This window comes from Artibeus jamaicensis, unplaced genomic scaffold, assembly GCF_021234435.1.
Source record: "Artibeus jamaicensis isolate MK-2021 breed Jamaican fruit bat unplaced genomic scaffold, CSHL_Jam_final scaffold_1689, whole genome shotgun sequence".
Lineage (NCBI taxonomy): Eukaryota > Metazoa > Chordata > Mammalia > Chiroptera > Phyllostomidae > Artibeus > Artibeus jamaicensis.
Window position 1 is genome coordinate 14,999,438 of NW_026522029.1, and position 61,684 is coordinate 15,061,121.

The 61,684-nt window shown below is 54.4% G+C and overlaps 1 protein-coding gene across 6 annotated transcripts; it reads right to left on the reverse strand.

The window, feature by feature from the left end:
* Positions 1-7,070: 7,070 nt before the first annotated feature.
* Positions 7,071-39,791, reverse strand: LOC119054965 (cytidine monophosphate-N-acetylneuraminic acid hydroxylase). 6 transcript variants are annotated; one of them, XM_053656011.1, is made up of 14 exons: positions 39,537-39,791; positions 31,946-32,164; positions 31,192-31,283; positions 24,902-25,011; positions 23,524-23,714; positions 19,897-20,044; positions 19,645-19,726; positions 18,801-18,938; positions 16,600-16,735; positions 14,763-14,903; positions 12,929-13,103; positions 12,193-12,384; positions 9,994-10,109; positions 7,071-8,295 (listed from the first exon to the last, which is right to left on the reverse strand). In XM_053656011.1, exons 1-14 carry the CDS (start codon positions 39,545-39,547, stop codon positions 8,127-8,129), a joined length of 1,920 nt encoding a protein of 639 aa, XP_053511986.1. In that variant the 5' UTR covers positions 39,548-39,791; the 3' UTR covers positions 7,071-8,126. The 6 variants fall into 6 exon arrangements, with proteins under 6 accessions (XP_053511986.1, XP_053511985.1, XP_037008926.2 ...); XM_053656010.1 differs by lacking the exon at positions 39,537-39,791 and adding an exon at positions 37,838-38,066; XM_037153031.2 differs by lacking the exon at positions 39,537-39,791 and adding an exon at positions 37,838-38,044 and having other exon boundaries at positions 12,193-12,309.
* Positions 39,792-61,684: the final 21,893 nt, after the last annotated feature.

The following is a 61,684-nucleotide window of genomic DNA, read 5'->3' on the forward strand; positions in this document are numbered from 1 at the left end:
CTATGTCCACACCTGGCCACCCCACAGTGGCTGCCTCACTCCTAAATTCTCATCACCCCATGCAGGCCAACAGCCGACTGAATGGGTCCTCTCTGCCCCCAAACCAAACCCCCGGGGGAAAGTCTGGGCTGGGCAGAGGCCCTGGAGGCAGATGGAGTCAGCTGTGGAGTCAGCTGATTCACTTGTGCTGGGGGGGGGGGGCGGAGGTGACGGAGGATGAGGTGACAGGGGAGGAGGGGATGGGGATACTTCTCAGAGACAGAAGAGCTATCTCCGTGGGCTGGCTAATCCTCCCAAAGCCACGAGCCCAGAACCCAGGCGCTCTGAGGTCCCTCTGGTGAGTCTCTGAGAAGCACCAGGTGCCCATGCCGACACCTGGTGTCCTCGTCCCTGACCCTCTGTGTGCATTTGCTCAGCTGCCCTTCATCTCCTCGGTCGTGAGCCAGAGGGCCCTGGGGTTATGTCCGTCTGTCCACCGGGGACAGCCACCTGCCCGTGAGGCTGTCCTTGCAGCACCGAGTGGGGCCACGGCAGAGGACCCTGGGATCAGGCCGAGCCCCCACTGCGTCTCGTCCGGCTCCCCCTTCCTGGCTGCCGGAGAGCTTCTCCTTAATAAACGACGTACACCCAAGCCCTGCTCACACAGCCCGTTACTAGGGCTCCACTTAAAACCATCCCACAGATCCAAGAGGGTCCGGGTTCATCTGAGAACTGCCAGTGAATGCAGCTGAAGTCCACGGGGAAGGGGCTCTCTCGGTCGGCCGAGAGTTCATTTGCTCCTCACCCCGCATTCTTGAGAGCGTCCCACCCAGTGGGAGAGGCTGCTGGGAGCCCTTCCTCTGCCCTCGGAAAATGATCTTTCAAAGGAAACGTGGAGGGCAGGACGCTTTATCAGAAGAGGAAGGTTGGTCTGGAATGTGACTTGACTTTGCGGCCCCTCCCCCGCCGTCAGGAGCAGCAGTTTTAACTTTCAGAAAAATAGGCTCTTCCTGCCAAGTCCAGCTGCCTGCCTGGAGGCTGAGCGGGAGGCCCCCCGGATGGAGGCGACACAGGGTGGCCTGCCTGGGACAAGCTGCCACCACAGCCGACTCTCACCCAGTCACCCTCATTCTCATCGCAGGGCTGGCCCTGTGTGTTAAAGGACGAGCCCCGGGATGGATTTCCATGAGGAATGTCCCCACGTGGCAGCGTCACACGGGGCTGCCGTCCTCAGGCCTGGCGCCAGAGAAGCTGCATGGGGCCTCAGGGCCGGTCCTTGGAGCCTGGCCAGTTCCAATGACAGGAGGGGGGACCGTCACTGGTGAGTGGAATTCGAGTGCCTCTCGTCCCTAACCCCACTCCAGAATATTCCAGCCACCCCAGCGTGACGCCGGTGACCGGAATACTGCAGCTCTCTGAGCTGAAGACACGTCTGTTGTTAAGACGTTGACCTCCCAAGAGCAGTGACACATTTCTCTGCGGCACTAACCAGGACTTTTTGGAGTGCAGGTGACAGAAACGTAACTCGAAATGGCATGTGCAAGACAGGGTTTAATGGGCTTGGTCGTTAGGGTAGACCGGCTTCGAGCACAGCCAGATCAGGGGTCAAATTGATACCGTCGGAAATCTGCTTCCTTCCGCCAGCTTTGCGGAGTCCACTGGGTTCTCCGCGGGCCCCCATCCTCTCCCAGTCTCTTAGCAACCCCCAAAAGGAGGCGTGCTCAGCCCTCAGCCCAGCCCCGCCCTGATCCCAGGACCGCTTCTCATTGGCTCGACTTGGGTCATGTGGCCGTCAGGAACCAATCACGGTGACTCAGGTTGATGAGGCCTGGAGGCGTGCTGCTGGCCTGGGGACAGGGGTGGAGCTCTTTCCAACGGAGGAGAGAGAGGGTGATGAGAAGGCAGACCTTCCGGGCTGCTACGCTGACTGTGCCTTTCCTGCCTTCACGGTGACAAGTCGCAGGGGGCAGCCTTCTGCGGGATGAAGCAGAGACTGTAAAGCGTGGTCCGGAGCGAGGGCACTGGCTTGGGAAACGCGGTGGGCGTGGGGCAGCATTGGGGCTCCGGACGACTGGGGGGACGGCCCCCTCTTCGTGATTGAGGACACTTCAAGACTAGAATTCAGGTGGCTCGGCAGGTACTCGGCAGGGGAGGCGTGGCGCGCGCGACTCCCACCCGCAGGCTGGCTTCCCCGGACTGGTTTAATGGGAAAGGAAGAATCTTAGAATTTTCCATACCACAGACCATGTCACGCTCACGTGCGGCCTGGCAGGGATCAGGATGCAGCTAAGAGGGACGGCGAGTTTTAGCTGCTGGACTATCCCAACTGGTCATTTAGTTGTTCCCACGGAAGGATCACAGCGCCGCCAACAGGCAGCTGCGATTACGGAGCTTTGTCTTATAACGAGGTCCAGCCTTGAGTTCTGCGCTTCTGAGGAGGACCTGTGTTTGGACAGGTGTCTGGTCTGCAGTCTGGTGAGAGGCGAGTCAGGACAGAGACCCCGGTCCGGGGACTCCAGAGCCCACGTCCGTAAACCTCACATCACAGCCGAGACTCTGAAACCCGAAGGAGTTGGGGGGACGGAGGGAGGCTGCAGGAGAAAAATGATGCACTTGTACAGGAAAACCCGGGTGTCCCCGCACCGGCTGCGGCCGGGCCAGCAGCCAGCAGACTGTGAGAACGTCCTGCTTTTTACGGCTGAAGAGGACAGAGGGGTGGGTGAAGTGGGCACAACCTGACCCACCTCAGGGTAGGTCTGAACCAGCTCCACGGGGAGAGGCCACCCTCAGATCGGATGCAGGTGGTCGGCAGCAAGTCAAGGCCACAGGGGGCAAATGGGACTCGGGGTCACCCGCAGTAGAGCTTCCCACAGTCTCATGTGGCCTCACTCCCACAGCCGGGGGGCGGGGCACCGTGGACCCGCCGCAGCTCTGTGCGCCACCCAGCTAAGCTTATTTTCAGACCCAGTAAAGATGGGACAAAAGGCTGTTTAAATAATTAACTTACTTAGTTCTGCCAGCAATGTAGCAAGGCAGTCCCGTGGCTTCGCCTCTAGGTTAGGGCTCTGCTCTGCGACCTGGGGCAAGATCCAGGGGTTCGGAGTCGTCCTCAGTAAGGGGGGGGGGGGAGCAGCCTCACCGTGACAGCTTTTGCTGCATCTGGGCCGCGGGCCAAGCGCTTCCCGGAAACTGCTCCGCTCCGTCCCCGTGAGTCAGCCTCCTGAGGCAGGGACCCTTATCACCTCCAAGTGGCAGACCGGGCCTGGACCTCAGCGTCACACAACTCATAAGTACCCAAATGTGGGGTCGTTTTGGTGATTAAATGACACGATGCTTGTTAAAAACTTAGCGCATCGCCTGGAAGACAGCAGAAGTCCCTGGATACATGGAGGCCCCTGTGAGGGAGGAGAACTTAGCATCCAGTGTCGCTGTCTGACACTTGGAATTGGAAGACTCGTGTCTTGAGCCCCCGGGTGCGAGCAGCATCCATCTCGGGCAAACCTCCCATTGTCCTCAATGTCTGAAGAGCACAGAACCGCCGACCTGACCAGTCGGAGGCCCCAGGAACCTGAAGCGCCCTGCAGCCCTGCTGTAGCTGGGAAAAGGCAATGTCCCCGTGGATTCTCGAACCCAGACAGTCATCCACAAAAGTGTCCTTGGTGGAGAGCTGGCAGGGAGCGGGCGGTTGCCCAGTCCTCTGAAACAGGCCGGCAGCTGGGGGCCCAGCACCCCCACCAGCTGCTCACCTGTCTCCCGAGGAGCCGTCGGCACGCCCGAGGGCGGGTGTTATGGGCACTTGGGGAGCACACTGCATGCTCGCCTTTGATCCTTGTGTGGTCGTAGGTCCTTGGGTCACAGGAGAATTTTCGAATCGCCACCCTCCTCAACCCCCTGAACCCACAGGACCCTCACTCAGAGTCCCTCTGCTGCATGGGGGCACACCATGGGGCCAGGACCAGGGCTTCCTGGGCAGCAAGACTCAAGTTCAAGTTCTGGATCCAGGTGGGTGGTGTGACCTCGGGCAAGCTGGGTGATTCTCTCTCCCTGAGCCTCGGTTTCCTCGTGGGTGAAATAGGGAAAAGGAGACCTTCCTCCTAACTTAAAGAAACAGTGGACATCTGTCGTGTGCTTAGCGGGGTGCCGGACACTAGTCGTAGTACTGTTACACACACAAAAACGTTAACTATTTTTACTAGTAAGTATGTGCTGGAAATTAATCTCCTCCTTTCCCGGCAGAGAGGCCTGGGCAGGAAAGCAGGGGCGATCAGGGAGCTGCTGGGTGCCCAGGAGGGGCCCTCTCGCAAAGGAGGAACGCCTGCGGGGCTTTTCCCCCCAATAAGGGACGGTCACGTTTGTCACAAAACCAAGTTTTAACCTCCTGCTCTGCAGGCTCGGGGAAGAGTCAGAGCTTCCCGGAGGAAGCCATTCCCTTCTTAGCTACCCCAGGGGCACGGGTTCTGACAGGGGTGGCGGCGGCCCCTGGGTCACTGCGGGGGCACCTCGGGAACCGCGTCCGGAGTGGGAGGGGCCGGAGGGGAGCCGGCGTGCGCGGTCCTCTGGCGCCGCCTGCCGGCGACACCGGCCCATGGCGGGTCCCGAACGCCGGGAAGGGGGTCCTTCGGGAGGAGGACCCATCCGGGAAGATGGAGACAGATCAGGGCGCGCGTTTGCTGCGTTCCAGCGACGGTTTCCGGCTCTCCGGTTCCCAGAGCGGGGCTCCCGAGACGCGAGGGGCCAGCAGCGCCCCTCCGACTTCCGGACACCAGCCGGCGGCCGCGGCTCCTGTGAGTGGCTGCGGGGCAGGCTGCAGGGCGTTCAGCTCCCGGTGCTTTTCGGGGATGGGCGGACCCTTCCCGGGACCCAGCCCTCGGGGCCGAGCTCGCCTCTGCCGGTTCCCTTCTCTCCCCATCGCGGGGGGCTCGGGTGGCAGGGCGGCCGTGGAGAGGGGCCGCGCTCTGCGTGTTTCGAAGGTGTGTCTTGCAGGTGGAGGTGCAGGGCTTGGAGCCGCGGTGGGTGTTAGAGCGGGTTGTGCAGAGGAGAATGTTGTGGCTTTTGGTTTAACTCGCGGAAATGAGATGTGAGGTCGGAGAGGGAGAGAGGGCGGGCGGCGTGGGGGCGCCAGAGGGAGGAAGAGGCGCCTGGCGGCGGAGGGAGGCCCTGCAGGTCCGAGGGCCGCAGGCCTGGGTGACCAGGGATGGCTGGGTCTCGGGAGGGGGTCACAGATCGGCGTGGGGGGAGAGGGGACATCCACACTGAAGAATAACCTTTTTTTGCTCGTGTGCATTGTAACGTATACCTCGGTACTCGTGGGCTTCGGAACTCGTCAAACCCTGTGCTGGTCGCATTTGGGCGAGAAAAAGCTGTTTTGGCGCTGAGCGCTTGCTCGGGACTCCTTGTCCGGACTGGAACTGATGTGGGTCGGTTCTGGTACTCGTGGGTCTCGGCACTCGTGGGTCTCGGCACTCGCCCATCACGAGTTCCGGGAGGAGTCATATGGTACAATTACTCTTAGCAAAAGTTGAGTATTTTACTGTGTACTGCAAATCACAAAACATAACTCGAATTCCCTGCATTTTTCTTACATATAATGTGTGAGGTGAACCATAATCAAACACCATTGGTGTTCATCAGTAAATAGCTGAGATTTCCCTCACCAGATGGGATGTCAGAGAAGGAGATACATTTCATTGTGGGATTCTTTTTGTAGCTTTGGAATTAAAGAGGTAATATACACAATCAGAAAGCCTATTTGTGTGTGTGTGTGTGTGTGTGAACTGGAAACACCAGTGTGCAAAGAAACCTAGTCACCTATTTTTCAGACCATAAGACACACCTAGGTTTTAGAGGAGGAAAATTGAGGAAAAAATTTTTTGAAGCGAAAAATGGGGCAAAATATGTAATGACATGAATAATATTTCACCAATGTAAATGTAAACAGAACCCAACAGCAGCATTAACAACGATTATTCCTCCCAAATTTGGCAGGGGGAGGAGTGCGTCTTATAGTCTGAAAAATACGGTACCAATTCCATTTTCCTACGAGTGCATTTGTGTGTATTTGTCCTAATCATGCGTGACCCAGGAACAGCTGCGGACGTCAGCGGCAATAGTGAGACTGGTTGCCTGTTTAACCACTGAAATAATTTTTAAGTGTTCATAAAAGGGTTTCCTAATTTTTTCAAGATCCAGATCTTTACCGTTGATTTTTCTGTTGATTTTGACTTTTATCTATACATTTTATTAATAGTGCTTCTATTTTTATTAGTCAAATATCTATTTGTTAGAATTTATAAACTGCATTAAGTAACAGATTTTGTCACTGAATCAAAATAACTCCAGTCCCAGTGAACTGATTCTTTTACAGAGCATTGTGGCTGGAATAAGTAAAATACTCATAATCTGGCTACTCAGTGACCCACCGACGTCCACTGTGTGAACACCCCACAAACGAAGTGAACCATCCATGTGACATCAGACTCTCTGGTCTAAGCCAGTGATGTTCAGCCTTGGTTGCCTCAAGGCCCACATACACCAATTACTAAAATTCTGCGGTGCACCAAAAGTATATATTTTTTGCCATTCTTACAAAAAATAGATATAATTTATACTCATATACACCGGGCAGCTATTGTACTGGATGTTGCATTTTTTTGTTGTTTGTTTGACAGTCTCAGGGAAGAGAGGTCAGCGCCCTGCCTAAAGAGGCAGGAACTACATGTTCCACACATTCTTGCGGCACAGCAGTCGGAAATCACTGGTCTAAGCTTCTTGTGTCTGAGACGTGACCCATAGATTCTCAAGCCTTCCCGTGAATCTGAGATGTTACTAATGAGTAAGAACAGGGTGAGTCTCATTTCAGCACGTTTCACGTTTCTGTTGCCATGGGGCGAATTTTTGTTATTGGTTTGTAAAATTTTGTATTTATTTATTTTTAGAGAGAGGGGAAGGAGAAGAGAAACATCGATGTGAGGCTGCCCCTTACGTGCCTCCCAGTGGGGACCTGGCTCCCAACCCAGGCTTGTGCCCCCCTGACTGGGAATCAAACTGGTGACCCTTTGGTTTGCAGCCCAAGCTCAATCCACTGAGCCACATCAGCCTGGGCTGTTTTTATTCTTGAGTTCCAATTATATAGTCCATGATGCTGCAAGGTCAGCGAGAACCCACTGGGGACTAAGACTTTGGTCCCCTCACCCAGTCTGTCTGCCTGAAATATTCCTTTCACCACCCCTCCCCTCCACGTCACCCAATCTTCAAGACACTCTCTTAACACCCCACCTGCCCTGAAGTACCCCCTGAATGTAATGCTCTTCCTGGTCCTCTCAGAAGGTCCAATGGAACCTCTCTTTCCCCAGTGTCCCCAGCCCACATCTGCCTTGCCATCGTGTCCTATGGGGACACCCATGGCACCCCTCCGGCCTGGGGGCGGCTCAGCCCAGCGCCACATGCTGGGCTCAAGCAGGGAGCTTCCCGGCTGCAAAGAGTGTCCCACCTAGGTCCTCAGTTCTGCTGGTGCGGATGCTGACGCTAGTTCAGACGCAAGTCCCGCTGACCGCGGGAGACAGCGTTCGCTTGCTCTTTCTTCCCTGGAGGCCGGTTATGAACACAGACGCGCGTGCCCAGGTCTCAAGGGCAAGCGTGTCTGCTTTGCAGAAATTCAGAGTCCGCGAGGAAGAGGCAACGGCCACCTGGGGGGTAAGTGGGTAAACACGGAAACGAAGGTGTGAGTCGAGGAATTCTCGTCTTGCAGTCACACTACGTGATCTTCCTGGTCACGAGTGTGGGACAGCAGGGGGGCAGTTTGGTTAATGAAGCCGCAGCAGGCGGGCGGCAGGCGGGGCGGCAGGCGGGCGGCAGGGGAGGCCCACGATGGTGCAGGTGGGGGTGTCTCCGTGTCTCTCTGTTGTCGCTCTCTTGCTCTCCGGGTTTCTCCGGTCATTTCTCTTCGTGTGGTCAGGGTCTCGTTCTGAGTGCTCACCGGCTGCCGGTGATGATTTTCTCTGTCATGTTTTCACTGGTTGTGTGCTCGCCCAACCAGGCTAGCGGGTCCACGGACTGGGGCTGGATGTCCTCACTACTCATTGCATCTGCGAAATGTTAGCTCTTCTCCTTCCCCCCGGGGGCAGGCTTCCTGAGAGGCACCCTCCTCCTCAGTCTGGGTGCCCCAGGGAGTCCGACGGGGCACAGGCGACAGTGTTCCCCACGCCTGCGGGAGGCCTGGCCGGGGACGTCTTCAGTCCGGGCCCCTCCTGGCGCACCAGGAAGGACTGCCAGTTGGGAGGCGTGAGGGGGAGTTTTATCTGAAAGTGGTTCCAGAACCTGCCAGAGAGATGGAGCCGAGGTGAGGTTCGGACCCCTCCACACCTACTGTGTGGCAGGGTCCGTGGGGTCCCATCGCCAGCCCTCCCGAGAAACTCGTTTCGGGGCTGGTTCGGCTGCTCAGGCAGCTAAACATCCGCGGCGTGTGACGGCTTTAGGGAATCCTCGTGAGGGGAAGCGCAGGCGGATGCGCCGAGCGGCTGGGTCAGGGCCCAGACTGGGGAGCGGGCAGGGACCCGCGTGGCCTCCCGTGTTAGTGCCGGGAGGCAGGGCTGGCTTCCCGCGCCAGGACTGGGCGAGCGGCAAGGCCGCGTGGGCACTGGGTCCAGCAACCTCACCCCTGTGCTAGGAATCCGTCCCGAGGAACCAGGGTGTATTGGCCAAACCCCTGTTTCCAGTAGTGAGAAGTTGGAACTCGACAGGGAGACAACCAGGTGGAGCAAGCTGTTCTGGGAACATGCAGGTAGAACAGTGTGCACAGCGTTATCCTATTTCTGCACAAAGTGCATGTGCTCGTCCGTGCTCTCAGGCAGAGTGTGCGCTCTGGGGCAAGAGACCACAGCGGGGGCTGTTTCACAGCTGTTCACATGTTCGGGGTTGATGTGTGTGTCCTGACCAGTAGGGGCACAAAGGCGCCCTGATGAGCCCTGGCTGGGTGAGCCAGTTAGTCGGACTATTGTCCTGTACACCAGACGTTTGCGGGTTCGATCCCCAGTCAGGGTGCATTTGGGAAGGAAACAATCCATGTTTCTCTCACAAGGGTGTTTCTCTCTCTCTGTGTCTGCCTGTCCCCCCCCCCTCCCCCGCCAAATCAAACACATCCTTGGGTGAGGATTAAAAAAAAAAGATGCACCTGTGGGTAAAAAGGCAAGCTATAGAATGTAGGCACTGGACTTACATTACATTGGCAACAGTACCCACCCCAACCACGTGGGGCGCTGGGTGGAGAACTCACGGATTCAGGGCAATGCTGAAACGCCCAGGCCTTGGCCTGGGGTGCTCCCCGCCCAGCTGCTCCCAAAGGCCGCCCTGGAGGGCAGTGCAGGGGGGGGCAGGGCACAGCATTCTGTGGGGTGGGGTTCTTTCCATTTTACGGACTTCGACATCCTTTACGTTTTTTATCATTTAAAAACACTTGAAAGCAAAGAAGTGCAAAAGAACTTTTAATAAATTTGGAGCAAGCCTGTGAGCTCAAGGGCAGAAGGGAGGTGGTGGGTTCTGCTCATTGAAAACCAAATTCCTCCGTTTTTCAGAGGGCGTGAGGGAACGGTCACCGTGTCTCCCTTTGGTGACTGCTTTGCAGACACAGAGATGGCCAAGAAGCCTTTCTGTCATTTCAACTCAAGCACTTCCACTTTAACCTTAAAGTGCACATGGGTTTTTGTTTTTAAACTCACCCAAAGCTATGTTTATTGATTTTAGAAAGAGAGGAAGGGAGAGAGAAACATTGATTGGCTGCCTTTGTAGGCACCCTGACCCCGGATCAAACCCACAGCCTAGGGGTGTGCCCTGACTGGTAATCGAACCCAGAGCTTTGGATGTAGGAGTCGAGGCTCCAAGCAACCAAGCCACTCCGCCAGGGCAAACCACACTGGCTGGTAACAGGCTTGCAAAGGAAGGCAACACTGGCGGTGGAGTCCCCACCCGACCGCCGGTTACCGAAAGGGGCGGGGGGTCGCTGGGCGTTCTCAGACTCACAGGTGGTGGTATATGTCCGGATCCCTCCGCAGCCGGGTCTGAAACCCTATGTACAGGTCGTCCCACAGCAGGCCGTTCTTCACCACGTGTCTCATGACGTCCACCCGGCTCCGGATCTGAAACGGACGCGGACAGTGAGCGGGGCGCCCCCCACAGGGCGGCCGGGGCATGTGCCTGGGGCATCGCAGAGAGGTGGCTGCTGGAGCGGATGCCGCAGGCGGGACGCGGAGGGACCTGAGTGCGGGGGAAACTGAGGACCGGGAAAGGGGACTCGGGTCAGGACTGGGGGCGTCCTGGCTTATAGAGCACAGTCCGATTCCTGGGTTCAAACCCAGGTGCTACCATCCTGTGCCTCTGTTTCCTCTTTATTTGTTAGAAAACAGTTTATTTATTTATTTCTAGAGAGGGGAAGGGAAGGAAAGGAGAGAGGGAGAGAAACATCAATGTGTGGCTGCCTCTCATGCGCCCCCTACTGGGGACCCGGCCTGCAACCCAGGCATGCGCTCTGACTGGGAATTGAACCAGTGACCCTTTGGTTCACAGGCCAGGGCTCAATCCACTAAGCCATACCAGCTCTAGGGTCATCTCTTCTTTTATAGAATGAAGACAATGGACCCCATCCTATGAGGATTAATTCAACCAATGTACACACAATGCATAAGCAGGGCCCGGCACTCAGAGCTCAGTAAGTGTGCCCGTCACCACTGTTCTGACGCAGGACACCCGGTCTCCCGCCTGAGCCCGCAGAAGCCAAGCAGGGCCATCTGTGTCTTGCGCGAGGTTCCCTCCCCGAGGTCGCCAGGGCCTTTACCTGTGGAGAACCCCAGCCCCTGATGCAGAAGGTGTTGGACAGCGCAGGCTTAGGAGGAGGCAAGCAGAGATGGATCGAGATTCCAAGCGATTCCCGCCGTGAGCGGCAGCCAAAGAGCAGGGAGAGGCGGCAGAGTCCCGAGAGCCGGAGAAAACGCAGTGCAGGGGGCGGAGGCTGTGCCGTGGCCGACAGCGAGGGCACAGGAAGTGGCCGGCCCTGCCCCACGTCCGGGCGCGGTCCCGCCGAGTGCGTCCAGATAGTTCTCAGAATAAAAGGAACGGATCTGTTGGGGGAGGGGAGCGAGAGAGCAGGCAGAGCATGGGTCACGTTCCGGGACCAGGGCCTCCACATTGGCGCTCAGGGGTGGCCGGCTCCTCACCGGGGAGCTTCAACTAGTGACCCCTGAGCCCATGCAGCCTAACCCACGGCCCCTTTTCAAATTATCACCCTGGCTGGGTGGCTCAGTTGGTTGGAGCGTCCTCCAGTAACCAAAGGTTGAGGATTCGATTCCTGGTCAGGGCACATACCTAGGTTGGGGGTTCGATCCCCAGATGTGTACAGGAGGCAACACATCAATGTCTCTGCCTCACACTGATGTCTCTCTCTCTCCCTCCCTCTCTCTCTAAAACCAATAAACGTATCCTTGGGTGAGGATTTAAAAAAAAAACACACGAAAGCTTGGATGATCTGTCCACAGGTATAAATCTGGGTATTTTACATGAAAATCCAGATCTCCAAGTTCTCTGGGAAGTTGAGAACATGATTCCAATCATTCAAATGCGGCAGAAAGACACTGTTATTCAGTGAGGGCGGCACATGGAGGCCACTATGGTAGGGCCACTCACGTCCCCCAGGCACACACAGAAGCTTCAGGACGGGCTGCGTGCCCAGCCTGTTCAGCCACCGGTTCTCACATGAGTGTGGAATGTACGTGAGTTCCAGTGCACGTTCACGGGTGTGCTGTTCCTCACGGGAAACCGGCCAGGAGGCGACGCGCCCCACGGCAGGAGGGAAAGCGAGGCTCGGACGGCTCAGGAGCTGGCCCAGCGCCCACAGCTGCAGCCTCACGCCTGCCGTGGGTGAGGGGCTTGCTCAGCCTGGAGCTCAGGAACTGTGCTAGTCTGTTAACTTGACCCCCGTCTGGCCCACTCCCTGGGCTTCCATGGGCAGGAGGCGGCCCTGGTGTGGGGCAAGGGGCGCCCAGAGGGCAGAGGGGAGGGCGGAGACCGGCCTTTGCAGAGCACTCAGGCCGGGTGTGAAGACACCGGTCCTGCTCGCCCGGCAGCTCTTCCGAGACTCCACATGATCCCCAAGGAAAAAGCTCCGTAGACGGAAGGAAGGGGCAGGAAGGGATGGAGGGCCACGTCCACCGTCCACGGCTCACTTACTTCCTCGTACGGGTGTTCCCGGCTTGGTCTTTCTCTGGGAAAGGACAAGTCTAGGAAGTCAACCAAGTAGTCATATCCTCCCGGCAAAGGGCTGAAGTCCTCGTCCGTCTCGATCATCTGGGGGAAGGACAGCGTGGTGAAGGGCGGACACGCGTCAGTCTGGTTCATCAAGGTCCTTAGGAAAAGTCTGGGCTGTGTGAGACCCGATTTGCCATAAAGGTCTCAGTGACCTGGAGTCACGACGAGGGGAGCTTCTGCCCCTCCCCGACCCCTCCCCCTCACCGACTTCTATCAAGTGTCCCAGGTTCTCGCCGCCCTCAGTGGACCAGCAGTGGGCACCAAGCACCGCCTGCGGTTGCCGAGTGACTCCGTGTGGAGTGTTGCCCTCATCACGTGTCAACCGAATGTAAATGATCTCCCCGAAGTCTCCTTTCCCTACGACCTGCCCGACTGAACACGCCCCGCAGGCCACCATTTCCCGGGTCTGGGGACAGCAAAGACACCTCCCTGAAGGGCACCGGGGAGCTGGTGAAGACACCCGAATTTTATTCCGAAGACTTTTACGTCTGCGTGCGCCCCATTACAGGCAGAGGGGAGGCTGCTGTCAGCTGGTCCAGCCAGTCTGTTGGGCCGCACTGGGAGGAGGGGAGCCCACTGCAACACAACGCGGAATCCTGCGGTTTCCATGGACTCCCACAGCCCCAGACAGCGAAGACGAACCAGCGGAGCCGCCTACCCTGACCACCAGGTTGTAATCCTTAAATCCAGCCCAGGTGAAGTACTCCTGGATCCAGGCCTGGTGCTGGAACACGGGGTCTCCCACAGAAGCATTCAGGACCTCCAGGTACGGCCCGAAGTCCCAGGTGTCCTTGTAAACTTTGGCGCCCCCTGGAGGCTCTGTGATGCACTTGCTTAAAGACAGAGGCGAGGGGGCAGAGGGAGAAGGAAGGAAGGCACACGTTAGCGTTCCCAATCCAAAGCCAACCCACCGAGTAGCTCCCCCGGCGCTCAGAGGGGGCCTTGGCCCCCCCAGAAGTAGTCAAAATACGCAAAGGCCTCTCTGGCCCTGGCGCTACAGAAAATATATCACTTTTATCCTGAGGGCGCTGGGGAGACCCTGAAGTTGAAGACGGGAGGGATGGCAGCGGCTTTGCATTTTTGAAAGGTGACTTTGGCAGCAAAGAGTCTTCAAACCTTTGACCTGTGACCCTGGTAAGGATAACAGTCTGTGCAGGACTCTAGGGGACCCCATGTCGAGGGTCCCTGGGACACAGTCACTTCCTAAAACAATACTTGCTCTTGTCCTGTGCAATGTATTCAAGTCTGTTCTTCCTTTTCTTTCTTTCTCCTCTTTTCTTTTCTTTCTTTCTCTTTCCTTTTTCTCTCTCCCTTCCCTTTCCTTTTCCTCACCTGAGCATATGTTCATTGATTTCAGAGAGGAAGGGAGGGAGAGAACATCAATGTGAAACACTGATCGGTTGCCTCTCATATGTGTCCACATCGGGACTCAAAGCCACACCATTTTGATGTATGGGACTATGCTCCAACCCACTGAGCCACCCGGCCAGAGCCTGTTATTTCATTTAAAAAGATGCTTATTGTGCCCTGGCTGCTGTGCCCCTCAGTGGACTGAGAGCTGGCCTGCAAACCAAAGGGTCTCAAGTTCGATTCCCAGTCAGGGCCCAGTAGGGGGTGCCAGAGAGGCAACCACAAATTGATGTTTCTCTCCCACTCTTTCTCCTTCCCTTCCCCCCTCTAAACATAAATAAATAAAATCTTGATGCTTATTGTAATCGATGCCGTGATTGCACAACCACCAGCCACCAGCAGGGGCTGCTGTGCAAATCCATGTGAAAAACTAAGAGCCGAACAAAGGCCACGCGGAGGGACTGGCGATCTGCAGAGATGCCTGAATGAGAGCAGACGGGGCTGGAAAAGGACTTTGATGTGGGGGCTCAAGGCCGAGGCGGCGGCCTGTCCTGTGCAGGCTGTGGTGGGGTGAGGCCGGGAGGAGGTGAACTGGGGGCCTGCGCCCGCTTTCCGACTCCGTTGGTTCATTTCTATGTGAGGAACCCACGGTTCCATTTAGCTCGAGACGTGTTCACAGACTCTAGGTCTGGGCCCCGATGGTAGCTGCCCGCGCCTTGCACGCCCGGAGCGGGCCTGCGTGTGCGTCACAGGTTTGCTCTGTGGCGCGGAGGCCGATGGGAAAACTACCTGGCAGGCTGCTAACACTTCGCTTGCACCGGCCCCTGACTGCTGACTCCTCCCCAGGAGGACCCCCTGACCCCGCCCTCGAGGCCCTGAGACGAGGAAGGCGGCTGAGCGATTTACTGCAAGACGAGAACTTCCAGGGAGACACAGGCTTGCCCCTCGATTCGAAAGTGCTCAACTCACAGCTTATTTTGTTCACCTAGTAGCCTTCTTACTCTGTCTCAGCCCCACTGTGCTGGTCAGCAAGACCCACATTCCCACACAGCCACCTGTCACGGGCCACAGCGAGCCCTTTGTCCTCTCGATCGAGAGAATCCTCAGGTCACTCTTATTCTCCAGGAATGTCCGAGACAAACCTGTCTGTCGGGTCCTTGAGCATCCGGCCCAGGTCCAGGGTGGCTCCGGGGCGGGGGGTCCATGTCACCACTTCGGAGCTTTTCTTGATGAGGTTGTTGAGTTCGCTCGGGTCATTTTTGATGTTTGTGTCCTTGATGTACCTGCGGAGTGAGACCGTTCCCAGGTAGGCGGTTATTCTCCGAAGCGCAGTCTGATCAGAACAAGGACAGACTCGACTTGGCCTCTCTGCCGCCTCACTTCCCGACCCCCTCCGCTCGCCCCAGGGGACGATAGAGACTAGACCTGGGCCAGTGTCCCTGACCGGGGAGGCATTATTGGGCAGAGAAGGCTGTGGGTACACCTTGTTTTTAAGTATAATTATATGGTTTTACATTTAAATGTGGAATCAGTATCTAATACGCAATCCATATTGAAAAGAAGTCGTGTTACAACACTGACACACAGGTGGGGACAGCACACTCTTGCACTGAATATTAATTAATTAAGTGCCAGCTGGCAGGAGTTACACCAAATGCCTCACATGAGCCAACTGGTTTCGTCCTCACAAACTCGGAGAGAGCCGCCATAATTGCTCTCTTTTTATAAAGAAGGACGCGGCTTAGGGAGGCCCAGTGACTCGCCCCAGGTGACGCGGCGCTGTGCCCAACCAGCAGGGGCAGACCCAGCCTTCCCAGGCGGGTGTGGACGGGGGGCCTCCCCTCAGGGTTGGGAGTCAAGTCTGCAACCTTCCCACCCCTTCCACCACGTGAGGTTATATGAAGAAGTCTGCCAGCGCCTTGATCTTGGACTTCCCAGAACTGAGACAAAGAAACTTCTGTTGTTTGTAAGCCCCCCCCCAAAAAAAAAGTCTTTCCATTCAAAACCAGCAAAAACCCAGTGTTGCCCAAGAACACAACATCCTGAGTCACAGCCCTTCCTGAAATCTATATCCTAACTGTGCTTTTGCTTGGAGTTGGATAGCTCCCACACCTAAGTCCAAACCGCAGCCCTTCCGGAAAAGCCCTACCCCCCCCCCTCCATTGCCTTATGGGGAATGTGGTAGCCAAGGCCAGAGAGGCAGGTCCAGCGCAGGGCGCACCACGGCTTCATCCCCTGAGGACAATGCACACGCCATCGCTGCGGGCCGGGAGTCTACTCTCTCTGGAGCTACGGCTTGGTCTCCCCTACGGCACAGGTGCTTGCATTCAGGTGCCCAAACACAAAACAGAGGCAAGCGTGTGTTTTCCTACAGCGCCAGGTGGCCCGGCCTGTGTTACTTATGGTCCTGGAGTTCAGTTTGCAGCCAGGAGTAAAGCAGTCACTGTCCCCGTGGCCTCAGCGGCGTCTTCTTCCTGCACGGTTTGTGTCCTGCCACCCAGAGCAACGCCACCACTGGCTCAGCCCCTGACTCCCTCTGGGCCCCCTGCCTTCGACCCTCTCATCTCTAAATCAGGCTGCTGAGATCTGATCGCTCTTCCTGAAACACAGTGGTCGCGGTCACAACCTGCTGTAACCTCTCAATGCTGCTTTGCCTCCCTGTGTAAAATTGTTAACAAAATTGACCCCAGACAGCTCCCTCCAAAGGGCAGCGAAGGTACTGCAGGGGGCGCTGGCTGGCTTGCTGCGCATGCGCGGCAGTGTGGCTGGCCGGCTCCCTGACCCGCAGGCCGCAGGGCAAGCCCAAGTGTCCTGTGAGTGAATAAGCGCCCACAGTGCGGTTCATCTGTGAGTCCTTGCAGCTCGGCCTCCGTAATGTCCCTGGAATCCGGATTCTCAACCTTTGCTGCCATTTGTCATGGCTTCTGAGGTCACCGTAGTGGCTCCCAGGGGCGAGGCGTAGCAAACACCCAGCCATACCTGTCCGACGGGTGCGCTTCCACGAAATACCCAGCAAAGGGGCAGAAGACGCGGGGCTGCAGGTCCCGCACCTGCCGCGCCTTGTAGTGCAGCAGCTTCCTCCGCTCGGCTCGGATGAACTGGGCTTTCCACTCCTCTGCAAGGACAGGGCGCGGGTTAGTCTCTGCGCAGCAGTCACAGGACAGCGGCCGTTCCCGTGGACTGGGGCTCTCCCGGGAAGGCCAGCGGATAGGTGACTAACTCAGAAATACAGCAAACCTCCACGTCATCGCTCTAAGGTTTGCGAAGTTCAGCTGGTGGCTAGGAAAATGCTACCAAGTCAGCCAAAGACGTCTAACCCTCTCGTGGTTCATGGCAACTCACTGGGACCCTGGCCAGCCTCCCACACGTGTGGCTGTCTCCCTGTGCACGCATGTTTCAAGGGCACGCTAATTCTTGTCGTTACGACCTCTCTGCTGAGGTGGGCATGCCCTCGCTGTGTTGGTGGATTGAACGACAAAGCAGGTTCGTCACACCGGGCCCAGGCCCAGCGGTCAGGAGCAGGAGGGGTGCAGTGAACACAGGACAGAAAACACCTATGTCCGCTTCCTCCTCTGTGAGGTGGAATCCAGACGCCTGCCTCTCGGGCTGTTCATCTGCTTCCTCATTCATTGACCGGTGTGTACGGAGCACCCACTCTATGCCAGACAGGGCCCTGGGCACGGAGGGTGGGAGTGAGCAAGGCCAGCCACTCGGGGTGCATCCACTCCGGTGAGGGAAGGGAGTCATGGACAAGTCCCTGACTAAGGCATGTCAAAGAGCGAAGAACTAAGAGGGAAGTGAAAGAGATCACAGGTGGCGGGGTGGGCGGGTGGAGGGCCGTTTCGGGACTGCGGTTGGTGTAGGTGACATTTGAGTCACAGGCACAAAAATGATCGACCGCAGGGGAGAAACAGCAGCACCTCAGGAAGTGGAAACAGCAAGTGCCAAGGCTGGGGCGGGGCGGGGGGCCCTGGTGAGGGGCTGCGGCGTGGGCTGGTGGGAGCGAACGGCCAGGGAGGCAGTCAGGGAAACGGGGGGCGGGCCCCCCCCCGGGGCCCCCCCAGCCGAGAGCTGTTGGTGCCCCTACCGCTGCGAAAATTTGAGAAACACGGGAAAAATAAGTGGCCCTGACCTTGACGCTGGTGCCTGCACACAGTCACACGTGCACACACACATTCACACACACAGTCGCACACTTACACACTCAAGCTCACACTCACTCGTTCACACTCACGCTCGAGTGGGATCGTGCCAGCCACCCTTCAAGAGGGACGTTTTGTCTCTCGGTCACACTGCTATCCCCTCGACCAGGGATGGTCACGTCGTCCCGGAACGAGGGGGACAGATGGAGAGAAGAAAGGGAGGGGCTTGCTTCCTCCTGCCGCCCCGGGCTGCTTCCCACCGAATTCGTCGGAGACCGGTCACCCAGCGGACAGCACGGGCGCGGACGACGCGGGCACCGCACGCACCACCTCCGCCCCGCCCCCTCCCGGCCCGGGGCCCGGGGGCTCCTGCCGTGGGGCCCACACTTTGTTTTAGTTTCGAGAGACAGTTAACATGTGACACGTGTAAGCTTAAGGTGCGCAGTGTGCTGGTTTAATACGCACGGGCACTGCGGAACCACTGCGGGCAGTACCCAGTCCCTCGCGCCGTCCGCGCGGTGTGTGCGCCTGTGTCTGTGGGCGGTGAGGGGCTTCAGGCGCACGACACGGCGGTGTCGACCCGGGCACCACGCTGTGTGCTTGTGTGTTTGCGTCGCCGGAACCTGCTTATCTTACAACTGCAGGTTTGTGCTGTTCGCCACCACCTCCCTCTCCCCACTTCCTTCCCACGCTTTGAAGGGCCCCCCTGGCTGTGCGCCCCGAGGGAGCGCTCACAGGGCCCAGGGGGCGTGCCTGCTCTCTGTTCTGAGCCACCTGCTGCTGTGACCTGGTTTCTTCCCTGAGTCACGGGATCCTTTTCCTTGGCTCTCCGGCGAGGCCCTGCCCACCTTACCGCCTCTCCCTGCTGCACCAGCGCCCTCGGAGTGGGAACTAGAGTTTGCCCGTCTGTGACTGGCGCTACGATCTCCAGCTTCTAGTGGGGCGGGGCCGCGTCCTCATTATCTTTGCGTTCGCTCTCTTGGCCTTTGGCAAAGTGCTGAGACCGCACCTCGGTGCGGCGCTGGCCTAGAGGATTACCAGTGAATTTTCCGCCGCTGAACGTCATGGGAAAGCCCGACGCTCCTCCAGCAAAATCACTCATCATCAGAGCGACCTTCGTGGGCAGCCTGCCCCCGTTGGGCCTGGTGCAGTCCACGGTGTTGAGTATTTTGTGCCCTGTGGGGAGAGAAAGGGGAACACCGTGGCCCTGTGGGTTCCCGAGTCCGCAAGGCCTTCCCCTGCACGGCCTGCGTCATCTGACGCCTGCGACCGCGGGAGACTTGCTTTTGTCCAAGGGGGAGGCTTCGAAACCTAAAATCCTCACTAGCATCTTGTGAATTGTCAAGTGACGCCCGGGGAGGACGGCGAGCGTGACTGCACCCCAGGGTCACAGACAGACCACTGTCCTTGTCCATGTCTCCACGTTTGGGCCCAAAGGACGCAAAAGAAAGGGCCCGGAGCAAACACCTGGGCCCTCCCCAAACGCCACCCGAAGTTCACATTCAGAAAGCAAGGCTGTTCTCCCACGAAAGGCAGACTGCACGCGTCTGTTGAGGTCCAACGTGATTACAGGTCAAGGTGAAAGACACTATTTCAACAAAGGCCATTTTGAAGAAACTGCGCTACGTGAAATATAGGTTATCTGTTGCCTTATGAGAAAAGCTTTGCACCTGTCCCCACACGCGACTGGTCGTTGGTTCTCCACAAAGACCACCCGAACGATAGCCCGTCTTTCTAAGACGAGGGTTGAATACCGTGCGCTCTACGGGCCCTCGAGGCGAAGAAGGTGAGCGCAGGGCGGCAGGACCCTGCCGGCGGCCGCTAGGGTCCTCCCCCCACCAGCACCGTGCACCGGTCCTGGCTGATGCGGGTCGGACCGTACCTTTGTACTCCACGATGATGCAGGTGTCCATCTCAGGGTGGACGCCGTCCATCAGGATCATGAACCGAAGGTTCTTGTCTACCTGCAGTTTCACAATAAACCAACAGCAGGGTGCGTCAGGGGCCTTTCGGTCCAGTCTGTACGATAGAGTTCTGCCAATAAGCCCATCTTCGATTCTAGCTCCGGGGACTCGCCTAAACTGCAGCCTGGAAATCGGGGCCGGGCAGTGTGACAAGGACACAGGTGTCTGACCTGCTGCCAGATCCCGAACGGCACCACGTTGATGTTGGTCAGCTGGACGCCGCTCTGGGGCAGATGCCAAAACACAGGCCGTTCCGTGTTGCCCACGTAAATGGCGATGTCTGGCCTCCTCGCCGCCAGCTTCCTCAGGGTCGGGTAGCTAGGACCCAAAGGGCAGGAAGGGCGGCAGGTGAAAATCAGGACCCTCTACCCCCAGACACAGGTGGTCATGAAGCAAGTGACCACCAAGACGGACCCTCACCAGTGTGGTTTTTTCTCAAGGGACTGGCTGGCAGGTTCCTTTTCAACGTGAGAACCTACCCTACACCTGGTACCTCGGTAGCAGGTGGGCTGACTCCCTCCACTGCCTGGACGCTGCTTTGGGGCAGTGGTGGGTCAGCGGAGGGGCAGATGAGATGAGTCATGGGTGAGAAGGTTCCCCGTGCCTCCGGGAGACAAGGCCTGGGCCACAGCCCAAGGGGGACCTTGGGCCCCGCACCGTGGGGCCGGGTTTCTGCACTTAGATGCCCACTTCTTTCTAGAAAATGCATTCTCTGTCCTGGGGGAGAGCGGTCCCTGCGAGGCAGGCAGAGAAAAACCACGCTGACCTGCAGCGATGTCCACTGGGCGCCCCTCGGCCACCCAGGCAACTGAAACACCTGCGTGGACTCACTCAGCTTTCATTCAGTGAGCACTCCTTACAGACAAGGGACGTAAGCCGCTGTGGGATGGAAAAAAGCTAACAAAAAATGGGATTCCTGTTAAATCATTGTAAACACAATGCTAGGCAGGTTCACATGTTACTTCATCCGACACACACACACACACACACCCCTCTGAACTGTTTCTTTGCTTTTATAAGTGAGGAGACCTATTCAGAAATGGACAACTAACAAATAGGAAACTGGTGTTCAAGTTCAGGTTTCCAGATTCTGAATGTGATGCCGCTCCTGTCAGAAGGGAACTTCGGGTTTCAGTGAATTCACTATGTGGTTTAAGAATCGGGTTTGGACACTGAGCATAATGTCAGGTGAAATAAGTTGTTTGATCATAAGAGAAGTACAGACGGAGTCTGCCTGTCAACCCGTATTAAGTGCATTGACGTTCGAGGTCTCCCACGGTGTTTAAAGCTGCCTGGGCTTAGGGTCCGGGGCAGGGAAAGCAGGGGGTTTTCCTCTCCAAAAGCACAGGACTCAGAGTCAAGGATTATTTGAATGTAACTTCGGTCTCTGGGTTGAGCACCTAAATATTCTATTTTATTTTTATTTCTAATTATTTATTTTTAGAGAGAGGGGATGGGAGGGAGGAAGAGAGTGAGAGAAACATCAATGCGTGGTTGCCTCTCCTGCGCCCCCTACTGGGGACCTGGCCCACAACTCAAGCACGTACCCTGACGGGAAATTGAACTGGCGACTCTTTGGTTTGAAGGCTGGTGCTCAATCCACTGAGCCACACCAGCCAGGGCCACAAATCTTCTATTTTAAAGGACTCTGGGAGTTAGGGTAAATTACTCAAATGTGCATGCTTACTGCTTTGTGACTTTTTAATTGTTGAGAATTCTTATAGGCATCTATTAATAATGTCATCTATTAAAATACTCACTATATTTACCCTGGCTGGTGTACCTCAGTGGATTGAGCACTGGCCTGCAAACCAGAGGATCGAGGTTCAATTCCCAGTCAGGGCACATGTCTGGGTTGCAGGCTAGTTCCCAGCAGGGGACACATGGCAGACAACCATACATTGATGTTTCTTTCCCTCTCTCCTTCCCTTCCCCTCTAAAAATAAATAAATTAAAAAATACTATATTTACACAATACAATCACGTTTCTTTGACTAAAAACTGTTCTCAAAAGTATACTGGCCTTTTCCCTTGTTTTTGTAAATCAAGGGGGTTTTATTCAGCAAAGGAGGGTCAGACCAGACAAATGGGACACATGACCCCCACGTTTATGAGTCAACCAGACAAGAGTTAAAAAGAAAAAGCCCATCAAGGAAACGGCTGAAAGGAGTGAAAATTAGGAGCTTCAGGGACTTTTCCGTAACAAAGGATCAGGAACACTCAGCACCAGCACCCCGCTGCGCTGCTGTAGGTCAGAGCCGGCCTCTCCATACCTGGGGACTCTGCCCACACAGACCCCCGGAATTAAAACCAGATGGGTTTTCAGGACTGGGGTGGGATAAAACTGGACTCGACGACATGAAAAGCCTTGTACCCTTCCTAAGCTTCAGTGTCTGCCCAGGAAAGGCTCCTCTGAGGACTTCGGGTGACACCGTTATGGTAACAGGCGCAATGGAGCAACCGCCTGACTGGGATGGGCTTGCTCTCTGTCCCCACTGTGTCGGTCACCAGGGCTCACCCTGTCCTCGAGGACAAGCCTCGTCCCTCCCCAGGGCTTTCGCAACACGGGGTTGTGCAAGGACACTTCCAGTGGAGTCGGTGGGACAAAGCCGTTGCTGAGTCCACAAGTAGCTTTTTTTTCCTTTCCTTTTTATAAACCCTCACCAGAGGATATGCTTGATTTCAGAGAGAACAAGGGAGAGAGAACCATCAATCAGTTGCCTCCTGTACGCACCCTGACGGGGGATCAAACCTGCAACCTCTTGGTGTACGGGTCGATGCTCAACTGAGCGCCCGGCCGGGGCCATAAGCAGTTTTTAATTACAGCACTGTAATCCCCCCATGGGTTGTGTTCAGTTTATAAGTTCATGGCAGGTGATTTGTTGCTAAACCAGCCAATTCGGTTTTTAAGCCATTTCCTTTTAGAAAGATAAAGGAGGGACTATCCGTGCTATGGAGATCCGTGTGCTTTGGAACAGAAAAAAAAGAAGGGATCAATCGGCTGTCAACTGGGTATTAACCTGACCATGAACCCATGTACCAAAGCATGTTTTTGAGTGCGCTGTGTCACGCAAGGCCACAGAAGCCCTTCTCTCCTTTGTGATCACCTGGGTTAAGGTCCCCATGAGCCAGTGGACGGGGCTGGCTCAGGGTTCAGAGGTGGGGGCGGGTGTGCCTGGGACAGACCACAAACTGGCAGACCAGGGCCACCCGCTGCGGCCACAAAGAAGGGTTTTCGTCTTTTCAGAACGGATGAAGGGAAAATCAAAAGGGGGTTGATGTTGCCCTGGCCCAGTATCTCAGTGGGTTGGTGTGTCCATCCCATATGCCAGGGTTGCAGGTTCGATCCCTGGTCAGGACATACACGACTCAACTAATCAATATGTCAGTAAGCGGAACAACAAATGGACGCCTCTCTCTCCCCACTTTCCTCTCCCTCTAATGTCAATGAAAATAAAAGAGCGGTGACATTTTGTGGCACATGAACAGGGCAGTCGAGTCTCTGTGACTCAGCTGGCCCTACAGCCGGCAGAACTGAGAATGTGCGCCGTGTGCTGGTTCCCGACGTGAGCGCGGACGCGAAGCAAGGGGTCAAACACCCTGTGACCGCAGTGAACCCCGAACTCCTTCCGAGCGGGAGGAGGGAGGGAGCCAGCGCGCCCCCTGCAGGGAGGGTGCGGAACACCCGCCCTCCACTCAGCTCGGACTGCGGCTGCGCAGTCGCAGCGGCCCCAGCTCGGAGCGAGCAGCGATTGCACGAGACCCTGAAACCCTCCGGGGGTGCCGGGCGCCCCTACCTCAGGTGGTCCGAGTGCATGTGGCTGATGTACACGAGGTCGGCCCTGCACAGCCGCTCCAGCCAGTCGGCCGGCGGCTCGTGGAGCAGCCACCACCCGCGGGCGAAGGCGGGGCCCGTCAGCCAGGGGTCGAACACCATGCGCTTGTCTCCCAGCTTGAGGTCCATGCAGGCGTGCGTCAGGTAAGTCACCTGGGGGAGAGAGGGAGATGCGGGCCACAGGGGACCGAGGGGCCCGGGCTGGGGAGCGCACAAGTCCCGCTGGAGGACTCGGCTCCTGAGTGGGCGCGGGACTCGGAGTCCTGACTCAGACACCAGGCTCGGGGCGCTGCTGTTTGTTAGCAGGGAAAGGCTCGCGGACGCTTCTGGGTGCCAGGCCTGTGCATTAGCTGGTCTCACTCTTGCTGAGTCTGCACTGGGGGGATACCTTCTGTGGGAAGCCCCCCAAAGCACCGTGTACAAGGAGAGTCAGGTGGAGGCGCCCTGACCGGCCGCAGGGGGCTAAATGCAAGCCGGTAAGTGCTGAGGAGACTGGCTGAGCGGGCAGCAGCCCCACTGAGCAGGCGCGTGTGGCTTTCTCTTCCAAGTGACCCCGACGCCCCCTTGGGGAGGCCAGGGTGCTCTGAGAATGGCCGTGAACAGGGACTTGGGGCCAGGCGTGACCCCTGCTCCGCACTCCACACGATCAGCTCCACACTCCCTGCCCGCGGTCTGGCAGAGCCACAGGAAAAAAGATGAGGTCACAGGAAAAGAGAGAGGCCCAGCGAGGACCGAACTCCGCGTTACTCTGCCTCTTCTGGGCCGGTTCCCGTCGGTTTCCTCCAGAACAGGAGTCACTGCCCATTTTCACAAGCTTCCCAAATATGGTAGAAAATGGACTCTGCGCGGTCGACGCCTCCCCGACGCCCCAAGGGCTTCCTCCGGAGGAAACGCCCTCCTGGAGCTGGAATCGTGGGGTGAGGGCTGTGGCGGGACCTTGGGCAGGCTGGACACGTGACTGCCTGTCATCCGACGGTGACCTGGCAGCTGGGGACTCCGAGCTGCCTCCCACAGCTGCACGGCTGTCCTCTGGGACTCTCATTTAACGGTGTTTTTGTTTTGTTTTGTATTTTTCTGGATATCTTTTCTTGCAATGCCTGCCAAGTTCTGGGGTGCCCCTGAGGACAGTGGCTCAGAGCTCAGAGCAGCTTTGTGGCATGTCCTGCGTAACCCCTCAGAGCTCATCCAGAGTGATGCAGGGTGTAAATACATGTGTGCATGGACAGCTTAGTTTTACCTTATATGTAACATACACTTGCATATATATATACATATATATACATATAAATGCACGTTAGATTTTTGGTTTTAAGAAGACTGTGACTTTCATATTTCCTCACCTGGACCTCCCCAAAGGCCAGCTCCTCAGGGGCTCTGGGCTCCGCGTCCCATGGGTTGGGAGGGTTCAGCTCGAGCAGTAAGAGGCCATTGCCTTCATCCATTTCAACCACTAGAACCAAAGGGACACAGGTGTGGGTGGAGAGCAGGCAGGGCTTCTGAGAAGCATCACCGCCGTGGACGTGCGTGGCCCAGGTGCGTGGCACCGGCAGGCAGAGGAAAGTCAGTGCCAGGGGACGCTCACCTGAGACAAGGGACACCTATGCAGGCCATCTCCTCCACCTTGCACTCTGAGACACAGACAGACAGACAGACACACCGTCACAGCAATTGCAGCAGGACCGACAAGGAGGGTTCCAGGGGCTGAGGGCACACAGACTGGAAGGCGGGGCACACAGACTGGAAGGCGGGGCGCACGGGCCGAAGTGAGAGACAATGTGCAGGAAACAAGAGGAAGAAAAGGAGCGCATGCGCCCTGGCTGGTGTGGCTCAGTGGATTGAGCGTCGGCCTCCGGACCAAAGGGTCACTGGTTCGATTCCCACTCAGGGCACTTGTCTGGGTTGTGGGTCAGGTGCCCAGTAGGAGGTTCATGAGAGGCAACCACACATTGATGTCTCTCTCCCTCTCTCCTTTGCATGCGAAGGGCAGGCGCCTGGGAGCCCTGGGAGGTCACAGAGGGACCGGGAGTTGGTGGCCAAGGAAAGCGGCATTTGAGGCCCATGGGACAGATGTCTGAGTGGGCCACGGACAGGACCCGGTACCGCATTGGGGACAAGGTTGGGTCTCTGCTGTGACCCTGCGCGTCACTGAAGAATGTTAAGCACTGGGTACTGACGCTGCTGTGGCCTGCGCAGGGTCAAGTTTCCTTCCCCCTTATGACGAACATCCTAACCTTTTGTAGGCGAGGTGGGACACTCACCTGCAAGTTCGGATAAAGTCGGGCAGGGCAAATGTCACAGGACTTCACTTGTATGAGGAACATAAAAAAAAAATCTGAACCAACCAAACCAAAAGAGACTCGTAGACAGAACAGGCTGATGGTGGCCAGGAGGTGGGGGTGGGGCGGAGGGAGTGGGTGAAGAAGGTGAAGGCGACCCAGTGAATAGTGTGGTGGTGACTCTGCACTGTGACGGACAGGTGGGTATGGACCGAGTGTGGTGACCCCATCGTGAGGAGTCCCAGTGGCGGATCACAGGGTGTACCCCTGAAACCGGTAGAATATCATGTGCCAGGGCTAATTTTCAAAAGCAGAGCAAGAACCTGAAACAATTAAGTCACTGTCCCCCAGGCCTTCTTGTGGTTCTGAGTGGCCACAGACCTCGCTCTTACGCATAGTGCGAATTGTTCCGGCCGGAGAGGAGTGAGCAGAGGTGACTTCCAGGAACCCTTTTCTACCTGACAAAGTGGGACAAACTGGAGGGCCCTGCACTGTCTGACTCCCCTGTCCCCTCTTGCTCAGAACTTGGCTGCCACGCCTGGAGCGGCAGCAGCCATTGGGGTTCTAAGGGTGAAGGGCGGGAAAGGGGAAAGGACTCGGCTCCTAGGTAAGTCATGGAGTAGCCATGCTGCCCAGGACTGTCTATCTGGCAGCTTCCTGTGACCCAGGAAAACCCACTCCTATAGGGTCAGGCCTCTCGTTTGGGTTTCCTGAGGGCTGAAGCGAGGGGCAGTCAGATCAGAACCCGCTCAGCAGGACAACAGTGAGACCCCGAGACTCACTGTGGGGAGGCGGGGCCATGAGTGAGAGCTCAGCGCCCTGGTGGCCGCGCTGGAGCCACACTCTCTCACTTAATAGCTCGGCGACCCTGGGCAGGTTGCTCAACATCTCTGTTCTGCAGTGTTCTCACCTTTAACCTAGCTCCCTCCACAAGCAGTTTATCCTGATAAATGCCAGCAATTCTATGAATGGCTAAATGAGAGCAAGTGAGCTCCCCGACCCAGGCAATCCCCGCCCTGAAGGCTGTGCATTTTCTGACTTTCTTCAAAGTATATCGACCAAATGTGTCACCTACACACTTTCCAAATGAACATTCATCACACACTCTCAGATGACTGCTTGTGGAAAAAACCGAGGTTAAAAATCACCCATAAAATGAAAAACTGTGCATCTTGGAATTTCCCCCCCAGTGGTTGTGAACACAGACTTATACAAGCTGTTGAACTCCAAGGTCACCCTGAGGGACCACGACAAGGAAAAGCACCCTGTGCCTCCTTGTCTCTCTCTCGTTTCCCTGTGCACTTTTAGCCCCTTCTCCACCCCGACAAGGGGCAGCTTGTTTAGATGGTCTCCGTGGGCAGCTCTCCACGCTTCTCACACCCTGGCTTCACGGGGACTCAGATGTCGCCTCCTCAGGGATGGTGTTCTGACCACTCTCCGTCCAGAAGTGCTCCCCAGCCCTGACCCCTAGTTATTTTCCACCCTTCTTGACACTAGACATGTCGTGTGCTGTTTGCTTATGGTCTGTCTCCTTTTGGAGACTCTCGGTGCCACCAGAGCTGGCCTTGTGGCCTCTGTGCTGTTAGATCAATAGTGTGCCCAGAACATTGCCCGGCTCACCGTGGGCGTTTGTTAACTATCTGTTGAGCTAATAGATTAATTAATGGTTTTAATTTCATGTCTCCCAGACTCCCTTGGGGTTGCAAAGCTCCCCCTCTCAGCCTAGGCACCGCTCCTGCCCAGATGTGGCACCCGGAAGTGAGGGGTTTAAATATAGAATTATCTCTGCATAAGCAGAACATGAAATGTATTACTTCTTCATTTTTAAGACCACTTGAAAAACTAGAAATATGATGGCACCCGACAGCTTCTGCTGGCTCCTGAGAGGGGTGAGAGGATGGGATCCAGGGGTGAAGAGGGTCCCAGCCTGGAGCCTGAGGCCAGTGCACCTGGGGACCCCCCGGAATTCACCCAACATCCCTAATGCCCCACCGGGCACGGCATTCCTTCCGACACCAGCCTGCGATGCCCTCCTTACGCTGCACCTCTGCAGCCTGACATCCTACTACATCAATGTGTGTGCCTGATACCCCAAAAACATGCGTGCGGCCCAAACACCCTAAGGACGCCCGGCTGCTTCCTGCACGCAAACCCCTTCTTCCTCCTCCCGCCTGGCGGGGCTCCGCCCAGCGGACAAAACCCAACACACTTCCGGTCAAGATGGCGGCGAAGGTAAACATGGCGAGCCTCCTCGCACAACCACATCAGAATTACAACTGAACTACAGAACAATCGCCGCTCAGAACCATCAAAAGTCAGGCTGAATGGAAGTCCTACAACTTGGGGATTAAAGAGGAAACCGCGTCTTGTCTGGTAGGAGGGGTCGAGACGCGGAACGGGCGGGTCCCACACTCGTGTGTGGTGGATGAAACTTTGGGAGGGATATCTCAGGAGTGAGGCTCCCCAGCCCAGGGTTCCAGTTCCGGGAAGATAAGTCCCCACAACTAATGACTGTAAAAACCAGCGGGGGTGGAGGCTGTGGGAGACAGAAACTTCTAACGTCTCACGCAGTTCCTCTGAAAGGGGCCGAGCACAGAGTTACTCAGACTCACTCGCTGTGAGCTCCAGCTCTGGAGCAGCGGACGGAAAGGCATCAGAGACAAACGGGGAGGGCTGAACTGAGCGGCATCAGGGTGAGAGCTGGGGGTGGCGGGCAGCTTCTTTCTGCACCGAAGAGCCGGCAGAGGCCACTGTTCCTTTTCTGAGCCCTCCCCAGACAGAGCTGTCAAGCAGGCACCATATCTGAGACTCTGCCACACTGGTTCACACTGTTTGCCCCACCCTGAAGGTTCCCCGAGGCCCTGCCCCACCCAACTTTCGGGCCAACTCAAGCTGTTTCCAGTGCCTTTTGCATATGAATGGCCTGTCTTGGCTGAATCTTCAAATTTTCCTAAATTCTCTCACACAAGTAGCATCTGGCCTCAGTGGGCCTGATACCTTTTGCTAAGTTGCCCCAGGCCTTGGTTCACAGCTTGGCCTCTCTCGGGCACTTCCAAGCCCAGCAAAAGTAGCAGTCATCTGCAGATCGCTTTGTAGCTAATGCTGTCACAATGTAGATGGAATACAGGCAGAGGCTGAATTTCATCGTGCCAACAGCGATCAAGGCTCAACTACAAGAGGGGGGTGCTCACAACCTACACTTTGAGTACCCAGCTTGGGTGATAGGGGAGGCTGTGCCACTGGACCCTACAGGACACCTGCTACATTAGGCAACTGTAACAAGCCTGGGAGACATAGTAGCTCTACCTAATATATAAAATCAAACTCAGGGAGGCTGTCAAAATGAAGACACAAAGAAACATGGCTCAAATGAAAGGACAGAACAAAACTCCAGAAGAAGAGCTAAATGAAATGGAGAAAGTAATCTATCAGATGCAGAGTTCAAAACACTGGTTATATGGAAGCTCAGGGAACTTAGTGAGGACCTCAACAGCTTAAAAAAGACCCAGTCAGAAATGAAGGATACACTAATTGAAATAAAGAACAATTTACAGGGGAAAACAGTAGAGTGGATGAAGCAAAGAATCAAATCAGCAATTTGGAATATAAGGAAACAAAAAAAAACCCAACCAATCAGAACAGCAAGAAGAAAAAAAGAATTAAAAAATGAGGCTAGGGCAAGCAGTCTCTGGGATAACTTCAAGGGGTCCAACATTCGTAACACAGGGGAGCCAGAAGGAGAAGAGAAAGAGCAAGGAATTGGAAACCTATTTGAAAAGATAATGAAAGGAAACTTTTCTAATGTGGTGAAGGAAATAGATCTGAAAGTCCAGAAAGCACAGAGAGTCCCAAACAAGATGGACCCAAAGAGGCCCACTCCAAGACACATTGTAATTATAATGCCAAAGGTTAAAAATAAAGAGAGAATCTTAAAAGCAGCAAAAGAAAAGCCATTAGTTACCTACAACAGAGCTCCCATAAGACAGTCAGATAATTTCTCAAAAGAAACTTTGCAGGCTGGAAGGGGTTGGCAAAAAATGTTCAAAATGAGGAAAACCAAGGAACTACAGCCTAGCTTACTCTCCTCTGTGAAGCTATCACTTAAAATCAAAGCTCAGCCAAAGAGCTTCCCAGACAAGAAAAAGCTAAAGGAGTTTATCATCACCAAACCAGTATTATATGAAGTGTTAAAGGGTCCTGTTTAAGAAGAAGAAGAGGATTGTTCATATTTTTATATGAACAATAAAATGGCAATAAATTCATATCTATCAACAATGGAATGTAAAAAACAAACACACAGAACAGAGACAGAATTGTGGCTGCATTTTGATGGTTGCCAGATGGGAGGGGGGGGTCGGAGGTGGGGGGGTGAAGAGGTAAAGAGATGAAAAATTACAGGTTGGTAGTTACAGAGTAGTCATGGGTGAGGGGCATTTAGAGTACAGTGTAGGAGATGAGCAGCCTAAGAACTTACAGGCAGGACCCACGGACGTAGACTGTGGGGCGGAGATGGCCTGAGGGAGTAGTAGGGTGGGGCCGGGTGAAGGGGGACAGAGGGGAAAATTCCGGACAACAGTAACAGCATAAACAATTTATAAAAAACAGAAACGATGTCCCCAGCACTCCTGGGCTGGTTCGCATCTGTTTTTTTTTTTTTTAAATTCCAGCAGCAGCTGCTCAGAAAGTGTGTCTGACGCACACTGAGCAGTTTTGAGGACAGTCCTAAGTCACTTTTTCTACAGGCAGAACACAACTTCAATCTGTTAGGACAGAGACAAGCTCACTCCCGTCGCTAAGCCCGCCTCACTCGTATCTGCACCAGAAGCACAAAGGAGAAGAGGAAGCCCTCGGAAACTTGAGCAGCAGCGGTGGTCTCTTATCTGCACGGACAGCACCCCGGCGTCAGGGGCCTTTCACCCCCCGCCAGAGCTGTGGACTTCCCATCCAGAGGACGGCACACACAGACGTTGTCTCGTGTGTCCACGGATGGGTGACCCACCTGACAGGGTGCCCTGGTCCTGGACAGCCTCCTGCTCATCTGGCGCCCACACCACGCCCTCGTCCTCTCACTGACACTGCGCTCTCTTACCTGGCTGGGCGGCTCTTAACACCCAGCGTTTGTGCACGGGCAGGTCTCAGCCCACCTTTGCCACACAGATGGATGAACAGAGGGGGCTTCCAGAGAAACCCTCTGCTTAGAACTCTCAGTGTTCGCGGTACAAAAAGGACAGAACACCTACAGTGGCCATGCATAATGTTTCCAAAGCTGCGGGTGAGGCTGGACGTGAGTGGACAAGAAGGACGCCCCAGAACAACGGCCCCAGACCACGCGGGCGAGACGGGTGGCACCTTACCCAGCTCATCCTGGCAGAAGCTGCCTGGCGGGTTGATGTACTTCATCGTGCTCACGTCCAGCTTCCAGTTGTGCTTGGTGCATTTGACAGACCTGGGCCAACGGGGGGGGGGCGGGTTACGGGGAGAGAAAGGCAGTCAGAGCCGACAGCAGGGCCACCGCTCAGGGCCCGGGGATGCAAGTCACAGCTGCATGGCCAGGGAGACGCCATCTGCCCTCCAGCGGGTCTGGGAAAGTGACTGCCCTCCCAGCCCCTTCCAGGAGAGAGAGGGGAAAACACTGAAGGAGCCTTGAATCTGGTGCACCGGAACATTTCCTGTTCATCAATCTGGGAATAATTTTTAAATTACTATTCTTAGGGGGAAATTCAGAAAGTTCAGCCCTGGCTGGGTGGCTCAGTTGGTTGGAGGGCCGTCCTTGGGCACCAGAGGGTTGCAGGTTTGACCACAGTTAGGGCGTGTATAGAAGGCAACTGATTGATGTTCCACATATCCATGTTTCTCTCTCTCTCTCTCATATCAATAAACAGATGAGAATTTTTCAAAAACCTGCCAATTTAAAGAAGAGAGGAAAGGCCCTACAAGTTTGAGATCAGTGAGCTCCCCTGAGCAGACAGACGTGCGTGAAAGTTACGGACTTGCCAGGGAAATGTTTCGACGGTTGGCTCACTGCTGGTTTTTCCAGGAGCTCATCTCCTGCCAGACCGAAGGGCAGGAGCTGAGAGTCCCCAGGGAGGGAGCAGAGAGCCCAGGTACCTGCCGTCCAGGTCCTCGATGTCCCTGATGAACAGGCCCCCTTGGTGCTTGCACAGGTTCTTGCATGCTCTCAGGCGGCCCTTGTTCTTAAAGAAGATGTAGTCTTGGCCGGTGCTCTTGTTTCGGAAAAAATTGATTCCTTCCTGGAGGTCCGCGACTTCGGCAGGGGACAGGCACAGCAGGGTCTCGGCTCTTTGCTCGATGCTAGGGGGAGGCACACTTTTGGGGAGGAAAGATGAAGATGGTTAAGGTTTGAAGGGAACCGACCAGCTCTTTTCCAGTGGAGGTACTGCTCCGGCTTCTTCCTCCCCCTGGCCAGGGCTGGGGCTTTGGGTGGCGCCCTCTCCTGTCCACCGTCCCAGGCAAGCAGAGTGCCGTCACTTGCCTGCCCATCGCTGGTGCCCTCCTGGCTACTTAGAAAGAACGGTGGCCGCTTTTTTGTTTCTGTTGCGTTTTCAGTCCCGGGAGTTGGTGGATAGAGGATGTGAAAGCCAGTTCACAGTCATTTCCGTTGGTTGATTCAGTTCCTCCCTCCACCACCCCAGCCCAGTACAGCTGCCCTTGAGACTAAGGCAGTGGTCAGGGCCATCAGGGCTGTCCCCGGTCCCTGGGTGTGGGGCAGGACACTCACAGACAACAGAGGCTTCTAAGCTGCTGCCGTCTCTTTAAAGATCTTATTTACTTTTAGAGAGGGGGAGGGAAGAAGAAAGAGGAGGAGGAACAGCCCATTGGCCCTAACCCAGGGACTTGCCCCACTGGGGAAAGGGGAATCGAACTGGCAACCTTTTAGCTTATAAGTCAACACTCAACCCACTGAGCTATACCAGTCCGGGCTCACAGGGGCTGCCTAAAGACTGTGTCTTCTCTGCTTTTCTGTCCCCACGACTTAGCACCCTGCTGCCCGCTGGTGTGTTCAGAGCAGCTACGTAACAAAGGAATCCTGCCACTGCACTGAATGTGAATCGTTTATAAAAACCTGCAGCTGCAAATGAGCATTTGGTTTTCCATTTTTTTTTTTCTTTTGCAGGGAAGCTAAATATGTTACACTTCCCAGCCTCCAATTTCTGCACAAACTCTGATGCAACCCTGAACCCTCAGGGGCAATATAACCTTTGCAATGAGAGGTTTCGACATGTCTTTCTGCACATCTCTGGTGGGAAGTCTGGTGTAGGGACTTTTCTGTTCCACTCCAAACCGAAAGCAGAGCGGTCCTCGCGGGTTAACTTAAAGTTGGTTGGCAGTTCAAGTGCATTTTCGGCCTTTTTACTTTCATTTTTAGAAGTACTGCAGATTTTTTAAACAGGGGATTAAAAATAAGTTTTCAGAGCCCACCAGGGCGGAGAACAGCAGGCGAGCTGGTTCCGCCTTTGCACCCGTGAGGAGGAGGAACCAGCTCTGTACTGAGGACAATGAGTCTCAAAGCACATTCTCCGTGTTTTCCAGCCCGAGTCCCTGGTTTCTGTTTACAGCAGGTTTGAAATGTTCCCAAAAACACATTTCAAATTCATTTGATTGGAAGCAGCTCACTGTAAGCCTCATGAATTTTTTATGTAATTTTTTTTTAATTTTCAAAAGATTTTTATGTATTCATTTTTAAAGAGAGAGGAAGAGAGGAAGAAAAACATCAAGGTGTGGCTGTCTCTCATGTTCCTCCTACTGGGAACATGGCCTGCAGCCCGGGCATGTGCCCTCACTGGGAATCAAACCAGTGATCCTGTGGTTCACAGGCCGGTGCGCAATCCACTGGGCCACAGCAGCCAGGGCCCTAGACTTGGGTTTTTACAGCCAGAAAACCCTGCACAGCCTCTGTGCGGCCGCTGGTGCGCTGGCCTCTGCCATAAGGGGCTACACGGCTCCAGTCACCCCCCACCCCGTCTGCTCATCTCCTCCCGACCCCATCGTCCCCCCAAACCTGCAGCAACATGTCCCCAAGGGCACCGACGTGGTACAAAACCGGCACCTGGGCCTGGTGAGACACCTCCGCCCAGCAATTGGACGGGAAAGCCTCAGTCCTACTGGTTGAAACGGGACTCCAGGAAGTCCTCAAGGGGGCTGCTGGGTGGGCAGAATCAGCGTGGAGGGCACGTGTGGAGTGTGGCTGCTCCCCACAGGGCTTGTGTGTGTGTGGGGGGTGGGGGACCTGTGCAGAAGGGGTGCTGGGCTGCTTTTTGTTTTGGTTCTTTAATTCGAGCCCAGGTAGCCACCAGGGTCCCTTCTTAGTAGGTGTCTTCCTCCTTGTGGGCCCTGTTCTTTATTACGGTTTTGATTATTTACTTCTCCTTAGCTTTCGCTGTGGTGGTGATTAGTGGGGGTGTAATTTTATTTCCAAATCTGCTATAGAGAGATGTAACTGAAATAAATTGTGGTAAAAAAAAAAACACATATAATGAAAATTTTACCACGTTAGCCGTTTTTGAAGTGTGCACTTCAGTTGTGTTAAGTGTATCCACGTAGTTGTGTGTCAAATTTCCAAATGTTTCCTTTGCAGAACCGAACACCATGCCCGCTAAACCCCTCGTTCCCGCTCCCCCAGCCCTCGGTAGTCCCCCAGCCGCTCTCTGTTTCTGTGAATCCGAGCACATTAGAAAGTCTGACCACACGGTATTTATCTCTTCATGATCAGCTGGTTTCCCCAAGTTCAATGTCCTCAGGGTCACCTGTGTTGGAACAGGTGGCAGGAGTTCCTTGCTGTTTAAGGCCGCGTGTTACTCCACCGTGTGAATGGACCACATTGTGTGTCTCCGTTCATCAGCCAATAAACAATTTCATGGCTTCTACCTCTTGGCCTCCATGAAGGGCATGGCTGCGAACGCAGGGGTGTGGACATTTGTTCAAGCTCCTGCCTTCAATTCTTTGTGTTTAGACCCAGAAATGGGATTGCTGGGTCCTATGGTAGTTCAGTTTTTAAATTTTATTGATTTAAAATAGTTTCCTCCGGCTTTATGGAAATATAATTGACGAGTAAAATTGTGTGCATTCAATGTGTACAGTGTAATGATTTGACGTACGTGTGCCTTGGAAATTACTGCCATTGGTTAACCAGGTTAACGAACCTCTAATTGGCTCACACGGTTCCCTGTTTTCTTTCTGTGGTGAGAACACTCGGGATTTGCTCTCTTGGCAACCTCTGCTCAGGACACGGTGCCGCGAGACTGACTACAGCTGCTGCGTTCTGTGTTAGACCCCAGAATGCACCTACCTTATAACCACTGAAGGCTTGTACCCTTCGGAGAGGCTTTTTTTTTATTAAAGAAAAATGTAAAGTACGTATTAATCAAAGAATGTAGGCAGGTGGCAAATAGCTCTACAAAAATACTCAACATCACTTGTCATCGGGGAATAGAAAAATCATAGCAAAGTGAGAAATTGCCACACACCTGCCAGGATGGCTACAAACCAAAGACCTGGCCGTGTTCGAGGATGACGAGGAGGGGGCACCGGACCCTAATTCTCCGCGGATGAGAAGGAAAACGGCGCAAGCCTTCGGAATCCAGCTTCACACTTGCTCACAGAGCTTACCGTGCCTGCACCACGCGGCCCGGCAAGCGCTCTGTAAGGTGTTCACCCAACTGACTGCAACACTGATGTCCCGCACAAAACCCTGCGTGGAAGTGTTCCCAGCAGCTCTGCTAATAATTGCCCAAACCTGGAAGAAGCTGAAGTGTCCTCCAGTAAGTGGATGGCGTGTGCAAACAATGGGGGAATATTTGGTGGAAAGTAAGTGTGGGCTAAGAGCTTTCGATTTGCAGGTTTTGGGTCTGGCTTGGAGCTCTGCCCTAATGCCAAGATGAAAGACTGGTTCAACAGAAAGTCAACGACTCTTCTGACACGCATCGGAGAACCGAGGTAACGGGGCAAACGGCTGCCCCCTGGCTGGAGGGACAACGGGTGGGCACAGAGCCGCATGCACTGAAGCGGAAAGTCACAGGCAGGTCTCCCTGCGGGGGCCGACGCTGGTCTTCTCAGCACTTCATGTCCAGCCGGCCACCAAACAGCGCGAGGCACCCTGAAGGGCAGAACGCACAGTTTGGAGGGACCCGGCGCGCTTCAGAATCAGACTTAGATCTGGCGGGAATGTTGGAATTATCAGGTTAGGAACGAAAAAAATGATCCAGATGCAAAGGAAACAAAGACACGTTCAAGAACAGGTGAGAAGCAGCACAGAGAGGGAGATCTGGAGAAAGAATTAAAAATAAATAATAGTAATAATAATGGTATTAATAACAGATAAAGAATGCCTTTGATGTGGCTGAGGACAGACTCTCGGAACTTGAGGGTCGACCGTAGGCACTTCCCAAACGGCAAAGCGAAGAAAGATTTGGTCTCCGCGTTCCCCGCACAAAAAGCCCAGGGAAGCCGCTGAGACCACCCCTGCTGTGGGGCTGCACCCGACACGGCCCCGGGCTGAGACGGGGGCTGGGGCAGAATCTGATCTGATGGGGCAACATGAGAACCAGAGGAGCAAGATTCCACTCGGGGCAGCCACACAGCCAGCCCAGCCGGCAGCACCTGGACGCGATAAGGAGCCAGTTAGCAAAGCCACACAGAGCCGAGCGAAAAGCAAACGCGGAAGGCTATGTCCAAACCGGGCCTAGGACACGTTACACGGTTACTAGGGTCACTATCTGGACACCTAAGAATATCCCCTTTGTCATCACGAAACCATAGGTCTACAAGAGCCCAGCTTCAGGCACATGCGTAGTTTTGGGGGGAACCAAGGTCAAGGGTTGATCTCAGCAGGCACAGCTAGCAGCTACTGAGAAATTCAAAGTTCAAGGTGAAGCTGTCGCAAACATTGAAGAAAACCCACAGACCCGAACTGCACAAGAGGAAAGAGAAGAGGAAGAGGCTGGTGAAACAGGTATGGGATGGAGGACACAGGTCCGGTCAATGTCACAAGCAAACGTGTCGAGAGCAGAGGCGGTGGCAGCCCTGAGGAGCGGTGGCAGTGGCGCTGCACAGCTGTCACAGAATTAACGTTGCGCCCATTGGAACAAGAGAACCTTTACTGTGCCGTTTCAGAAGAGTTTCTGCAGCCTGGTGTGAGGTTCGTACTGCTTCCATCACCAGTGAGGTTGTGGCTTTTTGTGGGATAAAAGAAAAGAAAGGAAGGAAGGAAGAAAAAGCAAAGCAAAGAGAAAACACGCTCCCCACCCCCAAAATGGAACAGAATATGCAAGAATGCGGTTCAAATGCCAAAGGTGCAACATAACGCCTGCTGAGAAAAACGGAAGACAGTGAGGCAGTAATGGCTCAGAATTCCTCCCAGATCAGTGTTGGGTGCCCACCCGCAGATCCAGAAAGATCCAAGAACACCAAGCATGGTAAATGCCCCCCCCCCAAAAAAACTACACCTAGGCTGAGCTCACTGAAATTTCAGAAAATCAAAGATAAAGAAACAATCTTGAAAGAAGCCAAAGGGGGAAAAAACCTCTTATTTATCAAGGGACAAAGGTGAGAATTAAACATGAATTCTTCTCAGAAACCATACCAGCAAGAAGAGGGTGAAGGTAAATAGTTAAAGTGTTGAAAGAAAACGCCCAGGAGGAGTGGACAACCTGGGTGGGCGTGTGCCCCAGAAACAGACTGAAGAAAGGCCAGTGGTCTTCCCAGACAGAAAGCCCCGCCCCCCGGGGGTTTCCTGTTGAATTCCACCAGGACCACAGGGGAGAAGTGACGCCAACGCTGTACAATCACCGGTTTATGCGGCAGCCTTATAATAATGTTGTCATTTCACAAGTGACATATTAATAGGTGGCACCACATCCCATCGACTTTTAAAACTGTTCCACCAGCTCCTAGTTCAAAAGAAGTCTCAGCGCCCGCACGGCCTCCGCCTGCCCCCTCGCCGGACCCCCCAGCCCGACCTGGCCTCGGCCCCCAACAGCTTACTGGTCTTCCGGTGCCTCGCTGGCCATCCTTCTGTGTCCTGTGTGGGCTCCTCCTTCGCCTCCTTCCCCGCTGTGTGCTGTCCTGGCTCAAGGCTCAGAGCTCTGCCTGTGGCACTTTGTCCAGGTGACCTCACCCTGCACACAAAGGACACTCAGACGCACAATCGAGAGAGCAGGGCGGAGCCGTATCTGATGAACACCTGGTCCTTGGTGTGTCCACAACCCCAGTCACATGCCTCGCCCGTCCCCAGACCTTCCAGTGCCCCTCATGACACTTCCTGTGACCTCCGACCCCTCCCCTTCTCACACTCGAATCCATCAGGGTCCCCACTCATGGGGACCTCACGACCCTCTCCCTCCTCCGTCATCCGAGCTGCCGCCAGCGACCCCTCACTGGTCACCCTGCCCCCACTCTGCCATCTGCGTTCCCCACGGTGGCCAGAACCACATATTTAAAGTGGCAGTTTCAAAAACAATTTTACCCCGTTGCCCTTTCTCCCACCTCCTAACAGCGCATTCCTGCCCTTCCGCTGCTCTGAGGAGAGACAACAAAGTTTCCGGCGTCGCCGCGGGGCTGACACCTGGCGCCTCGGGCCTCTCCCTCCAGCCCCTTTGAACTCATTCTCGGAAGGCCACCTGGCCTCTCGCTCCCCCCAGCGCCGCGCTGTGCCCGGGCGCACGGCCAACTGCCTCCTTCCCACCGGGGACAGGCCCCACTCACTGAAGCAGCAGCAGCATCGTCCCCGAGCGCCCGAGGCGGTCACACCCCCCGCCCCCGCAGCACCAGCTCCTGACCGTTCTTTCATACGACTTCGTATTGTCACCATGGGATTAATTCACATCTGTACCCCCTAAAAAAGCTGAAAGCCACATGAAGGAAGGAACGGCGCCTGCGTGAGTCTGCCCCTGCACCCCAGGGACGGGGCACCTGAGGGTTCCAGTTCCCATTTGCTGAACGAGTAAGTGAACGTCACAGTTGGCAGCCCAGGACGGTGACAGTCCAAAACCTTTGTCACCAGCCCAAGACTTAGACACGCCGCTGCATTGAGACTGTCTCCAGGACAGCTCCGTGCCGACCTGGGAAGTAGCGCTTACCCGGAGGTTACACTGACACTTGGATAATTCAATATCCCCCAGACAGGACCCCCCCAATAAGATTCAGCAAAGGTCTAGAGGGTCTCGGGCACCGCTGTGGACCTTTCTGAGCTCCAACCCAGCTCACAGAACCTTGCACACCCCACGAGGTGAGCATCTTCCTGAGGGGAATTGACCGAAGGCTGACTGCGCTTCTGAACCACGAACTCCGGGCACCTGTTAGTCCAGAGCAGCCCTCACTCCAAACCCTGTGTCCTCCAGCCACCGCCCCCCCCCCCCAGCACCCCTCACACCCCCAGCCTTGAGCCTTTAGGATCACTCTTGGTCCTAAAGCTGTCTGAGCCCTGGGCAAAGCCACCTGTGAGGTATTGACGGAAAACAAGAAGTTTGCAAAGCAAGAAGTTCTGCTGGAAGCCAGAGAAAAATAAGGACAATCTACTGAAAGGTGTCTCTGGTGAGGGGCTGGAGAGAGGCCCCAGCAGGGCGCGGCGCTGAACACCCACCTCCCCCCAAGAGCGCTCAGTTCTGGTCCCTCTTCTCTGGGGTGAGGACGGATCGGAAACAATACCAACCCTCAATTCAGTGCAAAACATGTTAAGCCGTACCTTTGCTCCATGCCAGGTGGGAGGAGGCCACACAGCACAGAAACAGCTCCTTGGAGAAAGGAGAAACACGGAGGTTGAAGTGCTCTCGTGAGGGATCCTGGGCTGCAGGCTGTGGGCCGGTAGCAAATTTCATTTGCTTTCTGTGAAGTCAGGAGACCTTTTCTGACGCAAGGCGGGCAGGGCAGGGCAGCAGCCGGGCCTTGGGTGCCCAGACTCGGCTGCTGACGTGCCTTTCATATCTGACCACCTCTCTCCTCCCAGCCCCACCCATCTGCGCGCAGTGAAGTCAGATAAACTCCAGCTCCCCCGCCGGCACCAGGGTGAGTGTGTGGCGGGGGGGGGGGGTGCGTTCTGCAGGCCGATGAGTGGGGGTGAGTTAGAAACCATTAGGGAGGAATTATGACCACTGTGCACCTGCCCCCCACCCCCCCTGGCTTTCGGGTCCCTTCTGAAAGTACGTCAGCCTGCCACACACAAGCGGGCGGCAGACGTCATCTCCTGTAATGGATGAAGAATAATGGGTCTATTACGGAGCAGGGGGCCTGATGGAGTAGCTCCCCGTGGGGTGTGGAGTTCGCTTCCGGGGCCCTCCTGGCCCCTGTTTCCGTCTTCCCAGTCCCTGGAGCCTCCAGCCGCCTCGGTGCAGGGTCCGAGCTCGCGTCTCCCAAGGAGCCCGCAGTGTTTCCTGTTTCTTTTCTCTGAGGCACCAGCGCCCCATCTTTCGGCGGGTCATGGGTGTGCCTTGGAAGTGCAGCAAAGGGAAGGGCTCTCTGATGCTTGTTTGCCTACTTGGCCTCAGTGCCTCACCTCGGGTCCTTCCACCTTCATGAAAGGCCCTTCCTTCCTCGCTGATTTTTCTTCCTCCCGAGTTCCTGGAGAATTGTGTCTGTCCCTCTGGTTGGCACTTCGGGGACAAGGCGGTGATGCCCAGTTCCCTGCGGTGGTGTGCTCACGTGAGGCTTGTTTGTGAGACTAGGTTCCTGGAGCCCAGGGAGCGTTGCTTGGGCCTCGTCTTCCCACGTGGCTCCCCATGTGGCGGGCCCCCGTGAAGAGCACCTCTGGCCTGACCGGAGAAGTGCACCCATGCGGGGAGGCTGCGCACGGGCAGCCCAGGCGAGCTGGTCCCTGAAGATGTGGCCCGGGATGGCAGCCAGCCCCTGGGCGAATCCACATCCGGCAGCAGGAGCCGGGCTGCCAGGAGTCTGTTCTTTACTCCCGGCCGAGGGAGTGGCCGGGGCAGACCCGCACCGTCCAGTCTGCATGTTCCGCTGCAGGTTGTGTGGCTGTGTTCCCTACGGTTTCACAAACCCTAGTACGCCTGCTTTCGGGAAGGAAAGTGGAAACTGCGGGGAGCCACCGAGCCCCAACACGGCAGTCACTGAGGGAGCCCACATCTACCCCAAGGTGGACCCTTCTTCTTGAGAGATGAGAGAGGTCCCGACTGGGGCGGTGGAGGGGCGGGGGGCAGCCCCCCGGACACTAGAGCCCTAACAGATCCGGCACCGGGAGCAAAGCCGCCTCTGCCCCCACCTTCCCGGGCAAGCTCTGCACCTGCTCCCGCCCGGTCGGTGCCCTGGGTCCCGGTCTGTGCGTGTTTCTGTCCATCTGCCCAACTTCTCATTTCCCGGGGGGCCCCTCCCCACCTTCTAACTTTACTCCTCCCGACCTTCCCGCCGCTGCCACAACGCTGTTCTCTTGGGAGGTCGGAGGGCAGGACCCACGGCCTGGGGCTCCCTCTGCTCTGCACGGGTCTGGTTTGGGGTCTGCGCCCCTCGCCTTACCTTGGGCCCAGGGTCAAGCGCATGAGTGGGCAGGGCCACAGCACAGAGGGTGTAGGGAGGGGGCCAAGGAGGGGCTCCTTTTAGGCTCCTGGTTGAACTCAGAAGCTCCTGGAAGCCCAGCCATCGCTGCGCAGGCAGAAGTTGGGGACGGGGACAGAGGGCCCCAGGCCAGCCTCTCTCATTGCGTCCTGCAGTCTAGCTTTGATCTAAGGGGTCTGCACTGGCTCCCCCATCTGCACGTGGGCCTTTCCGGGTGCACCCCGGGGGCCTGCCGCAGAGAGCTCCCTCCCCGAGCTGCCTGAGGGAGACTCAGTTGCATCTATCACACAGAACATTATTGTCTACATTTTAGGTACAATCAAGGAAATAAAAATAACATGCAAAGGGGAATGGCGATGAGCTGATTAGCTCTGTCCTTGGGAGAGCTCACACAGACTTTGGAAATTACCTTGAAGATAAACAATACGCATTTGTTGCTTTAGACCAGGGTGATGGAGTTTTAGCAAGAGCAAGCCGTAACAGTCTGTAAATATTTTTCTAGGCCTGATTCCCACAGGAAAACTCGGTTTGAAGGTCTGGCTCCTGCCCACCACTTCACTCCTATAGGTTTTCCGTACAGAGCTGAGTCACATTTGCCAGGCCAAGGCAAACTGGTCCCCTACAATCCCCCCCCCTTTTTTTTTTGGTTAAGGCTGTTGTGGTGATACATCCCACAGGACTTGCTACTTGCTGGTCTCTTTTGCGACCCTGAGCAAATAATTTATAAATGCATCGTAATATGCAAAACATCATTAAAATCAGTAAACAACCAGCGGCTCCAGTGACCCCCCATCTTAGGTTGAGTCCATCAAACCAGCGTTTTGGGTTTAACGAGCCAAGATTATGACTAAGGGTTTGAAGAATCTCCTGTTTAGTTAAGCGTTGAATGTCCTGCAACTGTTTGTGTAACTCCGGTTGCAATTTATTGATTTGTCCCTTTAAATTAGTAGAAAAAGCTCCTCTTAGGTGACGTTGAATATCACCCCAGGAATATTGGCAGGGTGGGTGGCACACAGTTTGGAGAAACCAGGATCACAGGTCAGCTGCTGACAGATCACCAGCGCATCCTGGCGTTCACCCATCCCGTTGAGCGCCGATTCAACTGCAGAAAGTCGAGTCAGGATTTCTTGACCAGTCTGGGCCTGTTGAAGCCTTTCTAAGGTGGAATTGGTTAAGAGAACATCAACAGTATGAGCAGTTTGAACTGACCCAGTGAGGGCAGTGGTTGCCATGGCCACAGTAGCCATGACAACTATAGCAGAAACAATAAATGCAATCAAAGTACCAACAAACTGTCGGACTCTTAATGAGGCCAGCACTTTGTTAAGCGCTATTATGCCAATGGGGAGCTTCCCCTTCTCTGGTTACATCAACTGGCATCCATATCTGAGTCTGTCTTCTAACTATATAAACTGTAGTGAGGCTTCACTGAGTGATATTGAGATGAGTCAGACAGCTGGTATATACGGAGCCTGCAGGGACAGGCAGAGAATACATGTTGGCTGGTTCGTTATAAAAAAACCTGAGTTGGACCTGGAATTGCCAAAAACAAGTAAGGGTGAGAAGTACAAACTGTGACCTAATCTTGTTTTAAAGGGTCAGTTTGATAAAAACACCCTTGGATACCTTTAGGGTCACATACAATTCTCATATACAGATGCATTCTAGTAATAAAAGGCAAGCCCATTTTCCATGAGTTGTAATGCCAAGGGATAGTGTGTTTGGGAGAAACAATTTTGGTTATAGGTGCCCCGGTACTGGGCCCTTCCCACCATATATTAGTATATGAGACTTCAGGTAGAGCCGAAACTATTGTGCCAAGCTTAGCCAGTGCTTTCCAATGAACTCCCCGGTTCTCCACTACGAAAAGACTTTTGGGGAGAAAAGCAATAGTAGCATTCGATCCTCTGCACAAAGACCAAGAGACTGAGTCTCTGTGGCTTATGTCTAAAGTACAAGGAGGAATAGGATGGGGATGGAGAGTGTGACAAATCCCCCTCTGAGTACGCAGACCGATTGCGGTCACCATGGAGAGCTGAGTCGCATTTGCCAGGCCGAGACAAACCGGTCCCTTACAGGGGACACGCTGCTTCAGCACACTCCCTCCTCAGACACACAGACGCGCCAGCCCGTCACCGAGACACACGTCCTTCGAAGCCTCCGGGCACAGAAAGTCCGTTGGTGTCTCGTTTTCTCATTCCTGGGAGGATATGAGGAAGCACTTTAACGTTTCAGGAAAGCAAATAAGTGGGGAATGACATTTGCTGATCAAAGCGATGGCATCTCTTCCCAGGACAGAAGGAGACTTCTAACACAATTGTCTTACTGAGTTCATTTAATTTCCGTGTTTGTACAAGATGGGAGAGTGACTTGGCAGAATGACGTGAGAGGCCGCTGGTCTGTCCCTGGCCGGGCGGGCAGCTGCGTCCTGTCTGAACACAGGGGACTCCCGGGTCGTTCTGCTTTCCCCTCAACAAGCGGTTTTTAACCCTTCCCATCTCGGGGCACATAGAAGCTAATAATGACTAGAATTCTGCAGGACGCCAGAAAATACATTATATTTTTTGTCGATCTAGCAAAAAACAAATAGGTATAATTTTGATTCATTCAGGCCAGGTGAGTATTATTGTCGTAGCTGTTGTCTTTATTTATTTTTTGAAAGATTTTATTTCTTTATGTTTAGCGAGGGGAAGGGAGGGAGAAACATCGAAGTGCAGTTGCCTCTCACGCGCCCAGGCATGTGCCCTGACCGGGAATTGAACTGGCGACTCACTGGTTTGCAGGCCAGCACTCAATCCACTGAGCCACACCAGCTGGGGTCTGTTTTTTTTTTTTTGCTGAGAATCTAAGGGAAAAGAGGTCAGCGCCCCTGACTAAACAGACAGGTGCTGCATATTTTAAAATCTCTGGCGGCACAAGGGTTGAAAATTGCTCTTCTGGACCCAGGAGGAGCCCGGAGGGCGGGCACTTGTCTTCCGTCCTCCGTCACTGGCGGGTGAGGGGGTTCAGCGCAGCTTCCCCACGGTGCACTCGATCCCCGGGACTGCGCCACCGAGGCCTTCCCAGAGCCCGCAGGCAGGTGGGCACCGGTCCCAGGCCCGCTCTCTGGTCGGTCCCCACCCCTCTCTGTCCCTGAGGGACGTAGTTTTCCCCCTCACAGGGCCCCTGTGGGTGTCGGGTCCCAAACTGGGCACCAGGACCTAAAGTCGACCGGACCCGGTCCCGGGGCAGGAGACGCACACTCGTCCGGAAATGTCAGCAAAACAGGGAGGGGCCCAGTCTGGTCCCCGAGGGCCTCCTCCAGGCCCCCGTCTGGGCCGCTCCTGATTCCCGTGGACCTGCCCCTTCCTTTTCGAATTTACAGTCGGGCAAGCCTCTCCCACCTTGAGAACCACGGACCCTGGCTCCTCCCAGTGAGGGTCCTTCTCTTCGCCGCACAGCCAAACCTCTGTCTGTCTGTCTGTCTCCTCTCTCCGTACTTCCCACTGACCCCTCAAGCCACTCCCAGTGACTGTCAACCCTGCGCCCCCACAGGGCTCTCCCCGAGGCAGCCGCCCCTCTCGGCTGTGTCCAGCACAGTGGACAGCGGTCCTCCTCCCTTTGGCCTTTGCAGCCTCACTGTTATTCCGAAGTTTTATACACAATCACAATGGGACCCAGTGCATGGCAATGGCCGTGAACTCCAGCCAGCAGCGTGGCTCACCCCCCCGGTGAATACTTGTCATGTCCTGATATGGAGCAGGCACTCGCCCACGTTCACAGAGGCGCTATTCACGACTCGGGTGACCCCCAACAGGTGAATGGGTAGACATGTGTGTCTAAGATGGGACGCATGTGTGTCTATGTATGTATGACGTGTGATATCCCATATCACAGTCATACACAGGAACGTTCTTCTGCCGTAAAAAAGAAAAACTCCTACCACAGCATGGACGAACTTGAAACACTATGCTAAGTGAGCTGGGCCAGACCCCGAGGTCACCTGCCATACAGTCCCACTCACGGGGGACTTAGAACAGGCCACTCTCGACAGAGCGTGCGTGGAGTGGGCAGGGCAGATGGGAGGGCGTGGGGGGGTCGTTGCTTAATGGGCACTGCGGTTTCTGTCCGGATGGTGGCCAAGTTCTGGAAATAGACGTACCTAATGCCGAGGACTCTACTGAAAAGGGGTGAAGGTGTAATATACGTAACACCTTCTATGTCACATGTGTCATGTTTGAAAGACCTACCCAACAGCCTCTGGCCCCGGCCAGGACGGGACCCCGAAACACTCGCCCAGAACCCAGGAGAAGGCGCACAAAGACAGACAGGGGAGCAAGGGGGGGTGATCAGGATGCACAGGACGGGGCAGCTAGAAGCTCTCACAGGCCGGCAATGACCTCACAGGTCAGAAATCTTACTAAATGTGCCAAAGAAGAGACCATAACTGGCAGAGGGGATGAAAAAGCCGACCCAGCGGCACGAGGTCCGTGAGAGCGTCATTTCGGGTGTAGCACAGCTGAGCGGAGGGTGGAAGGCTGGCCAAAGGCGCCTGTGCGTTCGTCACACACGAACCGCAGGGCTGGGCTGTGTTCACACCCATGGGATCGGTAATCACAAACTGTGAGCCATCCTGTAAAATTTTATGTTGCAGATAAGTCCACCGTTATAGCTACGTGGACTCATATGACTGTTTTCCGTGCAGGCCAACCTCGAAAAAGCACATTACCTGACTCAGTGTCCCTCCCGGCAGCTCCCAGGGGCCGAAAGGTGCCCGGACGGGAAGGGATGCACATTCTCCTCTTTTGTTGTGACACTCGGCTTCTGTGGGGCGGGAGGGTGCCGTGCTGACTTGCAGGGTCACACATACCCACTGGGGTGGCTGTGGCCTTCCTGGGGCTGGTGCCAGTCCCCCTGCGCTGGGGACCAGAGTTCAGCCGTGATGTAAATTAGCATCGCAGACCTGCCCTGCGGTCTCTGGAGTGAGGGAGGGGGACTTGGGGGGCCGGGGAGGGGGACTTGGGGGGCCGAGGCTTTTTGTGGCAGAAGCGCAGCCCCAAGGAGCAGGAGCAGCGTGAGGCTGGTCCTCCTGGCTCCCCTTCTCCCACCGTTCAAGTTCAAGACCAGGGTCTCTTGACTGAGCCTTTGAACTGAGGCACAAGGCAGGGATCCACTGTTTCTATTTTATCTCCTAATGGTTTTGGGGGTACAGCCTAGGGTGAGACAATCATTCACTGGTCGTATCGACCCCCCCCAACTTGTCCAGGAGCGGAGCGGGCCCCAGACGCAGCTGTCACGGTATCACTGACCACGCTTCCGGTGCTGTGTTCACTTTCTGGTTACTGTTTTATAACTGCCGGCCCCTGACCCTGTCCCCGCCACACACACACGTGTCTGGGGCCACCACCTGTCCCCTCTGTGTGTCCGCGAGCCTCTTTCAGTTTCTTTTGCAGAATTTCATTTCTTAGGTAAACACGGAGAGGCAAGGCTTTCTGTTGAAAAGGGTGAAATATTTGAGCAGGTGTAAATATAGTTTCCAGAATCAGGAATTAACTGTAGAATTGTGACGACTCCCCCGGCCCCGTCCACACATTCTTCCGGAGCCAAACTCAATGAGGCCTGTGCGGCACCGACCGACATGTCACGAGGGGCGCTGGCGGGAAGGCGGGTGTCCTGCTCGAGGGTCGGGGGTGTCCGGGCTCACCCCGGGCTGAGCGCCTGCCACGCAGCACAGGTGTCTCTGCCGCTCGTCTGCCCGGTGAGTGTCTCAGGGACCAAGGAAGTGTCCAGAGGAAGGTGCTGCCTGTGCGCGTGGGCAGACTCGGGGGCAGCCGCTGCGAGGTCGCCATAAATACACGGGAAGTGACTTTTCTTAGGGTGCTTATTTTCAGGTCAGCCGAAACACCTGTTAGTCCCCAGAAGCAGACTCTGAGAGACAGGTGTCACTCCCGGCCACTCCGGCAGGCCCCACTCGTTGACCGCGTGTCTCTGGTGGGGAGTGCCTGACCCCGTACTTTCCGGTTTGGGAATCGGAAGAACGAGTTCATAGGAATTGAGGACATTGCGTGCGCTCTCTCTTCAGTTCTGGAGGGCAAAGGTCGGAGACCAAGGTGTCTGCCGACTGGGCTGCTCCCTCTGGGGACACGCCTCTGTCCTGGCTCCAGCGCTGGCCGCCCTCGCCTGCCGTGGCCTGTAGGGCCATTGCCTTAGTCTCTACTTCTGCGTCACCTTCTCTATGTTTGTCCCCTCATGTCTCTGTCTCCTCCTCGCCTTCTACAAACACCTGCGGTCGGATTTGGGGACACCTGGGTTACGCAGAACGATCTCCTCTTCAAACCCTTTCTTTACCTCTGCCCAGACCTCATTCCCGTACTAGGTGGCCGACGGCAGCTCTGGGTGGACACACCTGTGGGGGTGGGGGCAGGGCCACCAGTCAACCCCCCACAGTTATTTGTGTGATTTTAGTTTTGGAAGAAGGTTGTCGGGAGCCGACCAGCAGCCGTCCCTTGACACGGTCGGGACGGAGGAGATGCATCTGCACAGCAGAGGCAACTGTGGCTGGACTTCCTGTCTGTCTCTCCTTGCATGTCTGTCTTTGCGATTAATCGGTGGTGGGATTTTTGGACACCTGTATCTCAGGCCCCGTGATCCACAGAATTCCAATGAAGTTGTACAAAGTGATTTCTTGGCCATAGAACAAAAGTCCCCCCTGGTGAAGTAGCCCCTGAACTTCTAAAAGTTGATGGAGTAACAGCCCCTCCTCTACCTGGGACAGGAATATGTATTAATTAGAAGTAGACAGACAAAGAAACAGGAGAAGCTGGTTAGCTAGTACAGACTAAGTACGTAGAAACAATTATCAAGGAGTCAGCGTCTATATTACATAAACAAACATTTTAGACACAGAGTTAAGTTAGACATCACAAAGGCCTTATAATAAATTTCCTGTAACCTCTGCTCAGCCTAGCATATCCTTTTGCCCCTTGCCAAATTCTAAGACCTTTAATAAACAATAAGACATTCAAACTCTGTACATACAGCTGTTTCAAATCGTCTGATTAATGGCTCTCCTGGTCAAAACAACCTTTGTCTAACATAACTGAATCTATGGAAATTCTTGTACTTTTCCTGGTTACCTCTGTACTGTTTTTTTTGTTGTTTTTTTTTTTGCTTAACTGACCACGTCATGTACCTGTTCCTTTAATGTTATGTAACAATCTCTATTAACATAAAGCTTAAATCAAACTCTGAGTTCGGTCAGACCCACAGAGGCTGGCTGTTCTCTGGCATCCATTCAGGTGTCTGACTCTTCATCTGTCACCCACGCCGTCCACCCTTCGGGGACCCTGAGACCTGCCGAGGCTGGACCCCGGCAGGTGACCAGAATAGAAGAGAAGACGGAAGGCAAATGAAAGCTAAAAATAGGAAAATGGAAGACGGCCTGGTAGTTTCCAGTTGGTGGCTGTGGTTGGTGACGCCCTCTTCGGACACTGGCCCGTGGCATCCGCACACGGGACGGGGCAGGAGGAATTTCGCAGTTGTTCGTGTGAAACACGATGTGATAATCCATAAGTAACAACACAGGAACAATCTGTCACACGTACTCACCATGGTAAACGCACCTTTGCCCCACCCTGCACTTGTCCCCGAGAGCCTGGCACCTCCCTGTTTAACGTCAAGAATTTAGTCACAGAAAAGAAACATCCCCAGTGGCAGCGTACTGAGATGTATTATTCCTACGGGGGGGAAAGGGGCAAACAAGCAGGCGAGCCGAGCCTGGGGATTCTGTTTCCAGGAAGGAAGAGGGTGGAATGTTCGAATGGATCCTCTTGCCGACCCGACAGAACCCAAAATCGGACGGAAACCTGAGAGGCACCGGGGGCGCCTGCAGGGGAACAGTTCACCGCACAGGAAGCCCCTTGGGAGCAGCGGACGTTGCCACAGACAGTTGCTCCATAAAGATAAACGGCTGGACTCGTGAGACACCGTGATCATTGTAGAGTTTGCACACGATAATGAGGGCCTCAGATATATTATGAGGAGTAAGAGGCAAATTTGAAATCGTCATAGCTTTTTAAGGACGTCTCTCAGTAACAGAGAGAACCAGCAGGTCAGCATGCGTTGAGTCAGCGAGGATGAAGAGGGTTTGAACGTCACAGTGAGCAGACCGGACCGACCTGTGAGCGTCGCAGAACATGCCAGAACTCGAGGACCGACAGTGCGGTGTGTTCCGCACGCGCCCGACGGTGACCAGAACCTGGGACAAGCTGGCTTTGTCCGCCTGCCCAGCCGCCCCAACTCCATCGTCCTTCCTTCCCTCTCGCCTCCAGCGTGACGAGACGTGACTCGGTCGTGGCCGAAGCCCGCAGAGACAGCTCAGCAGGAAGGTTCGCGGTGGTGGGCGCAGGGAGGAAGAGTTTGGAGCGAGCGGGTCTCACCAGGCCCCCTTTCGTCCCGTCGGGGACAAAGTCACTTTTCCCCCCTCCGTGTTCCCAGCGCCTCGGAGGACGCTTCCCTGGGGAGAAAGGAGAGAAGGAAGTGAGATGAAAGAAATTCCCTGCAGCAGATGCGAATGGCAGGTGCACGGGAGCTGTGAACGATGGGATTTGCCCCTTTTACACTGCAGTCCTCAAAATGCCCCCACGGTGAGAACTCCCACCTGGGGCTCTGTGTTTTCCCAAAGTCCTGCAGGGCTCGCTGAGTTTCAGCCACTGTGGGAGCCCCGGGCTGAGTCGCCTGGCCAATCAAAGAGCCACCTGTACTTCCCAGCTGAGGACTCGTTGAAACCTGTGTGGTTTTGTTAAAGGGATGCTTTCTTCCCATGTTATACCTGCCCCCGGGGCCAGTCAGGGGTGAATAAGATGCTGGAGCCCTCGGCCTGGGGTCCCCCAAGTCTCTCCCACCTGCACCAGGGGCCCCTGCACCCCGATACTGTGCTCCAAGTCCCAGGTATTTGTCAGCCCCTCAGCATCTGCCAGTCAGTTCTGCGTGACGATGGCACTAGGGACTAGGGACACCCGACGTGCTCACCACCTTCCCTGTGCTCTGTCACGGGACCCTGGGGACCGCCCCAGGTGGCAGGGGCTCCTGCCTGCTGGAGGGACAAGGCTCCAGGTGCAGACGGGGCGCGTCACAGGGCCCTTGTCACTCAGAATGAGCCCATTCTCTGTGCGTCAGTGTGACGTCTGTCTGTCCCCTGTGCCTCCCTCACCACGTTAGGGTCCCAGGTTTGGAAGCGAGGGGGGGGGGGGAAGCAGAAGACAGAAGAGGCGGAGGGGCAGGAGACAAAGGGAAGCAAGAGGACAGTTCAGATCTGCCTCCTCCACTTTCCAGCTCAGTGGCCTTCATGTCCCCAAGTCCCAGTTTCCACAGCTGTCACCGAGACAAAGGCGACCCCTCTACATTGGAATGTGAAGCTTCTGGACCCACGGGGCCCACACAGAGGATTAAAGAGTGACCGTCAGGAACAGCCCTGTTGGAGTGCACGTCCCCGCTCGCTGCTCCTCACGGTGCCCGTCCGGCTGTGACGTCACATTTGTACCACGTTCCGGTCTCTGTGTCCCACCAGGGCCGGCTCCACGGGAGAGGGGGTTTCTCGCCTCTGTGTCCACGGTCCTTACAATGGCGCCCGGCTCATGGTGGGCGCCTCACAGGTATTACCATATTTTGACGGGTAGAATGCCTAATATGCACCCACTTTTTGGGCCCAAAATTTCAGGAGAAACATCTTTGGCTTTCAGCTTTTAATTCAATTTCTTATTTATTTCTATTTAGAAACAAAACCCATGATTGCGTTCCAGGGTATTATTTCACATACGGATATCATTATTGCTTTCTAGAGTTACATACACTTTTAATGCATAAGCACAAATAAAAGAATTAAAAACATTTCTACGGATATGGAATTAGTGCTGCCCATGTGATAATGTAGTCCTTATTTTTCCCCTCAAAAATTTGGGCAAAAATGTGTGCATTATCCATGGCAAAATATGGCCATTGAAAAAGTGGCTGTTTGGCCATAACCCACACGCAGTGGTCACCCTGCACCAGCTCGGCCTCGGTTTGTGGGAGACGCCGAACCCCCCTCCCAGCAGCCTCTCTGGCCTCCGCCTCGGGCAGGTCGGAGGAGCAGGGGAACTGCTGGCTGGAGTCACGTAGCTGAGGACACATGTCACAAGACAAAGACACTGAGCCCACAGTCACTGACTCAGAATCCTGGCTTCAGAAGCTGAAACTGCCACCACCGAGAGTCAGAACTGTGAGGGCTGGCGGGGCCCTTAGAAGGACTCAGCTACCCCCGAGGTCCCGTGGGCTGGGCGTTCCACACGGGCCCGGTTGCTCAAGGAGCAGTCGCCGTACGTCACAGACCTCACAGGCATTTTAAAAGAATGCTTCTCAGCAAGGACACAAGCCGTCTGCCTCTGGCCATCCCCCTGGACCTCTCCACCTGACGGCTGTCGGACAGACGCGGGCGATGCGGGCCCGACCCAGTGGACAGCAAGGGCAGCGAGGGGGCGGGCTGAGGGAGGGTCGGGAGCCCCGTGGGCAGACGTGGCAGCAGCCGGGCCTGGGCAGCCGGGGCCCCTGGGAGGGAGGGTCCGATCTGACCTAGAGGCCCTGCAGGGAAGCTGGGGGAGGGGCTGAACAGGGGGAAAACCCAGGCCTTTCTTCCTCCTCCTCCCTGTCTTCCTCATTCGAGTTTCTGCTGCACTCAGCCCGCGAGCCCGCCCTTTATTCGCTTCCCTTCCTCTTTCTGGCCGAAGCTTCTCTCTCCGGGAGCCCCGAATCGGCCATAATTTGGAAAAGAGGAATCAGTGTTAGCTTACTAACAGAGTTCTCACGAGGCTCTGGCTGGCCCCCGAGAAACAGCTCTCCTAAGGAGAGGTCTGAAGATGAACAGGCAAGCTCAGGCCCGGCCTTGGACGTGGGCCGGCCCGGGCCCTGCAGGGGCCACAGGATGGGTTTCCTGCCAGGAAGGGCCTGGTCAGACTCTGGGCCGAGAGCTGCCTCTGCCAAGGTCACAGGAGGAAGGAGCTTGTGGTGGGAGAGGCAGTTGGGCGGGAGCGAGGTTTAGAGAGGGCGAGAAGAAATGAATGCTGGTCAGCCCCCCATCACAGAAGAGATGACTTTTTTTTTCACTCAGAGTCATCAAGTTGTTAGTATTATTTCTTTGAAGAATGAAAAAATAAAAATGCAGTGAGTGTTAATAAATATGACCCACTGTTATATTACTTCTAATCAACGTGCTAAGAAGGACATCATTCATGTCAGGTTTTTTTTTTTTTTCCAGCAAAGCTGTAGTCAGGTGTGGTGACTTTTACCTGTAATGTGCTCAGGGAGGTTAAAGTGCAAGGTCACGCAGCCAATAATTGTGAAACAGTCTACTGACTTCGCACAAGACACTTCTCCGAGCTGCCTCTCTGACACACCCCTTCAGGATTAATTTATCTCACCTTTAACCCCTACACTTCACCTCTGTCCCCACTGTATGTATCAGGCTTTGCAGCATGTTAATTTGGGCATGTGCATTTCTCACTCAGTATTATCACAATTACTCAGTGATTCAAATTTGGGGATTTCATTCCTGAATTTTAAAAGTTAATGCCTTCAGTTTATTTTTTTTTAAATAATCTTTCTAATTAAAAGCTTCTGTCCTGGTTTGGTTTCTTCTCCTCCCATGAGTCAGTAACTTTAAAATAAAACGCCTCACCCCTGGAATAAAGCCAGAGGGGAAAAAATTCCTGTAATACAATCAGCTAACCCTGATAAAGGCCTGTCTTCCCACCCCCGAGTTCTTTCCAAACTTCCTTCTACCCAGTAGAAAAAGGTCAGCACAGCTTAGTTCTTTTCTTTTTGAAGATTTTACTTATTTATTTTTAGAGAGGGGAAGGGAGATACACATCAAACTGAGTTCTCCTAAGAATGCCACCAGTTCTCATAGTTCTGAAACGCGTTTTTGGTAGTTTCAGCGTCCAAAGCCAGTATTCCTGAGTCGGCGTGGTCGCCCACTCGTGCGCCCCCTACTGGGGATCTGGCCCACAGCCCAGGCATGTGCCCTGACTGGGAATGGAACCCACAACCTTGGTGCATCCGGAAAGCGCTGTGACCCACTGAGCTACCGGCCAGCCAGGGCCACTTCTGTTTTCTCTCAGGAGTTAGGTTCTGATTGGCTGGTGGTCCCCCAGGTCTGGGCTGTGGCGCCGGGTGCAGCTGGGGTGACTGCGGCCCCTCAGTGCACCCCTGCAGGCTCAGGAGGCCTGTCTTGCAGTGTAGTTCAGGGCTATTAGGCTTTTTTAGAAAAGCTTTTATTCTTTCTTCTGAAGGAGTGAGAAAGCAGCAGCTGTTCTCTAAAATGTGGTTTGTTTGTGTTGGTGGCATTGTTTGGGGGTAACTTCAGTTCACAGCGAACCCGGGTGGCCCTCAGAAGGGGCTCGGCGGACAGACCTGGGTCTGCCCAGACAGGGGAACCCAGCCAGGTGCTTAAATAATCGGCTTTTGTGTGCGGGGCAGCGTGGAGATGCCAAGCACCACAGCCACTGGCGAATGAATAGGAAACCATGAGAGTAATGGGGACTTGGCTGCCTAAAGATTGTGGATTTCTATTTATGCATAAACATCGGAAAGGCCCTGGCCAGGCGGCTCAGTTGGTTGGAGCGTCATCCCAAACACCAAAAGGCTGTGGGTTCGATTCCCAGTCAGGGTGTGTAAGAGAAGGCAACCAGTCAAAGTCTCTCTCTCTCTCTCAAATCAATAAATATCCTCTGGCGAGGATTAAAAAAAAAAAAAAGAAATCGGGAAAGATAAGCCCAAACTCTTGGATGACTATTACAGAGGAATTTCACTTCCGACTTTTTACATTTTTGTACCATTTAAATGATTTTGACGGTAAGGGCACATTAGCTGTACAATGTGAGAAACTAGATAATTTCATGGTGAGCTATCGTGGGTATATTGTATATATCCGTTAGAATAGGATTCATCATGTATGAGATATTTTGAAACTAAATAAATACTGTGCAGTGTAACGTATGTGAGATAATCTATTTGAAATAGCTCCCTTCTTGCTGTGATCGTTCCCCAACATTGGCAGTGACTGGGCGCTGCCCTGGCCCCAGACACCCGGTCCTTCAGCTGGGAGGACTTTTGAGGCTGCGACCCGGGAGCGTCACCAGCATTGGCCGAGGACTGCGCCAGCCTCGGCCCTACGCTGCCGCCACCGCGTCTCCTTTAAACCCCGGGATAATTGTATCCTTATGCATATTTTGCATGCAAAGAAACTGAAGCTTAGAGGGGCGAGGTCATCTTCTCGCCAAGGTGAGTAAGTATAATAGAAACAGCAGTTTCCAAACGCCAAGGCCCCACCCCCTCCCGCTTCTATTGAACAAGCTCCGTGGCGCCCCCGTGTGGAAAGCCCCAGGATCAGCCTGTGGTGATTTGTAGAAGGACGTGCAAGACTCCACGTGACGTCCTGGACATGATTTATGACAGCGAACGGAGGCGAAGGGAAGTCAGCAACGGAGAAAGGCTCGTGGGGCCAGGCCCATGGGCACCAGTGCCCAGGTGCCTTCTCCACGGCGCCCACAGAGACACTGAGCGCCCCCAGCCCCCACTGAGACCATCCCTGGGACACAGTGACAATGGGGAGAGGTTTTCAAAGACTCAGCACCTAGGCTGTCCACGTGACCGGGCAGCTTGTCACATGGGCACCCTCTGCTGGGCATGCACCCCCAGTTCCAGACTCCCAGGAGAGAACTGGGTGGTCAGCACTCCCCCCTCTATTCTGCACCTACTGTTTATGCTTCTCATTCCCTGTGTTTTTCCCCCATTCCTCCTCCCCTCCCCTTCCCAGCTGATAACCCTCAGCCTGATCTCCATATCTGTGATTCTGTTCCTGTTCTGCTTGTTTTCTTAGTTTGTTTTCTAGATTCAGTTGTTCGTAGTTGCAAATTTATTGCCATTTTCCTGTTCATAGTTTTAACCTTCTTCTTGGGTAAGTCCCTTTAACATTTCATGTAATAAGGGCTTGGTGAGGACAAAGTCCTTTAACTTGACCTTGTCTGGGAGGCTCTTTACCTGCCCTTCCATTCTCAGTGATGGCTTTGCTGGGCAGAGCAATCTTGGGTGTGGGTTCTTGTCTTTCATGACTTGCAATACTTCCTGCCCGAGTCCCTTCTTGCCTGCCAGCTTTCTTTTGAGAACTCAGCCAGCAGTTTTATGGGAGATCCTTTGTAGGTAGCTTTTCTCTCCTTTGTAGGTAGCTTTTTTGGAAATGTCTGGGTAGTCATTTCCAAATGACTGCCCAGAATGCCAGGTTGGAGAAGGTCCCAGCCCGCTGCCTGGTCCCCGGCGGATACCGTCCCTCCCCTCCAAGTGTGCACTACTCGGAAACTCGGGCCTGACTTTTGGAGTGATTACTTTTGCCCTGTGCTTTTTTTTTTTCATGTGAACGACCGCCCTTCCCACACCCGGACGCCCACACCCAGGCTTTTCCGCACAGTGTTGATTTGATTTAGGAGGTACAGTCTGATGTCGGTCACAACAGGTTCAGGGGCTGAGTCTGCACAGGGTCCAAAGCACCAGGCCAGCTGGTTGGACCCACATGGCATTCTCGCCTTGTCTGCAAATTTTCCTGAAAACTTTGAGGGGACTGGAAGGGGGGATTCGAAGACGGTGCATGTTCAAAGGCTGAATAGAGATTTTACACGTCAGCTCCCTTCTGGCAGTATCTCTGGTGCTTACACCCAGGAGGGCGGTATTGCCTTCCACGCCTGTGGGCCGCTGGGCTTGAAAATCCCCCAGGCCCACGTCCACCAGCACCTCCCTGGAGGGCGTAACTCTGGGCAACACAGAATCTTTGCGAAGAAAAATAAATGACTCACTTGGCAGGTTTATGTTCTCTTGTGCACTGGCCCTGAGAAGGAACATTTGAAAATATGTCAGGCAGTGCTCTGTTTTACACTTTGTCTTAAACATCTGTGTCTGGACTCACTAATCCACAGAGAGAGCCAACTGCTTTCCGTGAGTGGGGCATTTCTACCTGTGAGTCACTGAACTGGAGGACCGGAGCTCCTACAGAATCTGGGAGGGCCGTGTCTTGCTCCATTTTTTAAACCAGCCATTGACTGCCTCATAATATGTCTCTTTTGTTCATTGACCGGTAGTTTATCTCTGGCCTTGTTATTTAATACTTTGTGCCCCGAGCCTGGGAGAATCCCCTCGACAGGGAAATCCCCGTGCAGAACGCCAGGAGAGTGTCAGTCTGTGAGATCCTCGGATATTTGAGAAGTGCGACCACCTCCCGATTTCCGTGTCCTAAAACGAGTAAAGAGAAAGCCACCCCACACTAAGCAGGCGAGTGTCGCCAACCAGCGTCCCATGAGGAAAAAGGCTGCGGTGGCCCCATGGCTCCAGGTGCAGCGAGCGGCAGGGCCGTCACACTCGCGGAGGGGCAGAGGGTCTGTCCTGGCAGTGAGTGAGGCACAAACTCGTGTTTCCCATGAACTACTCTTCCTGGCCGAGGCCCAGCCACCCCAGACGGTCTGTTATTGGGAGACCAGCCAGGTGGCATTGCCTGCACGTGTGACAGGGTCCCTTCCACCGATCTCGTCGAGGGGCACTGGCTGTGCTGGGTGACAGCACGGTCCCCAGGCCAAGACGGGCAAACCGTCGGCTCCGTGTGCCAGCAAGTGAAACCGAGTCTCCGTGTCCACGAAAGGCAGTCAAGGCACTGCGGCGAGAATTAAAATGAGAGGACGTCAAGAGAGCACCAAGCACAGGGGCCGCGCGGGGAGTTGAGAACCTGTTCCCGGACGGAGGAGGTCTCAGTGGGCTGCGTGTAGCTGAATTAAACAGAAAAAATGTCGCTGGGACCCTCGCCGAGAGCGCGCAGGCCTCACGTGTTACCGCGCCCGCACCCGCGCCTGCGCTCCGCAGCACCGTCAGGAACCAGACCCTCCCCAGAGTGACGCCAGCCTCCCCGGAGTGACGTCAGCCTCCCCAGAGCGAAGTCCAGGGAGCCCGTGAGTCCCAACCGGGTGTCCCCGGGGCTTGTAGACGCTGCAGAAGGTGAGATTGCAGGGAGCGCGCGGACGGTTCTGTGCCCAAAACCGCAAGGGGAGGCCTCGCCCAAACTCAGTGGTGATTTTGGGTCTTAGAAGGTGATTTGAAAAATCACGCACGAACACACCAGCGTGGAAATAGAACCTGCGCTGCTACAAACAGCCATGGACCGCCTTTCATCCCATTTCACACTCCGCTTCGCAGGAAACCTCGTCTGGTGCCGTGAGCGCTTCAGATGCTGTGGAACAGGGCCCAGGTCTTCCTGTCTAATTTGTCGCGTCTGCGTAAATACTAAACACGCAGGGTTCGGGCTCACTGTTACTAGTAAATCAAACACAAAGTCAGAAAATGAAAACTGTCGCTCCATATTTTTAGCTTCTGGTTTTCCCCCCCTCAGATGTTAAAATAAATAGTGTGATTTTTTTATTTTTAAAAATCCCAATGCTTTTCTCCTTCTCTGCTAATCTAAGCCCCTCACAGTTTTAACCTATAATAGTATAGGATCTGTAGTTTACTATATGCAACAAACCTTTTTGTTAATAATATGTTTTATGTATGCAGACATGTTGTTTCTTAACCCCAATAGTTCTGATCCATCCTGGGATGTGGTAACTACACTACAAACCTGCTTCGTTCAGGTAACACAGGTGAAAGGCAATAATGTATAAAAAGAAAAGTGTAAAAGAATCTAGTACCTTCTAGATGTTAATATTTTGTGCCTTATAGTGAAAGACTTCTGAAAGGAAAACGATGATTCCTCGTTATTCATTAGTATTTACATAAGTATTAAGAAGGTAGCACTTATACCTCACCTTTATTAGAAGGTCTATAACGATAATTGAATGTTATGTGGCTATCAGGTACACTTAAAAGGTTTGCAATATGTAAAAAGTTTGCTGGGAAATGCAACCATTATGAGATCACGATCCAGAGAGGCAAATGATGAACAAAAGCTGTATTCAACAAGAAAAGACTGATGAGGATTCAGACCTTCGGCCCTAGTGGTTTGGGTGGTGGGGCAGGTCAGAGACCCGGCCGCCAAGGGCGTGGCCGGGGCGTGGCCGAGGGCGTGGCCGAGGGAAAGGGAGACCTGATTGGGCAGAAGAGAGTCATCCCTGCCAAGCCTGGTTCTCTGGGTGTTTTCTCCTTCAGTCAGCACTTGACCCTTTGCATTTTTCTAGATGTCACTGTGTTTTGTTCGAGTTTTCCAATTTATCGACGTAAAATTATTTATGGTAGTCTACTATATCAAAAAAATCTGTGCTATATCAAACTCATATCTGCTTTTCATTTTTAATGATGTTTATTTGTGTCTCTGTCTTCTAGTCACCTCAGCAGAAGGTGGCTTATTTTCTTATTTTAGCTTTTCAAAGAGTTTTTTTGATTCTCGTTTTGTTTTTCTAATTCTTTCTGGCTGTGTTAATTCCTTCCTTTCTTCCTCTTTACATTTATGTGCCATTCTTTTGACAGCTTAACCAGCAAAAAGCTTTATTTATTTCCAGATTTTGTTGTTCTTTCAATAAATGCATGTAAGGCTATACACTGTCCTTTAACTTAATGTCACACGTCCCGATGTGTCTGTCACACCCTCCAGCCCTTCAGGGAGAGATATGCTGTAATGTCTCCTACAGTTTTTCTGTAAGCCATGCATCTTAGGGAGTTCTGCTTGAAGTTCCCAAACCTTTAGGTTCTTCTGAGTCTTTTTATTGCTGGTATTGCTACTGGCCAGGGACCAGCCCGGAGTGGGTCTGCCTCAGGCCAGCCTACACTTTGTGGTTCTTGACTTTGGGTAGTCAAGATTTTGCAACTTGAGCCCAGGTGATTTCGAGAGGACATTTATTAAAGCTGGGGACAGGGACACAAAGGAAAAACTTAGAGTAGAGGAAGTAACAGGAGAGGGCAGGGCTCCTTGGGCTTCCTAGAAAAGTTACAGGAAAGGAGTGAGCCAAGGTGGGGCTTTGTTAGTTCACTGGGAAGTCAGAGAGAAGGGGGCCCTGGGGACAGGATGGAGGGTGAGCCCAGGACGAGCTGCCCCTGCCCGCTGCTCCCCGGCTGCACGTCTCCTGGGGAACCTCAGGGTTTAGGGGAGAATAAAAGGCTCACACCCAGGAAGGGGCAAGGCCATGCTCCAGACCCAGGGTCGTCCTCCCTGCAGCCCGCGGGCCCCCCGAGGCCCAGGATGGCTATGAATGCTGTCCAACATCAAATCGTAACTTTACTTACAACGTTTCTTATTGCTCATCAGTTTTCGTTCGTGTTTGTGTGTTTAATAGGTGGCCGAGAGGAGTCTTTTTCCTGCAGCGTGGCCCTGAGACATGGAATGGTTAGGCACCCCTGGTAGAGTCGCAGACGTCTTTGTCCCGAGGGCTTTTTCTCTCCTTTCTGGGGTGAGAATCTCCCGGGAGCATTTCTGCAGAGTATTTACCAGCTTTCCAGGTGCGGTTTTAATATGCCGATGTGTCAGAATGAGCACATGGAGGGGCTTGGGGATATTCTTTGGTCTCTACATTATTTTACTTTGGTTGTGGGTCTGTCTGGCTTTTGGGGGGGTTTATTTGTTCCCCTGGCTTTATCTGCCCTTGAGTTTCGCCAGCCCACAGGCCATTCATGGGTGTGTCTGTTCTTTGTCTCCCGGCCCGGGAGCTTGAAACCCTTTGTTCTCTAGCCAGGGAGGAACGGAATCAACTGTTTGCTCTCCAGTGTCCTTGGTGAGGGGAGATAAGGTCTTGCGGTTCTCCAGTTGCTCAAACTGTTTGGCCTTGTTTAAGTTTCTGTGGCCAGTTTCCTTGTTCACTGGCCCAGAAACCCTCCCAGCTTCTCATTCTTCTGTCACTTTGCCTGGTGTGATTAGCACCATATGGTCAGACAATATGGTTTACGTGACTTCGGGTTCTGAAAAGTGTTGGCTTCCTGGCTGTGAGGGCCGTGAGTCCTGGGGCCACCATGCTCAGCGTGCAGATCACAGTTGGCGACGCTGGTCTGTGTACTCGAAAAATGTTGAGAGAAAGTCACGAAGGATCTTCAAAGTCCTCATCACAAGGAAAAAGAGCTGTGACCCTGTGTGGTGGCAGATGTTAACTAAACATATTGTGGTGATTACTTTCAGTATACACATATATCAAATCATTATGTTGTAGCCCACAATTTAAAAAATGTTATGTTTCGATTGTATTTCAATTTTTACAACTATGACTTCTTTTTTTAAAAAAAAATTCACTTATTTATTCTTTAGAGAAAGGGGAAGGGAGGGAGAAAAAGAGGGAGAGAAACATCAGCATGTGGTTGCCTCTCATGTGTCCCCTACTGGGGACCTGGCCTGCAACCCAGGCATGTGCCCTGACAGGGAATTGAACTGGCAACTCTTTGCTTCACAGGCCTGTGCTCAATCCACTGAGCTATACCAGGCAGGGCAAATATGACTTCTTTAAAGTCAAGATTCTCTTTGTGCCCCAGTGCCTGGAATGGGAATAGGGTATGATTTGAATTGGACATCATTGGTGTTTTAGACAAAATGGACATTTTGTAACCAATGGTTATTAAATCTGCATTTCATCAAGGGCCAGGGAAGGGATACTTGACCGAGTGTGACTGAGAGCAATGAGAAAAGGAATTACTCACCCCGGCACCTCCCCAGAGCAGCGGGCCCTCCCACCATCGCTGTGGAAGAGTGATGGTGTATCCACAAGCCCACCTCCTCCCAAGTGGCCTTGTAACCGAATCTCTTTTGCCGTGGTCTCCCTAATCTGAAAGGCCTACCCCCCCCCCCCCCCCCGCCCTGATTTTATTTTTTCCGAATCCAGACCTGTTCTTGTCTTCAGGTTCTGGCTCAACTCACTGTGCTCTCACAGAAGCGTGTCTACCCCTGGGGTCACAGCAGGCTTGCTCTCTGGGGTCCTCTGAGACCCTGGGAGGCCCCCTTTGCTCTGCGGCTGGAACAGAGCAGGGCCTCCCGCCCTCCCCAGCAAGCACGGGCCACAGTCTCCGGGGCACAGGAAACCCAGCCCCTGTGTTGCCCTGCACAAACCGGCCACTGGGTGTCAGTCTTTAGCTACTTCGTGGAGGGGGTTGGGGGGCAGGGAAACCCGGGGCAGCCCAGGGAACGGGAGAGTGAGGGTAACAGGGTCCAGATGACAGTCGTCAAAGATCGACCACTGCCTGGCCCGCTTGCTTGCTCAGTCAGTGAGAGCATCGTCCCCTCACGCCAAGGTTTCCGGTTTGATCCCCAGTCCGGGCACATACAAGAAGCAATCAATGAATGCATGAATAAGTGGAACAACGAGTCGATGTTTC

Excerpts from the sequence above, each read along its gene's own strand:
- LOC119054965 (XM_053656010.1), bottom strand. The coding sequence starts at position 37,863 with ATGGCCAGCGAGGCACCGGAAGACCA. Across the intron at positions 16,736-18,800 it reads CAGCGGCGGAAAATTCACTG|AGGAGTGGAAAGCCCAGTTC; the intron begins GTAATCCTCTAG and ends CTGTCCTTGCAG. Across the intron at positions 12,385-12,928 it reads ATTACAACCTGGTGGTCAGG|CCCAGACTTTTCCTAAGGAC; the intron begins GTAGGCGGCTCC and ends GGTCTCACACAG.